We start from the raw sequence: 72,088 nt of genomic DNA, 5'->3' as shown, positions 1-72,088 counted from the left end.
TACAGTGTGGCAAGTGTTCATCACCAAGCCACTGGGGTGCCCTGACCTTTGGCATACTTGTTGACGGGTTGGACCGAAGGGTCTGTTTCCATGCTGTACATCTCTATGGACTCTAATAACAGAGAGAGAGTGGGCTTGTTGAGTGTTGAATGCTGTTGACAGTCCTGCCTGATTCCAACAGCAGCAGCGGCCGTCCTCCCTCAGTATCAAACAGTAGTGAGACAGAACCATCAGCATAGCTCTGATGTTTAACAATGCACCGACCCATAGGGAACAACCACCCGAGGCTGCTCCGTTTTTGGAAAAAAACTTACCTTCCACCTCAGAACAGGAGCACGTAATCCATACAATAGTGTTTAAACAGGGGCATTTGGCCCATTCAGTCCATACCGACCCTCCAAACAGCATCACACACCCACCCCCAATCTTCATTTCCCATGGCTACACATCCCTGGACTGTATGGACAATTTCCCATAGCCAATCCATCTTTGGGACTGTGGGAGGAAACTGGAGCACCTGGAGGAAACCCACGCAGACACAGGGAGAAGTTCTGTGTGGAGATTGCACAGTCACCCCGAGGCTGGGATTGAACCTGGGTTCCTGATGCTGTGAGCCACCAGTACCACCCACCAAGAAACAGCAAGTTTTCTTAAAGAACAGCTCTCGAGACTCTCTCTTGTTACGGAGCGGAAGGTGCTTGTTTAACTCCAACAGGGCAATCCAGGAGCAATTGGAAATAATATTGAGAGGCTTCAGACTCCCTGTCAGACAGCTCCAAACAGAGGCAACTGGTCTCGCCAGCACCAATTCCTGTCATCCTTCCTCATGGGGAGGACTCAATCTACTATTCTCCCTCCTGGGTCTGTCATAAACAGTGATGAAACGAGTTGCAGCAATCCATAATACACTCGAACCATCTGCGAATTCTGTTTTGAGAGTCTGGGAGAGAGAGGGTGTGTAGAGAAAGAGAATCAAACTTTGTTAAAGAAAGATTGAAAAACACAGTGAGGTGGTCAAATCCTGATCTCCTGCTCACTCTCTCTTCCCCCATCTTCCTGACGCACTGAAAACCTCCTTCAGTTCGTAGAACCCAGCTCAGCCCCTGGGACAATTCAATGAGATCACCCCCAGCCCTGAACCAGTCAGTGCCCAATTTCGAAATAACAAGCACCCAAAACATTTCCTCGGGGAAAAATAAAACTTGCAGAAGTGGGGAAGAGAACATCTCAGAAAAATCTAACAGTAAAGCCCTTCTTCACACAGCCTTGCAGCAGACATTGAGAAACCTGTGGGTTACTGGTTACTGTGAGCTCTGAAATAACCACACAGAGGGCGGTGATCGACTCTACAGGAGAAGTGAAGCATTGAAGAGACATCAGCTTTACCTTGAGTTGAGCATTAATCAATTCTGAGGCACACCAAACCACATTGAAGAGGGTCTGACCCAAGCAGGATAAACCACACAAACCTGAAACAGTCCTTTTTCACACCTCCTCAGAGACTCTGCAGGTAAAGTTGACACAAAGTTCCCAGAGGTAATCAGAGCTGTTTACAGAGAGCTGGGGTTGGGCTGCGACCAGGCCTTGCACTGTCAGCTGCCTTTGAAATCAATCCTGAGAGGGTGGAGAGATCTGTAACACAAAACAGCCCTCCGACTGTGTGGTGAGTTCATGACAGTCATCATTTATCCCCGACAGTGAACACACTACTTACAGGAGTCTGCTGTTATCAGAATTAATCAACTCATGCCTTTGTTCATTTCAGTGACCTCTCCCAACATGGGCATCATTCTCTTGACATTGTAGGTGTTTCCTGATTAAACAGTCTTCAAGAAATCATCTCTGGTCACACAGCGGCAACTTTCAGACACCCTCTTGTAGTTAAGCAGTAACCAGAGGCAGAGGCCATTCGGCCCATCAGCACTGATGCACCATTCATTCAGCTCAGGGCTTTCCTGTATCTCAACTCCATCTACCCTCCAGATCCCCCATGTCCGAAGACAACAACATTCAATCATCTTCATCTGAACGTTCCAGTTGATTGGATGGGGGGGGTACGCAAGATTTGATATTGTGTTTCATTCAGTCATGGGACATGTGTGTCCCTGGCTGAATCTCCCGAGTTGCCCTGGAGAATGAGGTGGTGAACTGCCTTCCTGAACCACTGTAGTCCTCATGGCTAAGGGATCCCCACAGAGTGCTGTTTGGGAGGTACTTCCAGGATTTTAACCCAGAAACTCTCTGGACGACAGAGGACGTCCCAAGCACTCAGGGACAGATTGAGCCATTCAGTACAACATGTGTCTTCTGAACAGAGAACATGTAGCCACACAGTAATTGTGGATTTGTAAATCTAGTGACTGTCTGGAGGGAGGGATAGGCAGAGAGAGATGGGACTCTCCACTGTCACACATGATCAGGTGCCAAGGAAACTTCAATGGGGTGAGAGTAAGAGTGAGAGTGAGAGAGTGAGAGTGTGAGACAGAGAGAGAATGCACAATGGTCTGAACTGCTGGGAGTAATCTCAGACCGTGAGTATGCCGAGGGTCTGGAGTCACACACAGGCCAGACCAGGTAAACATGGAAGACAGCAGTGAACCAGATGGGCATTTCCTGACAATCAACAGGAGTTTGACGGTCACCATGACAACTGGCTTTTCAGTCCGGGCTTTTATGGAGTTCCAATATTACCTGGGATTCAAACACCTGTCCCTGGGGATTTGGATTCCCAGCCCAGAGACATTATCACAAATGGGACCAGGTTAATGTTTTGGGAACAAGGGTTACGACCCACCGTGAGAGATGGCGACATCTGAATTGAAGGTCAATCTGGAATGAGATAGAAAGGACAGTGACAACCACGTAATCATTGCTGATTCTGGAGACACATCTGCATGGTAGGAAAGGAAAGGAAATCTGCCAATGCTGACCTGGTCTGGCCTACATGTGACTCCAGACACACAGTTGACCTTCCAAGGCCCTCTGAAATGGTTTTACGTGCTCCCCATTTATAGAACACTCCCTGGCACATATCAGAGAGCAATTAGTCACAGGCAATAGATGTCAGCATAACAACCCAGGTACAAATATGACCCAGGAGGTACAGTTAGTAAGTTTGCAGATGACACCAATATTGATATTGTAGTGGACAGCAAAGAGGGTTACCTCAGATTACAACAGGATCTCGATCAGATGGGCCAACAGGCTGAGAAGTGGCAGACCAAGTTTAATTTTGATAAATGTGAGGTGCTGCATTTTGGAAAAGCAAATCAGGGCAGGATTTATACACTTAATGGTAAGGTCCTGGGGAGTGTTGCTGAACAAAGAGACCTTGGAGTGCAGGTTCATAGCTCCTTGAAAGTGGAGTCGCAGGTAGATAGGATAGTGAAGAAGGCGTTTGGTATGCTTTCCTTTGTTGGTCAGAGTATTGAGTACAGGAGTTGGGAGGTCATGTTGCGGCTGTACAAAGAGAGTGGAACAGCAGTGGCAGGAATTTCTGGGGGTAATTCAGGAGACACGGCAAAGATTCATCCCGAGGAAAAAGAAGCATGGTACAGGGAGGATGAGGCAACCATGGCTGACTAGAGAAGTCAGGGATAGCAGAAAAGCAAAAGAGAAAGAATATAATGTGGCAAAGGGCAGTGGGAAACCAGAGGGTTGGGGAACTTACCAAGACCAAAAGAAGGCATCAAAAAATAGAAGGAGGAGGGAGAAGATTAAATATGAGAGTAAGCTAGCCAGTAATATAAAGGAGGACTGTAAGAGTTTCTTTAGATACATAAAGGGCAAAAGTGGACATTGGACTGCTGGAAAATGACACTCGAGAGATAGTATTGGTGAACAAAGAAATGGCTGAGGAACTGAATAATTAGTTTGTGTCAATCTTCACGGTGGAAGACACGAGTAATATCTCAAAAATTCACGTGAGTGAGGGAACAAAGCTGACTATGGTGGCCATCACCAAGAAGAAGGTGCGAGAAAAACTGAATGGCCTGAAGGTGGAGAAATCACCTGGACCAGATGGACTCCACCCCAGGGTTAAGAGATAGTGGAGGCATTAGTGGTGAACTTTCAGGAATCGCAAGAATCAGGAAGGGTCCCAGAGGGCTGGGAAATCACCAATGCCATACGCTTGTTTAAGGAGGGGGTTAGATAAAATATGGAAAATTATAGACCAATTAGCTTAATCTTGGTCGTGAGTAAGCTTGTAGGTTGAGTCAGTAATTATGAAGGGCGAATGCAATGATGGCATTTATTTAGAGAGGACTTGAATATAAAAGCAGGGATGTTCTTCTGAGGCTCTATCAGGTTCTGGTCAGACCACATTTGGAGTATTGTGCGCAGTTTCGGGCCCCATATCTCAGGAAGGATGGACTGGCCCTGGAGCAGGTTCAGAGGAGGTTCATAAGAATGGTCCCAGGAATGAAAAGCTGGAATATGAGGAATTTTTGAGGACTCTGGGTTTATACTCAATGGAGTTTAGAAGGGTGAGGGGGGATCTAATTGAAACGTACAGAATATTGAATGGCCTGGACAGAATAGATGTTGGGAAGAAGTTTCCATTGGTAGGAGAGACAAGGACTGGAGGGCACAGTCTCAGAGTGAAGGGAAGAGTTTTAGAACAAAGATAAGGAGAAACTTCTTCAGCCAGAGAGTGGGGAATCTGTGGAATTCATTGCTACTGAAGGCTGTGGGGGCCAGGTCATTGAGTATATTTAAGACGGAGATAGATAGGTTCTTGAGTATCAAGGGTTTCAGGGAGTAAGCAGGAGAATGGGGTTGAGAAACCTATCAGCCATAATTGAATGGCAGAGCAGATTGCATGGGCTGAATGGCCTCATTTCTGCTCCTACATCTTCTGGTCTTAGTCTATTTTTAAACAAATGAGCTTGGCCGTTCAAGACAAAGTCAGGACATCAGCATTTCTTCGTGGGGGGGGGGTGGGGAGGTGTAATCCGAAACCCTCTTCCCCAAGTCATGCAGGTCAAGGGTAATGGGAGATGGGCAAAACATTTTTGATGGTGGAGTATGTTGGAGATCATAAGTCACTGGCCTGTCTCTTCTCCAAAATGGTTACTTTCCCCCCTTCTTGCAGAATTCCTACCGTAACAGCACGATGTGTGCAGGTACCACATGACGACAGTGGTTTCAAGAAAGCCACTGACCATACATTTCTGCACATAGTCACTGGGCTCGAAATGTTGGACCAACCTCCATCCCATGACATAATCTAAAATTCCGAGTGCTGGGTGGTTATCAGCTCTCCACTGAAGGGCTGCAATGCTCTGCCTTGCCTCATTCTCAGACAAACACCTTGTCGTTACCATCAGTCTTTCAATCCAGTCAGAAAAGGATCACCTCCTGGGTGATGCCTCCACAACCAAACAGCCCACCAACACCATCCTCTTTTCAGGCTGGTCACCCTTACGTGAGGTGGGAACAGATCCACAAATCCCTGCACAGAGTCAGAGGGAAGGGGAGGGAACAGAAGAAGAGAGGAGGAGGAAATTATTTAGGAGAGGATAAAATGTCAGTGTGATGAGTAGATTCAAGTAACAGTCCTTTCAGCTGAGAACAGGGCAGTAAAATTCTGTGAGCTGCATTTGCCTGCCTGTGTGTTTGCAATTCAGTCATTATTATTCTGGATACAGTGACCCCCCCACCCTGAGTGTGTGCTCTCAGGAGCTGATGTGGTGTGTATGATGTGATGCAGATTCAGATTTTGTGCAGTTTAGCAGAAGCCTCAGTGTCCCTATTGCAAGGTCTGAGTGCTGGCCTTACCCTGCACTGATTCACAGCAAATGGAGAGGCAGTCATCCGGAAAGCACTGAGCTGATCCTCACAGAGAGTAGGGAACTATTTCCCCAGGATCCCACATTCCTGAGGAGGCAACACGCTTCCCAGAAACCAGAGGAGTTAGCTCACTCCCAGACTAACAAACACTTGTCTTGTGAGACCAAAAACGACCTTCCCTCCTTCAGCAACGCTGCAAGGGTTTGAGCAGACCTTTCCAATGGGAGTGTTGATCTCACTCTCTGTGCTGATAACATTGTGTTCAGCACTTTGTCTGCTACCCTGATGTACAGTGCACATCTCCCTGTATAGCATGCATTTCTCATTGTATCTCAGTCCATGTGACGACAACAAACCAAAAAGGTACCTACACTCCCCCAGACTGGCCTTTTGGAGAATCAAGAACTGCAGGTGCTGGAGACTGAGACTCGGAATGTGAACTTCCTATCTCTGTGTCTCGACAGACCTGCCGAGTTTCTCCAGCTCTGTCTGTGTTCAGCCTCTTGTCCAGCCCAGCTTCCTTCACCCCACCCACCTCCTGGCAGCGGTGTCAGAGCTCCGAGATTCCCTTCCGTCTCTTTCGTGTCCTTGAGAATGGTGTTTAAAACGCACCACTTGGGACTAAAATAAAGGCAACTATCCATCACTTGTTCAACCGATCTTAGGACCCAAAGTGCTGAACAAACAATGGCCTCATGTGGCAGCAAACTACACAGAGCAAGATGCCAGAAACACTGAAGCGATAAATGACCACATGATCCCTTCCTGTAATGTTGAGTGAGGGATCTTTAAGGAGGGAAATCTGTTCCTTGTTTTCCTGTCCAACCTGAAAGGGGAGAAGGATCTGCCTTGTACCTGTGACAGTGCAGCACCCCCTCTGGGCTGCACTGACAGCTTTTAACATTATTCAGAGGGGTGTCAGAGAGGTCTCCAGCATAGAAAACAGGCCTTTGGGCCCAACTTGGCCATCTCGCCCAGTTTTCACAATTTAAACAAGTCATTTTGATCCATATCCCTCCATATACCGGTCTAAATGTTTCTTAAATGACTAAATTGTACTTGCTTCCACCACAACCTGTTAGAGACAAAAAAAACTGCAGATGTTGGAATCCAAGGTGGAGAGGCAGAGGCTGTAAGTATACAACAAGCTAAACAGCTTCAGGAGGTGCAGAAGGGTTACATCTGAAACATGGACTTCTCTGCCTCCTGATGCTGCCTGCGTTGCTGTGTTCCTCCAGCCTCCTGCTTGTCCACCACTACCTCTGCAGGAGCTGCCAGTGGGACCTTGCAATTCTCTGAGAGGTGAGCACACTACCCATGAACGGAGAGCAAATGGGGGGGGCGGGGTAGGGGAGGAAACATCTCGACAAGAACACGCTGTCCAGGTCAGATTCACAACACAGTCACTGCCACTCCCACCCCCTGGAGCCCACACTCCCCTCAAACCTGGGCCTATGTGACAGCCCCAGGCTCAATCCCTGGCCTACCCTTGGGGCAGTGGGATAGACAACCCAGTCAGGTCCCCACACTCAGGTGCGTGTGTAAGAGAGACAGAGAGGAACAGAGAGAGAGAGACACACATTCTTCAATGTGGGAAAAGCATGAACCAAGGCTGAGCTGCAGCAAATCCATGGCCCACGGCCAGGATCAACCTCCTGAGGCAAAATAGCACCTAGTTAATAATACCTCACTGCATGGTCAGAGAAAATTCAACCCTGAGACAAAGACCATTTTCTCAATGGGGAGAAAGTTGAAAATCTGAAGTTCAAAGAGACTTGGGATTTTAGTCCAGGATTCTCTAAAGGTAAACTTGCAAGTTAGGAAGGCAAATGCAATGTTGGCTTTAATTTTGAGAGGACTGGAATATAAAAGCAGGGATGTACTTCTGAAGCTCTGTAAGTGTCTGGTCAGGCTGCATTTGGAGGATTGTGCGCAGTTTTGGGCCCCATATCTCAGGAAGGATGGACTGGTGCTGGAGTGCATTCAGAGGAGGTTCACGAGAATGGTCTGGAGGAATGAAAAACTGGAATACAAGGACTCTGGGTTGATACTCGATGTTTAGAAGGATGAGGCCCAACTGATTGATTATACTCAATGGAATTTAGAAGGATGAGGAGGAATCTAATAAAACTTAGAGAATACTGAACGGCCTGAAGAGAGTGAATGTTGGGAAGGGGTTTCCACTGGTAGGAGAAACGAGGACCCTAGCCTTTGAGCAAAGGGAAGACCTTTTAGAATGGAGATAAGGAGAAACTTCTTCATCCAGACAGTGGGGAATCTGTGGAACTCACTGCCACAGAAGGCTGTGGGGGCCAGGTCATTGAGTATATTTAAGACAGAGATAGACGAGATTGAAAAACCTATTTTCCTGCTTTCTCCCCATAACCTTTGATCTCCTTGGTAATCAAGAACCACTGAGCCATGATTCAATGGCAGAGCAGACTCAATGGGCCGAATGGCCTAATTTCTGCTCCTCTCTCTTATGATGAGATAATTTGTCAGGTGACCAAACCATGATCAAAGAAGTCAGTATGAAGAAGCTACTTAAAATGTGCGGGTGTGATAGAGACAGAGTGAGCGAGAGCAGGAGGAAACCAGGTCTGTAAGAGGCTGGAATCACAGTAGCACAGAGATCTCAGGATTGTGGGCCTGGAGGGTGTTACAGAGGTTACGAGGCTGGGGGGGGGGGTGGGGGGGGGGGGGGGGTGGGGGTGGCGGGGGGGGGCAGTGTGTGGTTGAGGAGTCCATGAGGAGGATTTGATAAAGAGACATCAAAACACTATTTGGATGAGGTATCTCGGAGGTACAGCCCTCAGCTAGGGACCCATGGTCCCAGTAAATCCAGCACCAAAAGGGAGGGAGCTTGATGATATGACAGAGACACAGGAAGATTCCTTCAGAAAACAAACTCAAACAACCGCATTCAGTCTGACCATCTTTCCCCACTGTTGTCCAGTGCCTACTTATCTCCCAGTGCACAGAATAAAAGGCAGAGATTGTATCTGAGCCTCTGATTACCCAGACGGACTGCCTTTCTCCGAGCTCACTGAACAAAAGGACCAGGGTATACTGTTCATCAGAGGCTGTAGATGTTTAGGCCTTTACGATCCGGAGCACAGACTGCTGCTAATGCAGGCTGAAGAGAAGGATGGGGTCTTCACACAGTATCTCACACACTAGAAACACACACACACACACACACACACACACACCAAACTACTCCAAGACTGACTGGTGTAAGCTGTCTTGCCTTTAATTTTGTATTCTGACATTTGATTTTTTTTAAAAAAACTTTTCAAGTCACATCCTGTTTTCTCCCATCCCCATTGGAATAACTGTACAGAGGGCTGGTATCCTGTACTGAAAATGTGTTGCTGGAAAAGCGCAGCAGGTCAGCCAGCATCCAAGGAACAGGAGAATCGATGTTTCGGGCATAAGCCCTTCTTCAGGATACCTTTTCCAGCAACACATTTTCAGCTCTGATCTCCAGCATCTGCAGTCCTCATTTTCTCCTCACTGGTGTCCTGTATTCAGGTCACCCTTTATTTACACGTAGATGAATACTGGTCCAGCTCCCTCACAGCCAGCTCTCAGAGTGAACATTCCTGTTTCTGTCAGTCAGCCAGGGCTCTCTGCTAGAACCAGGTTAACAGCCCCAATCAGGGAACTCAGATTCTGAGGTCCACCTAGCTGACCTCATTATCTTCAGTACACTCTGCAATGTGTCAGATGGAATGGACACTTATGAAACTCTCTGCTCTTGGTTGGATTCTCTTGCTGCTGTTGCCTTTGTTTCCAATCAGTTATGAAGGAATGAGGTCAGCACAATGGCTTTTGGAGGCTGTTTTTCAAGTGTTTTACAAAATTGTTGCAGTGAGAGCAAATGGTTCTTTATTTTGCGGCATTTGATTACCTCATTATGAAAACCAGAATCAACGAGAAATTCAAAGTGTGGTGTGCAGAATTCAATGCATTGAAGACATTCTTAAAGCTGTTGTTATAATATCTCTGTCAAGAGTTGCTGGGACTAGTTAGTTGCAGGTCTGTGTAAGTGATGAGATCACAATGACGTATTCACACACTGACAATCAGTGAAGGAACACCTCAGACCAAAAAAATATTTCTATGATTGATCGATCGATTGATTTATTGTTGTCATATTCACGGGGTTATCGTGAAAAGTGTTGTTCTGCGTGCTATACGGGAAAATTGTAGCATACAAAGGGCAGCAGGGTAGCAGAGCAGTGTGCAGATTACAGTGTTACAGCTGCACAGAAGATGCAGGGAGAGGGAGAGAGAGAGAGAGAGATTAGAATTAACATTTGGAGAAGTTTGTTCAAAAGTTTGATCACAGCTGGGAAGAAGCTGTTGTTGAATCTGTTCATATGTGTAATCAAACCTTTGCATCTTCTGTCTGATGGAAGAGTCTAACTGGAGTGGGAGGGATGTTTGGGTTTGGTTGGTTGCTTTCCTGAGGCAATGGATGAGAGGTTGGTTTGTGTGGGCTACATTCCTGCAGTCTTGGGAACAGTCATTGCCAAACCACACTGAGGTGGAGCCAGATAGATGCTACGGTGCTTCAGTAAAGAAAATGCGTCAGGTATCCTTCTAACAACCCACAGCCCAAGAGCTCCCATTAGGAACCTAAATCTCCTGAGTTCAGCTCAGTTTGGTACCTCATCAACCCACTGTAGGGACTGGAGGGCAAACTCTGGGAGGAGATTTTAAAGAGATCCTCTGCAATTATGACAGAGAACAACAGGGGTATTTGACCCCTCATAATCTCTCAACCAGCACCCCCAGTGCTGACTGTGGGATCTTGCTGTGCAGACTTTTTTTCTCGTCTCCCCCCGAAACTACAACAGTGACCAAACGTCAGTTGCTGTTTTAAAAAAAAACTTTGGGAATAATATAAATGCAAATTCTTCCTCATCCGGCAAAGCAAGGAACGGGTCATCAGCCAGAATAAATTCATGATGTCCCCTCCCCACTCTCCAAACCCTGTCTGCCGGGTCCGGGTGAAGATGTCGACACTGTGGCACCTTCCCCCCACCTCCCCCCACTCCCTGCAGAATGGAGCCAGTCTGGAGCACCAAGTGAATATGATCATTATCTCACTCCCTGCACTAAATGTGACAGGAGCTTTGGGCAATTCATTCCGACACTGAACAGCGGGAGGGAGTGAGAGCTCAGAGCATCAGAAAAAAGGGGCTGTCGGTGTTGGAGAGGAGAGAGAGAGAGAGGGGGGGGGGTGAACTGGAGTGCACGGGATTTGTTGGGGGGGGGGGGGTTGAGTTTTGGATTCATGAGGATTCAAAAAGCGGAGTCGTGAATTGTGTTCTTGATTCAGAGTGGACTGGCAGATTCAACTCTTTCTGCACATATGCTGCCAGACTTGCTGCAGCAATTTCTCACTCAAACTCCCAGCCTCGGCGGGGTTTTGCTGAACCACCCACCCACCCATCCACCCATCCATCCTCGCAAGAGGTTTTAAAACAGATGAATAGTGGACAGCAAAGTGAGATTTCTAGCTGGGATGGAGAACGGGGGACATCCCGGTCCTGTGAAGGGCTGATTTCTCCACAGACACACTGTCCCTTTATCAGAACAGGGTTTGCTGTTGTATTTCTGCCATGGGGCGGGCGGGTTGATGGGCTGAGGGTGGGGGCAGAGGGAGAACAGCCAATGACTGTGACACAGCTTCTCGAAGGCTGGCTCTGTACTGAGAGGAGGTGGGGCAGGGCAGTTTGACAGCACTGAGTCTCTTATTCTGGCTGTTTGTGTGTGTGTGTGTGTGCTGGAGGCGAACCAGTGTGTCCGCATCCACAACAGATGCAGAGAGCAAAAGGGAACAGAGAGAGTGAAGCTGAGTGATCCACACCAGGGGGAAGATGTCACAGCACCACTCCTGGCTTTGTTTCCCACCAATACAATGGAGGAAGGAGCGAGAGGTTTGACCTGGACAGGTGCTTCACGAGGACCGGACTTGACCAGGCTGTTGGGTCATTGCACGGAGGAAGGTAGGGTGCTTTACAGTGTGTCATTTCGAAGGATTGCAAACTACGACAGAAAAGGCGAGGAGTGTTCAGAAGGTGCTTAAATCAGGAAGGAACTGCAAAGTGAGTGACAGGAGCAGGGAGAGCTTTGTCACCGATTCGCTATTACTGGCAGAGTGTGCTCCTGGTCACAAACAGAGCAGACGGGAAGCAATGTGAGGTCGGACTGAGCAGGAGCATGAATGAACAGTGCAGAGGAGATGTCTCTCTCACTTTATCCTGTCAGAGACCTGTGCTTGAAGCTGCTGGCCTCTGGAGAAGCTGCTCCATCTGGTTTGGATGTTTCTTGTTGATAAAGCCAGTGGGTTCTGCAGGGAGATAAAACAAGCTCCTGCAATCCTCTTTGTCTGCAGGGCATGTTCAGAGGGGGTGCCAGGTAGGGGAGGGGGAGACAGAGACAGAGACAAACAGACAGTGTGTTTGTTGTTTGTCATTGGTGGTGCTGTGGTCTGTATACCTGATTCCTCACTGCTGCTCTCTCTCCCTCCAGCTCTCCCCTCTGGTTCAATTTTCCCTGCCAACTGCTCAGCATCACTTCATAGTAAAACCCAATAAAACAGGCAGGTTTTTTTTAAAAAAAAACCAGATGCAAACCCTGTTGACTGATGCAGCCAGACACAGCTCTGATTCAGACATGAAACAGAATGGTTAACTCATTTCTCTTTCAGTAAAACCTAGTGAAATAGCTGGATCCCAGGTGCTGTGCTGACTCTGGCATTACAATCCTGCCCTGGAGAACACAGAATCTGACCAGGGATTAGTGGGAAAAGGTCAGAGGTTTCACTAACCCCTCCCACTCCCAATGCTGCTGAAATGACAGTTCCTGTGGGTGCTCACTGAGATCAGGGAACACGAGCACCTTCTACACCACAGGAGGTCATTCAAACAATTTAACTCGTATGAGACCAGTTGTTCTGTGCCTTTAATCCATCTTTCAGCCTTACTTTGAAAACCCTTCATCGTGTTGCTGAATAAAAACCTCTTGTTGGGTTTCATCATTGACAAGGTGGTTCAGACCCAGGACAAACAGCTTTCTGACCTCTCATGCTGCAGTTCGCTGGGAAGCTTTCCTGGCATCAGAGACAAACTCACTGGCTTGTTTCAAAATAAGGAAATCTGCCCTCTGTCTGGAGTCTCCTTGTGGGAATTAACTGCCTGATGTCAATCTGTTCAATTCTTCATAGAGTCATACAGCACAGAAGCAGACCCTTCAGTCTAACTCATCCACGTGAGATCACTCAGCGATAGAATCCTGAAGGCCCTTCAGCCCTGCTTGCTTGTGCTGGTTCTCTGGATGAGCTATCCATTGGGAAGTGTGTCCCATTGGCTGTGCAGAGCTCAAGCTGGTGAAAGATGCTGTGCGTTTGAGGGAGTGCATGTTAAGTTGATACAACCTGCTGTCATCATAAAACACTGGCCAGTCATCACTGCGATAGATAGTAGAGATCATAGAACTCCAGGAGAGGGAGGGGCATTCAGGTGTGGACATCAAAACCTCTCACCCACACAAACTAGCTCAAACTACAAATCCAAAACGAGACAACGCTGCCCACCCACCTGTGTCAGAGAGACATATTGATCCATTCTGTACTTGTGGGGCTGGAAAAGCACAGCAGGTCAGGCAGCACCCAAGGAGCAGGGGAATCAACATTTCAGGCATGAGCCCTTATTCTTTCCTGAAGAAGGGCTCATGCCCAAAACGTCGATTCTCCTGCTCCTTGGATGCTGCCTGACCTGCTGCGCTTTTCCAGCACCACATTTTCAGCTCTGATCTGCAGCATCTGCAGTCCTCACTTTCTCCCATTCTTCCTTCCCAATGTCAATATATTCTGATCAGAGGTGGTCACTGGCTGAACTTCTGTTCAAGTATTTCCACAAAGTGGAACAAGATACCCGTATCATTATCAAAACGATTTCCTTTCACATTAAGACCATTTATCCATCTGATCTCAGCAATATCTTTCCAGGGAAGATTGATGTCACCAAGTATCCTGCTGGCAACAGCCTCAACATTTCAGCATTCAGCTTTGTAAACATTCAATTCCACACTGTCACAGACTGTACAAGAGGGAATCTGCTCACCTCAGTAATAACCTTCAAATCCCCATCATTGTCTGCAGCAGAGGAACCATTCCAATCCAGGCAGACAAAGACTGTTATCACACATCTTGTTGATGAACACACTTGGTCATTAGAATGAAAAGGCACTGACAGTTTGTTCAGCCATGTGAGCATCTGCGTTTTTGTGAACCTTCTTTCTACCCAACCGTGGAACGGCCTGGTTTTTGCGTGTCCAGTCAGCCACAGGCCGGGGTCAAACATAAACAAACTTCCCACAAACTCTCAGACAGGAATTCTGTTTGCTACCGTTCCTCTCTCTCTCTCTCTCTCTCCTGTTAATTAAATCTCATGACTAGGATCTAGTTAGTGAGTGATCTGAGGGGCCCTTCAAAGTAATTGCACTCAATTAGTCTGTCAGAAAGCTATCTATCAGGCAATTTGTTCACTTGGCTCAGCTGTGCCTTTCAAGTCTGTTTTCATGATGGGGAAAACAGGAGACTATTTGACCCTGTGACTCTCTTCCTAAACTCCACACACTTTACACCATTTCCCTGAACACCTTCAGCCCGTTCCCCATTTCAAATTAACAACAGATCCTGAATCAATTATTTTCAGATGAGTCTTTCAAGTATGTTGCACCTTTTCTCTGTCACGTTTCAACTCTGCTCCCCCACCCCCTGTCTTAGACGACCCAACTGGTTGAAATAATTTCTCGCTGTTCTATCAATTGTCCTCCACATCATTTGAAGAATCAAATCACCCCATCAACCTGCGAATGTACATGAAATAATAACTTGACTCTGCAGAATCTCTCCCGAATTGAACTCTTGGGGAGCAGGTCTGATTTAAAGGAAGGTGGGAGAATCACCGTGCTGTGAGCGGTCAGGCCGTGTGGTCAGTGAGTGAGCAATACCCGAGTTGTCTAATTAGAAGGGTGGTATCAGACTGACAGAAACAACGAGCAACAGGGAACAGAGGTGCCATGAGGAAAGTGCTTCCCAAAGTGACTGAATGGGAGACTCTCACTGGCATGCAATGTTCACAAGCCTCATTGTCTATCACATTGGGTTAGGGTGCACACACACCACGCTTGTCAATATCACAGTGGTCATCAGTCAGAAGAGACACCATCTGAGGTACGTGAGGATCTGCTTCACACACTGTGTCGTTGCAGCCAATCATTCAGAGCCTGTTCATGTGAACTGCAGACTGACCGTCCTGCAAAGGGCTGCTGCATCTCTCTCATGTCATCGTTCCATTCAAGGGGAAATATCAAACTAAGCTCGAGACCCAGAACAACCACACGTTCGCCCATCATTTGTGTGGCAAGGCTTACACGATGTAATGGTCTACAAAGCAAAATCAAACAGAACTGCAGGCAACAATCCATCCCTGCCCGATGAACTCAATGCATTTTACACTCACCTTGAACAGAAGCTCAATGAAACAATGTCACCTTTACCAACAGCCTCAGATACACCTGTACCCCAGGTCACCAGTGCAGATGTTAGATAAACCTTCTTCAGAGTGAACCCACGAAAAGCGATTCCCCGGCATTGCACTCAGATCCTGTGCAGACCAGCGGGTGGACGTATTCGAGGACACCTTCAATCTCTCCATACTTCAATCTGAAGCCCCCACCTGCTTCAAGAAGACCACCATCCTGGTACCAAAAGGAAAATCAGGCAGCATGCCTCAATGACTACCGCCCGGTGCCTCTGACCTCATTAATAATGAAGTGATTTAAGAGGTTAGTCACGGATCACATCAACTCCAGCCAACCAGACTGTCGTGACCCTTGTAATTCACTTCCCAATGCAACAGATCCATGGCAGACACCAGCTCCCTGGCCCTAAACTCATCCCTGGGACATCTGGATGAAAAGGATACATACATCAGGACACCTACATCTGGATAACAAGGAGACCTACATCAGGCTCTTCGTTAGTGATTACAGCTCCAGCTTCAACACCATAATTCCAAACTCATCTCCAAACTCTGGACCGAGGAATCAGGAAGAATTGGCAACAACATCTCCTCCACGATAATCCTTAACCCTGGTGCCACACAAGATAGTGTACTCAGCCCCCAACTGTATTCCTCAAACTAATGACTGTGTGGCAAAATTCCACCCCAACTCCATTTCCAAGTTTGCTGATGACACCATCATTGTAGGTTGGGTCTCAAACAACCATGAGACGGAGTACAGGGAAGAGAGTGAGTACTTAGCGGTGTGGTGTAAAGACCACAATCTCTCCATCGATGTCAGCAAAACAAAGGAGCTGCTCAGGGACTTCAGGAACTGGGCTGGAGGGCACGCCCCTGTAGGTATCAATGGTGCTGAGGGTGGAGAAGGTGGAGAACATCAACAATCTGACCTGGTCCGCCCACGTTGACACGATGGTTAAGAAAGCACAGCAACACCTCAGCTTCCTCAGGAGGTGAAGGAAATCCTGCATGTCCACAAAGAGTCTGACCCCAATTGTTACAGCTGCACCACAGAAAGCAACCTCTTTGTGTGGATCACAATGTGATAGGGCAACTGCTCTACCCAAGACTGCAAGAAGGTATCAAGAGTTGTGAACACAGCCCAGCAGTCCATCACACAAACCAGCCTTCCATCCACTGACTCCATCTACACTTCCCACTGCCTCAGGAAAGCAGCCAACGTACACAAATACTGTTCCCACACAGTTATAGTAGAAAGTGAGGACTGCAGATGCTGGAGACCAGAGAAGAAAGGTTTTCTGCCCGAAACATCACCTCTCCTGCTCCTTGGATGCTGCCTGGCCTGCTGTGTTTTTCCAGCACCACATTTTTCAACCCACCCCAGTTATACTCCCCTCCATCAGGAAGATGCTGTCAACATTTGGATGCATGTACAAACAGAGTCAAGAACAGCTTCTTCGAGTCACAGAGATGTACAGTGCAGAAACAGACCCTTCGGTCCAACTCATCCATGCCGACCAGATATCCTAACCCAACCTGCCAGCACCCAACCCATATCTCTCCAAACCCTTCTTCCCTGCTGTTAACAAATCTCTTAAAGGTTAATGTCTGTGTGTGTCTCTCTCTCTCTCTCTCTCTCTCTCTCTGCGCACCTTCTCTGTGGCTGTAACACTGTATTCTGCACTCTGTTCTGCTGCCCTGGTGTACTTCTTATGGTACAATCTGCCTGTAGAGCACGCAAAACAACATTTTTCGCTGCATCTCGGTATGGCACAACAATAAATCAATCAAACTAACGACTTTTTCAGGGTTTGGTAAAGAACAGTGCAAGTGCTGGAGGGAAACCTGCTGCTGATTTGCTGATCTCCACATCCCGAGGTGAGAAAGAAGGCATTTATAATGCCTGCCGTTGTCAGTCAGGGGATGGGCGAGTCATGCTGCTAGTGTTTCAGTCAGACCACATTTGGGGGATTATGTGCTCTTCTGGTCACAGCACAAACAGAAAGACGTGGAGGCTTTGGAGAGTGTGCAGAAAAGATTTACCAGAGTGTCACCTGGATTAGAGTGGATGAGGTTTGTGAAACTTGGATTGTTTTGCTGCAGCTTTGGAGGCTGAGGGGCGACCTGACAGGAGTTAATGGAAACACGAAGGGCATGGATAGGGTGGAAATTCAAACACTAGAGGGTCGAGGTTAAAGGTGAGGAAGGAAAGTTTTTGTTACACAGAGTGGGCACGGATGGGTTGGACCGAAGGGTCTGTTTCCGTGCGATACATCTCTATGACTCTGAGTGTAGCAGGCGCTTGGAACAAGCTGCCAGGGGACTTGAAGATCCGACTGCAAAGTTTAAGGGGCATTTAAACAGAGATGTGAACAGGCAGGGAATACAGGGATACAGGCTATGTGCATGCAGATGGGATGAGTTTGGAATGGGATCCTGGTTACATTGACATGGTGGGCCAAGGGCCTGTTCCTGTGATGTTCCGTGTTCTATGGGGTGAAACTATTCTCCAACAAGCTCAGGAACCACAAGGGTTACTGACGAGGGGAGGGATCGAGGGTGTTTATTTAAACTGGATCCTCCTGCAACAGCAAACGCACAAGCAACACCCACTTGCACACACTTGAGCCTAATTTGACTCGACAAAGGCCATTGCCAAATATTTGGAGCATGTATGGTCAGACTGAGAAGATGTCTTGATTAGTCATGCTGAAGGCACTTCATTTGGCTCACTCAGAGTCTGGAATGTTTCTGCTCCATTGTGTGATTCTGTAATGCAGAGACTAGGGTAAACAAATCAATGAACAACATAGTCTTGTGTCAACTGACAGGAGGGAAGCTCCTGTCTGTTCACCAATACAGATTCCAACATGTTCAGCAGTTTGGACACAAGTCTGAGTTCGATCAAAGCAATTTGTGGGGGACTAATTTCACAAACAAAAAAATTCTTTTTTCATCCTATCACAGGATTTGGGTGTCACCAATAAGACCAGTATTTGTTGCCATCCCTAATTACCCTTGACCTGAGTGATTTTCTTTGGTTGTTTAAGGTGGCATTTCGTGCCACCCACACCGCTCTGGGTCTGCAGTCCCACATCAGCCAGACTGGGTGAGAGCAGCAGAGTTCTGTTTTCCGTGCTAAGGGAAGGATTTTATTCAGCTGGAGAGGGTTTCAGAAAAGATTTGCCAGGGCGTTGCTGGGACTGGAGGTTTTGAGCTTTGGGGAGAGGCTGAAACTTTTTTCACTGGAGCGTAGGAGGATAAGGGGAGACGTTATAAAAGTTTATCAAATCATGGGGGCAATAAATAAGGTAAATGACAGCTGTCTTTTCCCTTGGGTGGGGGAGTTCAAGACTAAGGGGCATATTTTTGAGGTGAGAGGAGAGAGATTATATAAAGGACATGAGGGGCAACTTTTTTTTAACACAGAGCGTGCTTTTTATGTGGAATGATCGTCGTGAGCAAGTGTTGGATGTGCATATCGTTCCAAGGTTTAAAAGACATTTGCATACATTCATGGATAGGAAAGGTTTGGAGGGAGATTGGCCAGGAGCAGGCAGGTAGGACGAGTTTAGATTGGGATTATGGTCGGCCCGGACTGGATGGACCGAAGGGTCTGTTTCTGTGCTGTATGACTCTATGACTCTCCGTAACAGCATCAGTGAAGCCAGTTTGTTGACCAGCGATTTTGCAGCAATTGATGACAGTTGTGCTATGTCCAGTACACATGCTCCCTCCAGCCTGACTATGGGCTGCTGGATTACCAACCTGTTACCACTGTGCTATCACTTCCTGCTGCTGAAACAGGGCACATCACAGCACCGTTCAATTCCTGTCTACGAACTCCAGCTTTACCTGGGAAAGTGCAGTTTCAGCTCTCGCTCCCCCTCATAGGGAGGAAGTCGAAAAACACACAGCAACCAGCAAAATAAAACCAACATGGGGTTGTGTGGGGAAAGTGAGTCAGAAGATTAGTTGCCATAGTCTGGAATAGCAAAGCAGTCTCCTGTGTCTGTTTCACCTCTCAGTAAGGTCACAACTGATCTGATCACTCCATATTCCTGTCTCTTCCCCAATAACCTCTCAACCCTCCCTCTGCTTATCAGCAATTTACCCACTTCTGCATTTCCAGGAACCAATTCCATAAGGCTCTCAACCCAAAGGAATCTCTCCTGTTTTAAATAGGTGGCCTCTAATTTACAAACGGTGACCCCTTGTTTTAGATGGTTTCCTCACGTGAGACATTCTCTTAATATCTATCCTGACAAGACACCTCAGGGTCTGAAGAGGTTCGAGGGGCTGATTGCCCACCTCTTACACCAATACCTGATATTCGTCGATCTGAAGTTCAGTGGACTCAGTGACACCACTTTTATTCCTCACTTGAACTGATCTTGAATAGCTTTGTTGATAATTTGACAGGGACTGAGAGAGGGCTGAATTCTGAACAAAAATCACAGACATTCTGGTTGACAGTGGGCTCATAGCCTCCCAAAGTCCTCGCCATCTTCTCAAGTGCAATTTGGGCTTCTGTGTGTCTCTGTGTATGAGTATGTGTCTCTTCAGTGGGTGTGAGTACACGTATGCAGTGTTTGTATGAGAGTGTGTACGTATGTGTGTAAGACTATGTCTGTATGTGACAGTGTGAGACAGAGAGAGAACGTGGATGTGGATTGAAGATGTTTGTTTGTGTGTGTGTGTGAGAGTGAGAATGAGAATGTGTGAGACAGAGTACGTGTGTGTGTGTGTGTGTGTGTGTGTGTGTGTGTGTGTTTTGGAGAGAGAGAGAGATGGGAACCAAAGACCACTTCCTGTTCTGAATGTGACTGCTAAGGGGGAGCACAAAAAGGGTGGGACATGTATGAAGTGTCTGTTGTCATGGGGGTCCAGTTATACTGTCATCAGAGGATTAGTGCTGGTTGTTGGGGTCATGGGGGTGGGAGGGGGTTGCTGTTCTGATTTAACAAGTGGCTCTGGTTCTTGTAACTTACTTCAGTCCCATTCAGTGTCTGGGCTCAGGGCCAACACTGGCAGCTGACAAAAGACTAGCCGCTGAAAGTGCCCAACAGAGATTTTTCATTCCGCTCTCTGCTGGGGAACGTACACAGTGTAAACGTGTGATTCTGAGAGCTGTGTGTGGTCTCATCAGCACTGAATGATGTGAGAAACCCCATCTTCTATCCTGCACAAATAGATGCGAATTTCCATCTACAGACTGTATGAAGTCACACCTCAGCTCAATCCCCTTGCTCTGCTGACAGTGCTTTTCAACAGAATGCATCAATTATAGCTCACCTCTCCCCCAACTTCTCTGGTGCAAGTAGGGAATGGCAATAAATGATGGTCTAGCCAACATTACCCACACCCTGTGAACAAAACTTACATCAGGATATTGCAAGATATGTTCTCGAACTGCACTCTCTGCTCTGGGAGAAATAACCCTCCAACTCCTTTCAGAGGATTTTGTGATATCTCTGCAGATATAAATCAGAAGGTCACTCACTGATCGTGGGCTATCAAAGAAAGCACACCAACCAGCCCCCTCTCACTCAACCTCAGACCCCTCAAATCTTGACTGTCACAACAATCATACAATCCTGACAGTGCGGAAGGAGGTCCTCTGGCCCTCCGAAGAGCATCCTAACCAGTCGCATCCCCATTACCCTGCATTCTCCATGGCTAACCCAACTAGCCTGCACATCTTTGGACAGTGGGAGAAAACCCACACAGAGACGGGCAGAATGTGCAAATTCCATACAGTCACCCAAACGCTGGAATCGAAGACAGGTGCCTGGCACTGTGAGGCAGCAGTGCTAACCACTGTGCCAAGTACCTACCCAATTCCCTTTGAAAGCGACAGTGGAATCTGCTTTCAGCAGCCCCTCCAAAGCAGCATGCTGCAGATCATAGCAACTGACTGTCAAAAAGCAGAAATCTCATCCCAATGTGCACTCCCTCTCCCCCTGCCACCTGCCCTGTGATTCGAACAGCCTCTACCTCTGGCCTGTGTCATTTGGAACCACTGCCAGTCTCCTTCTCTGAACAACCTCAGCTTCTCTCTGTCAGATCAGGGTAAACAGGTTCTGATCTGGGAGGGATCCTGTTCAACTTCTGTCAAATGGACCAATCATTGTGCAAACACAGGAGCAGCAGAGGGTCAAAACGGCAAGTTTGTGTTTTAACCAAACCAGGAAAGATACCCTCCCTGCATGCAGCCTTTCCAACTCGGTTACAATTTCATACATTTCAGTCAGATCCTCTTGCATTCATCTCAACTCAGGCGAGTACTTCTCAATTGTATCCTCTCCATTTATCATAGAGGTGTTAAACTCCCTCGGCAGACACAAACTGATCGCTCTGTAAGATAGCATCCGGAGTGATTCTGAGAATCCACTACCAAGATCTGATCTGGATGTGAATTAGCACAAGCTGCAGGCAAGGTGTCAGCTTTGGGCACTGAATTCTCTGAACTTCAGTATCAGAAGGTTTCATGTGACTGTCATTCCCAATACATTCCCACTAGATTGAAATAGAAACACAGTCAGTCTCACTTGGTATCAAACTGTATTCAAGACTTCTTGGCTAAAATCCAATGGCCCCCTCCCCCCCCCTAACCAACCCTGCTACCAAAATGTACCTGTGCCATAAAATCAGTCAACACAGATGTGGTTCAAAGCTGACCTCCACCAGAGATCACAACTGGGAAATGATAGAGTCACTTGTCCACATTGATCCAAGAGTACTCTGTCATTGATGTCTTTGTGGGGTAGTCTCTGTGTCTCTCCCATCACCTGGTGCAGCTCCCTTTTATTGCTTTCCCCTCTCTGTCTCACTCTCTCATGTCTCCGAATTGAACACCATGCACACCGACATTATCGAAGTGTCAACAAAACACAGGGAGAGGTGACTGCAAGGCTTTGAGATTCAACCTTCTGAAAAGGAAGATGAAAATCGACATCTCTCAAGCAGTGGGTTCTGCCTCCTCTTGTGGTGATGTCCTCCTTTATGATCCAAAGCGAGCATCAGAATAGATGGATCACAGCCTTGGGGGGGGTGGGAATCAAAGTGTTGATCGCAGGAGGGTATTTCCTCTGGTGGGTGCACATGAAAACAAGGGGACACAGTTTAAAAATGAAAGGTTTGGCTGTGACAATGGGACATGGGTCTTGTCGCTCTGTAGGATTCCCTGCCCCAGACAGCAGTGGAGTCTGGGTCACTGAATCTCAACCTGAGAGAGGCAGAGTTTGATCTACAGGGAGAGACCACACCAGCCATAATTGTGATGGGCCAAATGGCCAACTCCTGTTCCTCGAGTCTCCTCTCCCACAGGGAAAAGCAGCCAATACAACATTGGCCTCAGTAAAACGTTCCCAATCCAGACAGAATTAACAGCACAGTGACCAGATGGTTCGTTTACATGCCCCACATGAGCAAGAATCCTAACTCAGGGTCAGAGGCAGGGACAAGTGTCATGGGTCCCACTGTCGTCCTGGCTCAGGACCTTCTGACCACAGGAAGTCCCCAACAGCCTGACGCCCCAGACACCGAGCCCTGATGTGCCTGCAGCTGTCCCAGACCCTGGCTCCTTGTTCTCTGACCCTTTCCCTTCACCACCTGGCATTTTTAATCTTGTGGTTTCGGGTCCCAGCTTTGGCAGCAATTGTGCAGCCACAAACACACGCTGTTTAAACAAGAAAAGCTCCTGTCCTCATGAGCAAACCTCTCTGTGTTGATGCTTTGCTTTTTCGTTTTCCCAAGTTATTGGAAGGAAGAAGCCCACAAAAACGACTTGATACTAAGGAGAACTATTTCTCCTGATTCAATCCCACTGCTGGATCCTGTGACAATGCTGGCACCTCAATAAGGTTATTTTGTCCTTGGCTGTTTTTTTTAAGAGAGGTCGTAAAGGCAGAGGTATGGAGGGGTCTGGGAAGAGTCTAGTTTAACATTGGCTGGGGAACGGTCAGGTCTCCCAGTTCAGGTTTCGTTTAGCTGTGGCAGTACAAGATGCTGGAATCCAGGAAAGGTTCCAAGCTTCAGTGAACGATTCCTGACCGACTTTCTCTCTGGAATCTCTTTGGATGTTGTTCCTTCCTGCCTGTAAGAACCTGGGTTTGAAATTACCTTGTGCCAAAGGGTGTGTTTATGGGACATTCTGGGAATTGGAACAGCTCCTCAGTTAAGTTGCTGTGTCGAGTCGGTTACATTTTCCAAAGGTTCGGTTTTTCTCAATTCCGTTTTCTTTTCTTCATGTTTCAAATCGATGTTTAAATCAATGCTGTTTTGCTTAAAGCGGAGTGGTTTGACCAGCTGCATCTCTCCTGGAATATCTGCTTCACACCTACCTTTCAAATAAGGAAGAGTGAGGGTCTGGGCTACCTTCTGAAAATATGTTGTAGGAGGTCTGGCCTGGTCCATTAGAAACCTGAGTAACTAAGGGCATGGAAACAACAAAACAAGCTGGTGTTTCCATCTTGAGGGAGAGAAGGATTAAGGGAAAGATCTATTCCTTCAAATCGTAAAATGACCCTAAAAAAATCATTCAAGGAATGAAGTCAGTCTTGCTCACGTCACTCATCTCATCACAAGCAGATGGGAGTTGAACTGTCCAGAAGGAGGAAAAGAAGGATGAGGTTGTGGAGGAATCTAAAATCAAGGATAAACATTGGAATACTGTGGTCTCCCTCCTACAGGAAGGATGTTATGAAACTTGAACAGTTTCAGAAAAGACTGAGAAGACGACTGCCAAGAGTAGAGGGTATAGGGAGAGGCTGTTTTTCCCTGGAGTTTCAGAGGCTGAGGGGTAACCTCATAGAGATTTATAAAATCATGAGGGGCATGGATAGGATAAACAGACAAGGTCTTTTCCCTGGGGTGCGGGAATTCAAATTGCGAGGGCATAGGTTGAGGGTGAGGGGGGAAAAATTTAAAAGGGACCTAAGGGGCACCTTTCTCATGCAAAGGGTGTACGTGTATGGAATGAGCTGCCAGAGGAAGTGGAGGAGGCTGGGACAATTACAACATTTACAAGGCATCAGGATGGGTATATGAATAGGAAGGGTTAGAATGATCTGGGCCCAGTGCTGACAAATGGGACTAAATTAAGTTAGGATATCTGGTAGGCATGGATGAGTTGGACTGAAGGGTCTGTTTCTGTGCTGTACATCTTATCTTGAAGTTGGTTTTAACCTAAAACAGGGACTTAATACACAAAAAAAGGAGAGGAAACAGAATAAATCAAACTATTTTCATTTAATACAAGTTTAAAGATTTTGAAACATCTGGTACAAATACCATTAAATTCAAAAGCATCCCTTTACATACTCAGACCAAACTGAGCTCCTTTGTCTACACCATCTACAGGACAGTACTTACTATGGCTTCAACTCTCAACCTTGAAAATCTGAAAACCTCTTCCTGGAACCTTCATATAACTGAGCTTAAACATTCACAGCTTCAAATAACCCTTTCAGGGTTTTGAACAAACACCTGTGGATTGGAATGGTTCCACTGATTTCTTCATAACTCGAACACATTCCCATTGTTACACCTTCATGTTCAGCTGAGATTCCTGAAGAACTGCTAAACTGAAATTTAAAAAAAGAACCCTTTCCATGCTTAGGGTGGTTGCCTGCATCAAAGGGAAATGAATCCCTGACTTTCTCAACTGAAGCAAAATGTACAAATTGTTCAGTTTGCTCCTGAAATTCTCCCAACGTGAACAATTACTGTCCAGGAAGACTTTCTTTCTCACACACACAGTGAGGAGAATCCCAATAGGTGAATCATTAAACCCCTTCAGACACACAGAAACTTTATTCTGTGTGTCGATCAGGAATCCATTGGACAAGATCAGTAAGAAATAAATTGTCGCAAAGAGGTACAGAGACTGCAGAGGGACACAGAACGGTTGGAGTGAGTGACTGGGACTGGACAGATGGAGTATAATGTGTGAAATGTGAGTCTGTCCAAGGAGAAGAGAAAAGCAGTTTATGATTTCACTGCAGACAGGTTGCAGGACCCGAATGTACCCAGACAGATCCGAGCGGTTTGGTACATTTCTTGAGAAAACATCAGAGGGTTAAACACAAACTGTAGCTTGTGTCTTCACTAAGATCTGAAAGTGAAGCTTTAATTTGATACTTGAAGCTCTCCAAGGCCGAGTTAATTGTTGGGTGAAGCAATCACCGAGGGTCTCAGCTAAAGGGAAAAATTACAGGGCCCGTGACCTTGACAATGGAGTTTCCTCCTCGATCACGTCAGCTCGACAATTCTCAGTGTTCCTCAGAACAAACATCATCGTTTATTTCCAAACTCTGCACGCCCTCTCCTTTCCATTGTTCACAAGTCTATCTCAGAATCAGGAGCTGTCAGTGTGTGATTCTCATTATTATCCAGGGAGGGGTATCTCCACACATCAGAACAGAGGAGGGGTCCAGGAGTTAGAGAGCGGTGAACCTCAGAACAGACCAGGTCACTAACACAAACATGTGTCTCTGCCATGAAATCAAACACATTCTCACAAACTGGTTTTCAGTCAACCTGAACAACCAACAGCACCATGTCGAAAGAAACAAAGTTGAAATATTATGCAATCCATAACTGACTCCAGCTCTGTGTGATGTTGTGCACACTATAACATCCCCAGGAATGTTCCAATTCTTCAACAGGGTGTGTTCCATGATCCTAAATAAACAACAGTTTTTGTTCAGTCAACAGTAAACATAACTCACCTCTGAGGAAAAAAAAATCATGACGGCTTCCCTCGATCTTTTTCACAGACCAGACCATCGCCTCTGTCTGGGCATCAAACAGAAGTGAATAGACTGAAAATTCAGGCCGAGCTGTGCAGGGGTGAAACTAGGACGTTTTTCTTTTTACACACATAGAATGGGCAAACACTGTGATTCCCTTCCCTTAGGGACACTGGGTCAATACTGAGATGAACAGAGTTTTGTTGGATAAGGTCAGAGGAGTACATGGACCACAGACAAGTACAATCTGAAATGCAGATTCCCCAGGATGGCTTTGGGTGATAGTACAAAGCAAAGGAGCTGAATAGCCTTTTCACGTTCCTGCATGTTTTGCACTGTCCTATTCTAACCCTCACCTGCCTGTCTGATACACTGTTAGACTGAAAATTTACTCTGGGTTTCGGTAGTCTTTTTTCTCCAATCGTATAACAGTCAGGGTGTCCATTCAGCCCATCAGATCTGTACCAGCCCCTCGAGAAATCTCTCCGACTCAGATCGCTCAATCTCTCCAGTTCCAGCAAATTCATTTCTTGTCAGGTGGATGTCCAATTCCCTCTGGAATGCTCCTACCGACCTCCAGACCGCAACAACTGGCTGAATGAACATGTTGCCTCTGGTGTTTTGGACCAGACCTTTGGCAGTTTTCCCATGTTACATTGATTCAGTGGATGTCGTCTCTATCTTCATTATCGAGGAGAAAATGCCTAACCTTCCTTATCTAACTTGCTTTCCACTCTTCAGGAGAGTTCAGCTGAGGCTGTTCCATGGCAGCACCTAAGACGCGAGAGCAGGACGAAGTCATTGAGTCTGTTCTGCAATTCTATGAGATTGTGGTTGATCTCATCTTCCTCAACTCGCCTTTCATGCCATAACCCTTCCTTCTCTTACTGATTAACAAATCTGTCTCAGTCTTGGATATACTTAATGACCCAGACCTGATAGCCCTCCGTGGGAAGGAATTCCAGAGACGCATTCCACCCTGAGAGAAGAAATTGCTCCTCATCTCTGTCTTAAAAAGCCCTTATTCTGAGATGATACCCTCTGGTCCTAGACTCTCCCTGCAAGGGGAAATAGCCTCTGCACATCTCCCCTGTCAAGTCCCCTCAGAATTTTGTGTGTTTCAATATGCCTTTCCTTTCCTTCATCTAGTGGCAGGGATGGATGTGATAATGGACTGGGCAGTGTTTGTAGCTCACTAACAACCTGACTCCACCAGGGAGTGACAATAATAATCACTGACGGTCCTGTCATACAAACACCGTGTGCTCAAAAACAGACTCCTCACTCTCACTGTTCCCCAAAACTGGGAAACACTTGAACGTTAAATCTCATTACACCCTCCTGAGCCACCAAACAAAAGCATTACACAATCACTCAACACAGAATTGGTGGCCATTCTGCCCATTCATCTTGTGCTGGCTCTAACCAGCCCTCTCTGCAAATCTTCTCTGTTCAGGACATGCCCAGTTCCCTTCTGAAAGTTATCACCCTGTCAGCCCCCAATTCCCTTTTCAACACAGCACTCCGGATCACAACAACTCGCTGCTTTTTTACGAAAAACCAAGTTTCTTCCCTCTCCCTTTTTTTCCCCCCTTTGTTCCAACTATTTTCGATTTGTGCCAACTCTGGTTCATCAAGGGAAACTGACAGCAGGCACTCTTTGTACCACTGCACGCCTCGTCAATTCAGAATGACCTTCTTCAATTCAATAATAATGGTACTTAAGGAATCAGCTGGGAAATCCTTCAAGTTCTGCAGACAGCACCAAGTGCTGGAGACGACAATACCACCGTTTAACAGGCAATGCACTCAATATCAAGTCCGGTTACTCTGCTGCTTCCTGCTTCCTGTTTCCCCCAAATCGATGCAAACTTCAAAGAGCAGACACAGAAAGAAACAAGAATGAAAGCAGCCTTTGAGTGTTAGGCGATAAGCTTTTCCGAAATCCTCAATGTTTCACGATGATGCATGAATGATTGGACGATAAGAAAGCCCTGAAGCTGATCTACGACGCATTCGCCAAATGAAACAAAAAAAAACAAAAAGTGACGACTGGTCACTGACCCAAGCACTGACTCTGTTTTCTCTCCACAGACACTGCGAAACCTGCCAAGATCCTCCAGCAATTTCTGTTTCTATTTCACACTGAATGAAGTGATTGGACCTGAGTCATGTTAACCTCAGGCAATTGTTCACTTATCCCACTTGGAGTTTGTTGCTTACATATTACCTCAGATGATGCCAATTGCCCTTCAATGGAGCTGTTATGGTAAAGTGGTAGTCTCACTATCTCCGAGCCTGGATGTCTCCATTCACCGTCACACTGTTCCAGAGGTGTGTCATATAACCCGTCTCTGAACAGGCTGATTACAAAATACTCAGATCTCCCTTGCTTTACTGTCTCTCCCATTTTTCTGCCAGCTGTTCAGAGAATCATTGCATCCCTCCAGCCCAATGAGACCACATTGACTCTCCAAACAGCATCCCACCCAGACCCACCCTCCTACCCAGTCCCTGTAACCCTGCATTTCCCATGGCTAACCCACCTAGTCTACGCATCCCTGAACACTCTGGGGCAGTTTAGCATGGCCAATCCACCTGACCTGCACATCTTTGGATTGTGGGAGGAAACCGGAGCACCCGGAGGAAACCCACACAGACACGGGGAGAATGTGCAAACTCCATACACAGTCCCCTGAGGCTGGAATCCAACCTTGGTCCCTGGTGCTATGAGGCAGCAGTGCTAACCACTGAGCCATTGTGATGGGCTTGATTAAACTCAGTGACTTGTGTTGATAGGATGTGATGGCTTTTCAGTGCATTCAGTGAGGACATAAGGAAGGACTGAAACCATGCTCTCAAAGCTTGTCTTTTCAGTCTGAAGGGAGCTGGGAGCCTGCAGCTGGTAAACACACTGAAGTGGGATTAGTTTGGGGGTGGAGACGGTGTCAGAGATACTTGGCAATCCTGCTCTATCGTCCTTGAAGAAGGGGAGGGAGAATCGGTCATTCGTGAGCACCATTCAGCACATGTACCTTACAGACATTCAGGGTCAGGCTTTATATCTCTACCTGATGGCACCTGGTGCAGAGTAGAAACTGGCTCAGCCTGGCATGGGTTTGTGAATGGTGGCTGATGTTGCCGAGTTACCAAACCAACCATTGGTCACATCAGTGTTGACGCTCTTGGTTGCCATAGATTTTTCTCATTATCCCGCCTGACCCTTTTGAAAGTACCAGTGACCTTTCTGTGCCACATCATCCATCACTGACTTGACTTTGCAGTCTACGTGCCTCACTTCAAATAGTGTGTGTGGATTTCCTCACTGATAAATGCTGCAGACAGAAATTAAACCCATGGGCCTCTGCTCCCACACCCATGAAGGTATTTATTAGGAAACAGTCCACACTTGCACCCTTTGTTCCTCCCCAGACATAACCAGGGCCTGAGGATTAGCAGCCATTTTTCAATGACTTCATTCATTGTTAAAGCCACTGCAGAAGGATTGAAGAACTAAGCTGTTAGACTGGTCAAGAACCCAGAGTGAGGAGTAAAAGGAAAAAGCCAAAAGGGTGAGCCCTCAAGAAATAGACCCAAATACAATTGGCAACCCAGTGTCAGAGCAATGACAGGTTTCGAACACGTGGTTACATGAAAAAGATTATAACCTTCACAAAACATTCCTGCAAATCATTTGCTGGAGATTTCTGGTGTCATTTTGCCAAGGAGTATATCGGAAAATAGTGTTTTTTAAAAAAAATTATCGTTTCTTTCACTGTTGTTTGCCTGGTTCCACCAGAACCAGTCAATCTTTGCTCTTGTTGTGTGCTGCCTGCTTTTCATTCACCCTTATTCCTTTCCAGTGAAGTCACACCAGGGGACAGGACCCCGACAGACAATTATCTATCAGAGTACAGACTGAAGGGTTGTGATGCCTGACTACAATTCCAAGCCAGAAGCAGTCTTTTTGTGCATGACAAGCTGAGAGCAGCTCCCTCTCATTTGCATTGCAATGAGATTACAGTGACAGCATGCATCACTGATCCAACACTGTGTGCATTGGTAATGAGGGTGATCAAACATTTAATTTAAGTGTTCCTGCTATTCACCGAGGGCCATAAGACTGAATTAAACAGAGGCATCTATTCAGAGGCACTGGCTAAATTGTTCACCATCATTAAGCATTAGCTTATATTTTGCACTTCAGCTGAAAATTAACTCGCAAGGTACTTGAATTGTTTTAATTTAATTATGCCTTTTTTTATAAAAAAAACGTTCAGTGAGGAGATCTCTTCTTATTACATTCAGCTTCTTGTTTTGGGCCAAGCTATCTCATGTGAATTTGTTTCGCTTTGCCAAAGTGGAGTGACAATGTAAAATCTGCATCGAGCAAAGCTGCAACGCCAAAGCCCTTCACCTGTAACAGAGCTGTGAGGCTTCAGAGAATTACACAGCACTGAATGAGGCCATTTGGCCCACATCGCCTGTGCTGCCTCTTTCAAAGACCTAAATCTCTGACAAGCCAAGATTTTTTCCAGAATGCTCTCAGCTCCCAGAGTGGATGATGTGAACGGCTGAGGTGGACTCATGAATAAACCTGAGGGAGACCGGCTGCATTGATGAGGTGAGATGAAGAGGGATGAGGAAAAGTTTCACATGGCACATCAATGTAAATCAGGAACAGGTCCAGGCCAAGTCATGGTCTCTCCAACCAATTCCACCAAGAACAGTGTGTTTGATCTGATCGTGGCCTCAACCCCATTTTCCTCCTTGCCCCAAAAATGAACACATCGCAGGGCTTTGAGACAGGGTGGACCTATGATGGCATTGTGGAAAGATCACCCGATACTCAGAGAATTACCAGCAGACGCAGAAAATCCTTCACAAAGTTAAACTTCTTTTTGCAAACAAAAGCTGTGGCAGTCAGAAATTGTCAGTTAATTTTATCTGATGACAGTGATTGAAAATGAGCAGCACAGTGGTTCAGTGGTCAGCACTGCTGCCTCACAGTGCCAGAGAGCCGGGTTCGATTCCCACCTCAGGTGACTATCTGTGTGGAGTTTGCACATTCTCCCTGTGTCTGCTTGGGTTTCCTTCAGGTGCGCCTGTTTCCTCCCACAGTCACAAAGATGTGTGCAGGTTAGGGTGGATTGGCCATGCTAAATTGCCCATAGTGTTAGGTGCATTAGTCAGGGGTAAATGTAGGAGAATGGGATTGGGTGGATACTCTTCAGAGGGTCGATGTGGACTTGTTTGGTCGATGGGCCTTTTTCGTACTCTAGGGAATCTAATCTAGTGTCATTTACAAGGTACCATGCAACAATTGAAAAGAAAACTCTACATGGGACAAACGAGCAGGACACTTGCCACCAGGATACATGAACTCCAACTGGCCAAAAGACACGACCCACGATCACTAGTTTCCACACATACTGACAAGGAAGGACACCATTTTGACTGGGACAATGCAGACATCCTAGGACAGGCGAAACAAAGACACACACAAGAATTCTTCAAGGCATGGCATTCGAACCAAAACTCCATCAATAAACACATCGATTTAGATCCTATCTACCTTTCCTTGAAAAAAAAACCAAAAATGACATTACTCACCTTAAGAAACCAAGACCTATAAAACAGAGAGGCAGGACATAGCACCAGCATTTCACCAGAAACTCTCACTGATGATGTTACCTCGTCATGCTGACAAAACGTCTGATAACAAACCTTCTAGCTCAGCGAACTAACTTACATACTGATCAACCTGACCTACAAATCTTCTGAAAAATTGTGAGAGCTATTCAGAATTTACATCGAGCCTAACTGTCCAGTTCAGAGTTACCATCCAGTTTAGAGTTACTGTCCATCCAGTTCAGAGTAACCGTTCAGTTCAGAGTTACTGAAGAAGGGCCGATGCCCAAAACGTTGATTCTCCTGCTCCTTGAATGCTGCCTGACCTGCTGCGCTTTTCCAGCAACACATTTTCAGTTCAGAGTTACTGTCCAGTTCAGAGTTACTGTCATCAGAGTTACTGGATTCTGTCCACAGCATGTGCAGAGTGTTAGTGTGCGGAAGAATTTGCTGCAAGATGTATGAACTGCAGCTGAAATATGGCATATCTCACATGAGACAATGTTTACTGACTGTGAGGAGCCATGTGTTGCCAATGAGGGTTTGGTGGGTTTTGCTCTTTTTTTCTCTTGCCAATCAATGTTGTCTGTGCTTCTCCAGACTGTTCCATCCTGTGGCAATGTGTGCTCCAGCTTTTAGCACTCCAACCTTTCTCCACCATTGCAGACCTTCCTCTTGTTTCAGTGCACAACATACCTTGGAGGCTGAACACTGATCCTGTCTCTACCTCTTGTTTCTGATGGCAGATTTGCATTTGGTTGATGTTTTGGTGCCGAGCCAGCCAATTGTCATTCCATGTTTGCTCAGTGGACGATATGCGTAAACTCTGGGCACATTGGGAATCTGTACTGGGTGCTACGCCAGACTGCACAGCCCATTGACAGTGTAACTTCAAGCAGTTGAGAGGTATGTATCGGCTTCCTGCACATTATGGCAGGTTGGTTGGCTCCTATCCAAAAGCAGCAGACAGTGCTCATCATTAACACTGGAACTTTTCCAAATAAGACTGGAAAACAAGAGACAACTTGGGAAACAAAGTGAGAAATGCTTTGTCAATGTTTCTCAGGCGAGTCACTGTCCCAGTTCAGGATTGGCCTCTGACAGCTCTCAGTCCTTAAATGGATTATCCTGCACTTGCCCCGATGTAGTGCTGTCAACTGAGATGGCAGTCCCAACAACTGAGATCCAAGTCCCCGACTGCAAGATGAAAGCAGCCTTCACTGTTTGGTCATTAAGCTCTCTTCAAAGCCTCACCAAATAAATCAGTGCATTTTTTGCACCCAGGTCATCAGGGAAAGTTGCTTGAATGTCATTCAGCAAATGGTGATGAGGGAACCAGTGAAACAAGGCTGGGTGAAGGTCAGGTCCCTCCATCAGCCTGAGGTTGAGTCAGACTGGTTGTTGTGGTCAGGTTCGAGACTGAGAAACGACCATGTGGTCGACAGCCTTCAGTCTTCAGTGTCAGGTCACTGCCTGGAAAATCAGGAGAGCAGGGCAGGGCAGTACAATCCCCAAGCACATCCACCTTCCTTTTCGGTTCATAGCAGGGCTCTGTTACAGTCCTGTCTCTGCCAGGGGAGGGGGGAATTCCACAGAGGCCCCGTCCATAAGTTTCCAGACTAATCCTCCACCTGTGAAAGTGTGCATTATTTCAAGGATAAGGAGATTCTGTTTGAAATCTATTTCTTTCCTTGCTCAAGTTTGTCAATGCAACTGCACTGTCAGGAAGACAGCCAGTTTGTCAGTTCTCCAGTGAAAAGGAAGGCCATGAATATCTGACCTGTCCATATTTCCTCTTTTCCATGAAGGAAGCAACACCGTGGTGCTCAGCACCTTGCATTCCCATCTGACGGAGAAGTCATGCACTATCAATCACTTGCAGAACAGAAGAAAGCCATTGAGCCCTGAGATAGCTCTCCGTGAACCACTGTCCTTTTCCTACATCCCTGCAATGACTCTCCTTTTTTGAATAATTATTCAATTCCATTGTGAAAGCTCTTCTTCAATGTGTTCCCACCATATCAGCCCATTCCTGAACACAATTCATGACGCAACACAGATTCTCATCTTCCTCCTCTTCTTTGGTGCCAAACAATATTTTAGTGGCCACAACTTGGAATGAAAGCTGCCCCCAAATTGGAGGGAAAATCTAGACTAAATCAGGTTTAGCAGAAGTGCATCAATGAGGAATTAAACTTGACCAATCAGAGGTTGAGAGGGGGGTCTGAGCTCTGTTCCCATTGGTCAATTTCAGAGTCTCCAATATATTATCTGTTCGCCATCATTTGAAGTGGCTTTGTTCGAAGGGTTGGTGAGAGGTCCGAGCTGTTGTCCTGATTTGTGTCAGGGTCTGACTAGAACAGCTTAAGCAGTTAGTGAACTGAAAGCTGAGTTGCAACTGGGCCAGGCACCAACAGGTAACAGACTGCAACTACCTACCAGAGCATTCCCGATGGAACACCTTTGACAACTGCCCCAGGTGAAGAACCTCCACTGGCTTTGTCCAGACCTCAAATCTCTCTAACAGCTGGTGATCCAAGAGGACCAGATGTTTGCTGATTCAAAGTGTTGTGACAACCGATAAAGAATCGAAGATTATGGAGGCACTTTGTTTTAGATTAGATTAGATTCCCTACAGTGTGGAAACAGGCCCTTTGTCTCAACAAGTCCACACCGACCCGCTGAAGTGTAACCCACCCAGGCCCATTCCCCTACATTTTCCCCTTCACCTAACCTTATGGACAATTTCTCATGGCCAATTCACCTGGCCTGCACATGGGGACTATGGGAGGAAACCGGAGCACCCGGAGGAAACCCACACAGACACAGGGAGAACGCGCAAACTCCACACAGACAGTCACCCAAGGCTGGAATTGAACCTAGGACCCTGTTGCTGTGAGGCAGCAGTGCTAATCACTGAGCCATTGTACTGCCCCAAATGTTCACATGAACCAACTGAGATTGAAGTGATTTTTCTGTCCTCCCCGATTCAGAAAACTTGGTTCACAGGAATGCTCTGTATCAAAAATGGGGTGTTGCTCAGCTGATTGGCTGAACGCAGAATGAGGCCGACAGTGTGGGTTGAATTCCTGCACTGACTGAGGCTACCATGAAGGACTCTCCTTCTAAATCTGTCCCCTCATCTCAGGCCTGGTGATCCTCAGGTTATACCACCACCACTCTTCTCTCTCAGAAGTCAGAGTAGCCCTATGGTCTTGTCAGATGATGGTGACTTGACCTGTATGTTTCAAAGTCCGTGTTCCTATCATTGTGGAGGGAATTCTGAATGGAGGGAGGTTAGTTGAATCCAAAGAGCACCTACCTCCTTCCTCACATTGACAGAAATGCAGTGATAGCTCCTAACACATATTATGGACAAGGCCAGACCACTCAAAACATTCCAGATCAAAGCTTGGCAATTTGTTTCAGTAAGAGTATGGTGGAAATTACCCAAAGTTAGCTCGGTTGACTACCAGGTTTTAAAACAGACAAAACACTTTCCTGAAGAAGGGCTCATGCCCGAAACGTCGATTCTCCTGCTCCTGGATGCTGCCTGACCTGCTGCACTTTTCCAGCAACACATTTTCAGCTCCTGTCCACTGACAAGACCAAACACAGACGAGGCGACCCCTTTGCGGAACACCGCTCCTCTGTTCTGCGGGAATGAGCGAGTTTCTCGTCACTGGTCATTTGAATCTTCTGGTTGTGCCAGTACTTCTGTCTGAGGTCTACCTCTATTCTCCAGCAAAGCCCACTGCAAGCTGGAGAAAATGCCTCTCATTCACTGTTCCAGCAATTTGCAGCCTTCCAGACTCAGCACCGACTCCAGCAGCTTCAGACCCCATGAACACTGTCCTCCACTTTGAAGAGGCTCTTCGCCTGCAAGAACCTGTGTGTCATTGCACAGCATTGTTCGCGGTCGGGCTGACCTACTTGTTGCTGGTAACCCTTGCCATTAACACTTACTCTTCAGCTATATCTCTTCCTTATTATCTTGAATCCTGCCTTTGTGTTTGTTTTTCGCTCTGGGCCATCTATCCCAGCTCCCCTTCCTCCTTTTCTGTCGAGTGAAACCTGTCTTTTCCAGGTCCGCTGCAGTTGTAAAGATGTTATATCAGACTGGCAACATTCACTCGGTTTCTCCAGCATCTCCTCTGTCTCTTTCTGACTCAGACAGGTCCACACAATTCTTCCCAGGTAGTGAGAGCAGTTCCCAGCAATGAGGAGTTAATCATGCTTTCTGCAGAAAAAACACAGGGAAAACCTGGTCTTTAAAAAAAAAGCCTTTCATTTCCTCTGAACACTTCCATTGAGTGATATCAGTGACAGAGAAATTACTTGCTTCAAGGTCAACTGACGAAGTCAGTCGAAGACTGTTCCTTTGTCAAGTGCCCATTCGGAGAAGAGACCAGGGAGGTGTGCGTATGTGAGGTGATTTCTCCAGGAATGCCCCCAAACAGATTTGCCAAGCCCATAATCACATTAAACTGACATTATCTGCAGAGCTCCAACGCACATCTTGTGCTGCTGATTACAGACAGTCTTACTGCAATTATTTTTACTCCTACCCGCCCCAATAATTATCAGCTTGAACTGTGAGCACCCTGTGTGATGTGAATTGTCTGTGAGAACATTTTCAAACAGATGATTAAAGTATACATTCTTCAACTAGGAAGTGGCTGGTTAAGACAGGGCAAATAAGATTCCCAAAATGCCATCCACAAACATAAATAAGACATTTGCAACCATTACTCTCCAGGATTCGCTGGGGTGTAAAGACACAAACACTCATAGCCCTGTGAGACAATTACAGGGATGGATGATTGTACCTTCCATTCTGCCAGCAATATTTACGACAAGAAATTGTAATTTGGCCATTTAATTAATCATCTTTATCAAGGTCAGTATCTGAGAGTGGGAGTGATTCAGGAATCTTATCCCTTGAGATATGAAGGGTTTTTTTTTTCCAAATTGCTTCGATGTCACTTTAATCAATTTGATCCTGTGAAGCAGCAGTGAGTGCTCTCATTTCCCTTTCCAGTCCTGCAGATAGTCTCTGGAGGTGTCCTGGTGCTGTGTGCAGTCAGACCTTCTGCACGTCAGAAAGTCTGCATGAAATCTCAGTCCATCTTACATTCATGCTTCTTTGGATCAATTCCCACTCCCTGCTTCAAATTGTTACTTCATAAGATGGTGTGAGGGGCAGCGTACTGGTAGAGAGAGGGGATTGGCTGACTGGCAGAAGGCAGAGAGTGGGGATAAAAGGGGGTCTTTCTCAGGATCGCAGATCATGGAGTTGCACAGAGTTCAGTGTTGGGACTACAATGATTCACGTTATACATTCATTATGTGGGCGAAGGAATCGAGAGCACTGCTGCTTAGTTTGCAGATGACACAAAGATAGGTGGAAGGATAGATGCTGTTGAGGAAATGGGGAGGCTGCAGAAGGTCTTGGACAGGTTAGGTGAGGGCCAAAAAAGTGGTAGAGGGAATATAATGTGGGAAAGTGAGAGGTTTGCACGTTTGGTCAGAAGAGTAGAGGGAGAGATTATTTTCTAAATGTGGAAATCTCAAGTACTGTTCTTGGGAGTCCTGTTTCAGGATTCTCTTCAGGTGAACATGCAGGTTCAGTTAGCAGTTAGGAAAGCACATGCAATGTTAGCATTCATTTCAAGTGGTTGAGAATGCAATGGCAAAAGTGTGTTGTTAAGATTGCATAAAGGGTCTGGAATACTTTTGAGCTCCATATCGAAGGAAGGATGTGCTGTCATGGAGGGGGTCTGTTGGAGGTTTACAAGCACAATCCTGGGAATGAAAGGTATGTCATATGACAGGCAGTTGAGGACTCTGGGTCGACATTCCATGGGGTTTAGAAGGATGAGGGGGACGCTGATTGAAACTTGGAGAATACTGGAGGGGCCTGTTGATCGAGTGGACGTGGAGAAGATGTTTCCACTGGTAAGACTCAAGGGCACAGCCTCAGAGTGAAGGGACAACCCTTTAGAAGTGACTTGAGGGGAAATCTTTTCAGCCAGAGGGTGGTGAATTTATGGAATTCATTGATAGAAGGGCTGTGGAGACCAGGCCATTGAATAGATGTGCTGTGGTCTTTGGCTCAGAATTCTACATCGACACTCGAGAGGGTGCTGTGCTGTCACAAGTGACATAATTAAAACGATTCATGGTCTGTCACCCTTAAGTGGCCAGAGAAGATCCCACAATTTCTAGTCCAGACAAAAGCAGATGGATTTCCCCAACACCTTGACCAATTTCTATCCCCTCATCAAGAGCACAAGAACAGGTGATCACATGACCACATTGCTGTTGCTGGGAGGTTTCTGTGCATCAGATCGATTGCCAGTAATCTGATTATAATGTTCAAACAAAATTCCCCGAGATGGGAAACATACTGGGGCATCCTGTAGTTGTGAGAGGCACAATATTAACAAAATGACTTTCTTGATTGGTTCATTGCTGACAATTAATTAATTAGATTCTCCTTCTCTTTCCAATCTTGTCTTGCAGGTCAACACCATGGAGTTAAATTGTTGAATTGGACTTGCTATGGCAACTGGAGATGCCATACACGTCCAAATCAAGTGTCCGTCTCAGGTGAATAACTCGCAGCTTGCCTCAGTGTTTCCGAGCTGGCCTGCCGGAAGCAACATGGGGAGTGTGAGCAGCCTCATTTCAGGCCAGAATCTCCAAGGGAAACAGTGCAAAGCCTTGGAGTATGGGAACATCAAGGCTACCCACCTCCACAAGCTCCTCAGGCAACAAGACGGCCTGCTGAGGTTTGACACCAGCCACCAAGCAAGCGACAAAGGCTCCAAAGCAAACTCTGAGTGCGAGAAAACAGAGGACTTCTTCTATATCAGTATCAGCAAAACCCATGAGCTGACCAACACAGGCAAGCTGAAGAAGTGCACTGTCCAAGTCAAGCCTCACAAAGGTGGACCGGTCAGCATGGATGTGCAAGAACCACCATCCACACTGCTACCATTCTCTGGCCAACTTGACAAGGTGAGTGCCCTGTCTCACCCAGGACAGTGACCGGACTTGCAAAGTGCCCTGCGAGATCCCAGTCAGGAAAGGTGATTGTGAAATGAGTGTCTATGTCAATCAGAACAGCACCAGGTACAAGTTCCTCAGGAACAGGGACGGAATTTCAGTGGAAATGGCAGGGTCCAGTTGAGTGTAATTTTAGGTGCAATGTTGAAGGTTGTGATTGATTAGTCTGAACGTCAGGACACACCTGTAAAGGCAGAGAACAGTTTCACAACAAACAAGATTGTAAGGAGGGGACAGTGAGGACACCAATACCAACTTCACCTGAAAGATCAGTAGCTCACATATGTGAGAAAGCTACAAGGTCCTACATTTTGATAACCTGAAGTAATTTGGTGCAACCAGGTCACACAGTTGGAAATGGCAGACTTTCCTATCAATGAGCTCACTTTGGACTTTGATCAGGTGCTTGGCTATGGTTAATGAACCTCATCAGAATAATCCTGCTATTTCCTTATTGCTCTGTTGAGTTCAGAGAATTGCCACAGGCCTTTGAGTCCAACCTGCTTTACCTCCTCAGATGACAATTCTTTCTCTCAGTCATCCTATTTGGGGTTATCAACCTTCCACACCTTTCAAGTAGAATTTAATGATGCATCACTCGTTGCATGAAGAATATTTTCAGGTAGGTCACAGACCAGGAATCCTGCAGCACACCTGCCAACTCCCTGAATCCTGTTCACCATCTACAAGGCAAAGCTCAGGAGTGTGATGGGACACTCCACAGTTGCCTGGATGGGTGCAGTCCTGACAACTCAAGAAACTTGACACCATCCTGGACAAAGCAGCCCACTTGATTGGCAACCCATCCACCACCTTCAACATGCAATCCCTCCACCACTAACATACAGTAGCAGCAGGGCGTACCATCTACAAGATGCAATGCTGCAACTCATCATGGCTCCCCCCAATACTAACTTCAAGCTCACAAACCTGGTCATTCAGGAGACTAGGGCAGGAGTTAATGGGGACCACCAACTACATGCACCCCTACAAACTTATCAACATCCTGACTTGGAAACATATCGCGGTTCCTTCAGTGTTGCTGAGTCCAAACCTAGCAGCTCCATTGCTAACATCGTCGTGGGCCTACATTGCAATGTTCACGAAGGTAGCTCACCATCTTCTCAAAGTCAGTGAATGTTCAACAGCCAGTAACACCGACATCCTGTAGGGATCTATCAAAAACATTAGGATTAATATTTACTGGCTTGAACCTTTGTCCCTTTGTTCTCATGCATCCACTGAGATCAAAAGATTGCATTGGTACAGATCCACTGCACATCTGTAGAGCTGGCCAGACATGGCTTCTTCCTGGGAGATGTGAAACAAGGGTAAGGTTCATGTTAGCTGCCCATTCCCATCCACCTGAAGGATGGGACGTACTGTTCCCACACGGTCTGGTGTTCAGGACAAGCCAGCAAGATTTATTGAAATTGCCGTTAGATTTTCATGTAGGAACTCAGAGTTGAGTATTACTGGGCACAACATGGTCATTCGGCTGTCAAACTGAAGAAATTCATTTTGGAAGGCACTGGTGATTTTCCGAAAAAAGGTTGGTCAGTTTTCACGCAGTAAGATCCCATATCAATGAGCTGCTGTTGATGGAGAAACTCAGCACCATTTGTGGGTAGAACAGAGAGTTGATGTTTTGAGTCTGGTAACCCTTCATCAGAACCTTTGTTGCTCAGGAAACAGGACCTGTGCATCACAGTCTGAGAGCATTATGTGGGATCCCTGGCCCACACTGCTTTTGGGATGTAGGTGCTACTGGCTGGGCCAGTATTTATTATCTATCTCGAGTTGTCCTGGTGAAGAGGGGAATCAGCTGCCTTCTTGAACCGCAGCAGTCCTTGTGATGTAGGGACACCCACAATGACCTGACGGAGGGAATTTCAGGGCTTTGTCCCAGTGACATTGAAGGAACAGTGACAATGTTTCCAAGTCAGGATGGTATGTGCTTGGAAAGGAAGTTGCAGGTAGTGCTGCCATTGTCTTACTCAGTGGCCGTGGCCATGAGTTTGGAAGGAGCTGTTGGAAGAGACTTGGTTTGTTTTTCAAGGTTACTTCATCCAAAAGCACAGGAGTTCCTGGCCCTCACCAACCTTTAGAAACTCCAGGGAAATGGTATGAATGGCCATTTGTAACCTTTCACTGGAATTTCTGCGGGAAATCTCCTGTGCTGCCCCATTCTCTCCACAACTCATTTCAGTGTCAGCCCATTTTCCTATGCGTGAATCCTCTGAGTGTGGGGTGGTCAGGAAGTGGGCAGAAAGTGGCCGTTAAGTGGATGAAACCGATCATCAATACAAGACAAGAGAAATTAACTATGTCCTCTTCTCTTTCGGTAGAGTACAGGAAAGAACATGGTCAGGCCAACAGTGCTAAAGGTGATGGCACCGAGGAATGGCAACGCTGATGTGAACTGTATCTCAGGGAAGCTGGCAAATCAAAAGGGAGAATTTCAGGGCAATCTATCGAAGGTAACGAAGCATTCAGAGATGCATGACGCTCACGAGCAGGAACACACAAACCATTCTGGAACCCTGTCAGACTCGGGTCGAAATTCCATGTCTAGCCTGCCCACTCCAAGCACAGAGCCAGTTAGTGCAGCAAACCTTCTCAGCAGGTTTGGAGGCTCAGCGCATCTCATCAGTCAGGGAGTGGGCTCTCTGGACAGCATCTTGAACACTGGAAGCTGTAGCACATCTACCCCGGAGAGCAGGGAGTGGTGGGCCAGCCACAGCACAAACCTTCCCCAGCCCCAGAAAGAAGCTGGATGGGAGGGACTCCGGCCAGCTCAGGATGTGAAGGCAACCGCTGTCCTCAGACTGGACCAGGACAAACAGGAGATAACCAGCCTGACGCAGTCAGGCGACACCAAAACAAAGGCACCAAGGAACCAACATCAGTTGGTCCTGCTCCAGCTCAGCCAACTCCAGCAAGACAAGGCCAAACTTCAGGAAGACTTCACACAACTCCTGCAGGAGCATGACAGCCTCAACGCCAAATGCAAAGCCTACCAAAGGGAACAAACTGAACTTGCTCCAAAACTGGAAGAAACAAAATGGGAGGTAGGTCATAATACTAGTGAATTGGAGAAGGAGTCAGCCATTCAGCCCCTCAAGCCCACTCTGCTATTCAATACATTGACAGCTCATCTTATTGTTATCTCAAGTCCATTTTCCTGTCTGCCCCCAACAACCCTGGACTCCTTTCAACTGAAAATGTCTCAAACTCAGTCTTGAATATATTCAATGACCCAACTTCCAGCTCTCTCTGGGGAAAAGACTCATAATCCTCTGAGAGAAAACAAATCCTCCTCATCCCTGTCTGTAAACAGTGCTTCTTAGTTTAAACTCTCCCCCAAGGGGAAACATCCTCTTGGTATCCACCCTGTCAAGTCTCCTCAGAAAGTGTGAAGTTTCAATGAGATCACCTCTCAGTCCAAGGAGTATCAGTCCAACCTAGTCAATCCTTCCCCCAATAAAATAATGGCTTCCTTTTAGGAAACAGCCAATTGAACTGGTAATGTGGCCTTCCTTAATGAAGGAGACCATACCTGCACACAGTACTCCAGCGGTGGCTCTGTACAGTTTGTAACAAGCCTACTTTGTTCCTCAATCACCCTTCCACTCTTGATCAAAAGGTACACCAGTATTCACAATGCTAGGAAGGCTACAATATTACAGCGACTGTAACAGAGTCTCAGACTGACCGGAGAGGGAAAGCCACAACAATTCTGAGGACATTTATTGTTGTCCCAATCTTGATTACGTTCTCTCTTCTGAGAGACAGGGACCTTGTGTGTTGAGTACATTTCAAACTCAAGAATTCTCTTGAAAATTCTCTTCAGCAGAATAAACAAATTGGAAAGCATCATTGGAATTTAGTGGCAAGCTCTTTCACATCACTGTCAGGTAAAACACGGCTCTATAAATGGCTAAAACACTGTCCACACACTTGACACTCTTACATATATCTGCACTTGAGACTATTTAAGTGCTTTACTGTCTCTCTCGTGTTTCAAGCAGGACTGAATATTGTCAGTTCAAACTCACCCAGTTTAGTTTTTGACACAGTCACTTGAGAGTGTGCTTTTTTAGACTGAGGTTTGAGATGTATACAGTCTCTCTAGTCCCACTACTCCATAGGTCACATTGTAAAATAAAAATGCTTTTCCTGTTACCAAGATGACCGATTAAAACCTCAGGTGAAACCAGGTTTGAAATAACAAGATCTATTACCAAGTCTCTGATGTCAACACAAAACTTCTCCGACAAAGATGTACAAGTTAGTTAATATACACAGTCAGTCATATGAAGGTATTAATTCTCATCTCTATAAATATCCCCAAGACAGACAGACAGACAGACAGGACAGAATACACACACACACACACACAAACTTCTTCAGCAAAGAGAAACAATAAACAGATTTACCTGCTGGTGTTGGCCTGAAATAAAACATTGAATTATTCTTAAATGCAAAAGGTTGAAGTGTAGGATGCATTGGAATCTGTTCCTCTTGATGTACAGTCTTGGCATACAGTCAGACAGCACAGAAACAGACCCTTCGGTCCAACCAGTCCATGCTGACCATAATCCCAAACTCAACTCGTCCCACTGCCTGCTCCTGGCCCATACCCCTCCAAACATTTCCTCTCCAGTACTTATCCAAACATCGTTTAGACATCATCATCGTGTTGTGAAGTCACCAATTGTCTCTCAAGTCTTGCAGGCAGAGTTGCTCAGGAAATAAAATCTTGAAATGTTCTATGAAAAGAATCAAGTGCTTTCACCCTGAATTGATGGAGAGGATTTTCTCTTCTGAACTTGGACAGATCAGCTGGGAAGCTCGTTCTTAGGAGGCTTGCCTCCAACTCAATAAAAACCTCTGGATTAGTGGTGCTGGAAGAGCACAGCAGTTCAGGCAGCATCCAAGTAGCTTCGAAATCGACGTTTCGGGCAAAAGCCCTTCATCAGGAATAAAGGCAGTGAGCCTAAAGCGTGGAGAGATAAGCTAGAGGAGGGTGGGGGTGGGGAGAAAGTAGCATAGAGTACAATGGGTGAGTGTGGGAGGGGATGAAGGTGATAGGTCAAGGAGGAGAGGGTGGAGTGGATAGGTGGAAAAGGAGATAGGCAGGTAGGACAAGTCCGAACAAGTCATGGGGACAGTTACTGAGCTGGAAGTTTAGAACGAGGGTGAGGTGGGGGAAGGGGAAATGAGGAAACTGTTGAAGTCCACATTGATGCCCTGGGGTTGAAGTGTTCCGAGGCGGAAGATGAGGCATCTTCCTCCAGGCGTCTGGTTGTTTTTACCTCTTTGATTTTAACCCTACTGCGAATCCTCTTGCAAGGATGCCTGCCTTAAAGAAGTTTCCCTCCTCGCTCTACAAGAATCTCAGGGACTCCCTCTCCCACTGCAACTCCCAGGTCATTTCCTCTGCCCTGAAGCTCTTCAACCATGTCATGAAACAAACTCGCTACCCCAGCCACATTCGCTACCTCAGTGCCTGCCTCCGTAACCAACTCATCCCACACGGACTCCGGACCACCGTTAAACCAGCAGAGTTCGGACCCGAACAGGACAAACAGTACAGACTATAGATTCAAAAACACCAGCAACAGTTCCCCTTCAAGATCCTCCGCTCCACGCTTGCAGCAATGCGCCGTCACCTAACCTCCCTCCAGTCATCCCTGCCTCAGCTGAGGGCCACAGTCTCTCAGAATTGCAAAGGACCCACTCTGTACTACATCCTCAGGAGAATTCATACACTCAACAAACAGTATTTCAATTCCATCTCAAACATCAAAAACTGTAAGTACAACAAACTTTTATCCACCCACCTCCATAACCAGGGCTCCTCAAACATTCCAGAAGATTCCCCTGGCCTCGGAATCTATTCCGCCATTAGCCATGTGGCTGATGCAGCTGCCACCCCCATGCTGATTGATGATGTCACTTCCGCCCCCATCATGGCCACTCCCACAACCACTTCCACCCCTCACAATTCCTCATGCATCACACCTGACATCACTTCTGCCCTTCACATCATCGCTGATGCCACATGCTCAGTGACTTCCGCCACCCCTACTGCTGTGGTCACCACCACTTCCACCCCCACCAGCGCCACACACCTGCATTCTGCTGACATGCCCCCCACAGACCCTACTGTCACTATCCCCACCCCCCAGAACCCCAAAGGGAACACTACCCCTGCTCATGACTCCACCCCCATTCCCCCCACCATCACACCCACTCCAGGTACAGGTTCCGCCCCCACTCCCAGCTCTACACCCACACCAGATCCCAGCTCCCAGCCCTGCCGAGTTTTCACCATTCCCCCTGTCCTCCCCCTCACTGAGGATGAACCATCAGTCCTCAGCAAAGGACTCACCTTCATCCCCCTCCATCCACGCATCAATGAATTTAATACACGCCGTGATGTCGAACAATTCTTCCGTCGCCTCCGCCTCCGAGCTTACTTTCACAATCAGGACTCCCGCCCACCTTCCGAGGACCCCTTCGCCCACCTCCAACACACTGCATCCACCTGGACACCCCGCACTGGCTTATTACCTGCCCTCAACCTCTTCATTTCCAACTGCCGCCGGGACATTAACCGCCTCAACCTGTCGACCTCCCTCCCCCACTCCAACCTCTCACCCTCACAACGCGCAGCCCTCCAATCCCTCTGCTCCAATCCCAACCTCACCATCAAGCCAGCAGATAAAGGGGGCGCAAAGGTAGTCTGGCGCACTGACCTCTACACCGCTGAAGCCAAACGTCAACTCGAGGACACCTCTTCCTACTGCCCCCTCGACCATGACCCCACCTCCCATCACCAAACCATCATCTCCCAGATGATACAGAACCTCATCACCTCAGGAGATCTCCCACCCACAGCTTCCAACCTCATAGTCCGGGAACCCCGCACTGCCCGGTTCTACCTCCTTCCCAAGATCCACAAGCCTGACCACCCTGGCCGACCCATTGTCTCAGCATGCTCCTGCCCCACTGAACTCATCTCTACCTACCTCGACACTGTCCTATCCCCCCTCGTCCAAGAACTCCCCACGTACGTTCGAGACACCACTCACGCCCTCCACCTCCTCCAAGACTTCCGTTTCCCCAACCCCCAACGCCTCATCTTCACCATGGATATCCAATCCCTCTACACCTCCATCCACCATGACCAGGGTTTCCAAGCCCTCCGTTTTTTCTTCTCCAGATGTCCCCAACAGTACCCTTCCACCGACACTCTCATTCGTTTGACTGAACTGGTCCTCCCCCTTAACAATTTCTCCTTTGAAATTCTCCCACTTCCTCCAGACCAAAGGGGTAGCCATGGGCACATGTATGGGCCCCAGCTATGCCTGTCTCTTTGTTGGCTACATAGAGCAGTTGATCTTCCGTAATTACACTGGCACCACTCCCCACCTCTCCCTCCGCTACATTGATGACTGCATTGGTGCCACTTCATGCTCCCGCGAGGAGGTTGAGCAATTCATCAACTTCACCAACACATTCCACCCTGACCTTAAATTTACCTGGACCATCTCTGACACCTCCCTCCCCTTCCTGGACCTCTCCATCTCCATTAATGACGACCAACTCAACACTGACATTTTTTACAAACCCACCGATTCCCACAGCTACCTGGATTACACCTCTTCTTACCCTACCTCTTGCAAAAATGCCATCCCGTATTCCCAATTCCTCCGCCTCCGCCGGATCTGCTCCCAGGAGGACCAGTTCCACCACAGAACACACCAGATGGCCTCCTTCTTTAGAGACCGCAATTTCCCTTCCCACGTGGTTAAAGATGCCCTCCAACGTATCTCGTCCACATCCCGCACCTCCGCCCTCAGACCCCACCCCTCCAACCGTAACAAGGACAGAACACCCCTGGTGCTCACCTTCAACCCTACCAACCTTCGCATAAACCAAATCATCCGCCGACATTTCCTCCACCTCCAAACAGACCCCACCACCAGGGATATGTTTCCCTCCCCACCCCATTCCGCCTTCCGCAAAGACCGTTCCCTCCGTGACTACCTGGTCAGGTCCATCCCCCCAAACAACCCACCCTCCCATCCTGGCACTTTCCCCTGCCACTGCAGGAACTGTAAAACCTGTGCCCACACCTCCTCCCTCACCTCTATCCAAGGCCCTAAAGGAGCCTTCCACATCTATCAAAGTTTTACCTGCACATCCACTAAGATCATTTATTGTATCCGTTGCTCCCGATGTGGTCTCCTCTACATTGGGGAGACTGGACGCCTTCTAGCAGAGTGCTTTAGGGAACATCTCCGGGACACCCGCACCAATGAACCACACCGCCCTGTGACCCAACATTTCAACTCCCCCGCCCACTCTGCTGATGACATGGAGGTCCTGGGCCTCCTTCACCGCCGCTCCCTCACCACCAGACGCCTGGAGGAAGAACACCTCATCTTCCGCCTCGGAACACTTCAACCCCAGGGCATCAATGTGGACTTCAACAGTTTCCTCATTTCCCCTTCCCCCACCTCACCCACGTTCTAAACTTCCAGCTCAGTAACTGTCCCCATGACTTGTCTGGACTTGTCCTACCTGCCTATCTCCTTTTCCACCTATCCACTCCACCCTCTCCTCCCTGACCTATCACCTTCATCCCCTCCCCCACTCACCCGTTGTACTCTATGCTACTTTCTCCCCACCCCCACCCTCCTCTAGCTTATCTCTCCATGCTTCAGGCTCACTGCCTTTATTCCTGATGAAGGGCTTTTGCCCGAAACGTCGATTTCGAAGCTCCTTGGATGCTGCCTGAACTGCTGTGCTCTTCCAGCACCACTAATCCAGAATCTGGTTTCCAGCATCTGCAAGTCATTGTTTTTACCTCAATAAAAACCTCTCCAAGCTGCTCATTGTTCAGAAAAACAAGGCAGTGACATGAGAGTTTGTTTTGTTCTGATGGAGGATCGAGCAATTCACTGTTTCTCTCAGCCCACTGACTCCACAGGTCACATCATAAAAGGAATATTTTTCCGATGACCAATTAAACAGTATCTAAACCAAACAAAATATTCTCCTCACCAGACAAGGAAGCAGTTATCCCTCATTATGTGATTGCAAGGAAATCTTGTTAAAGCATTTTAAAGAAACCAGTCCAGGCATTTTCACAGACCTTGAACTATGTTTGCAGGAGTTGGGGAAAGGGGTATTAAAATCCTTCAAGCAACATTAAATGTAAAGCTGCTTTGTAACAAAATGGTTTGAGTTGCTTGTGAGAAGAATGGGAGATTTGGAATTGGAGGAACCACAGTGATATGTTTCCTATTGCTGTGAAATACATTATCTGGATTCGAGTTTGTTGCTGTGATATTGTCAGCAGGCAGAGCCAATCTTTCTTAGCACTTGTACTGAGCTTCCATTTGGTGGGAGGGCTCCAAAGACTTCTCCATTTCCACCCAGGAGTGTGCTATTTTCACTGTTTCCCCCAAAGTCCCCCCCCCCCCCCCCCCCGCCGTCTCCTGCTTGAAGATATTGATTTGGATACGAGCCTTTTGACCATGTTCTTGTCTATCATGGTGTTTCCTTCCATCAGAAGAGACAGAATAAATGGAGGCTTTGTTGGTGTTCCATGTGAATAATGCACTGCACTGACAGCGGCTTTTGCAACATTGCTGTTTCAGGTTTGCCAGAAGTCAGGGGAGATCTCACTGCTGAAACAGCAGCTGAAAGACTCGCAGGCTGAGTTGATGCAGAAGAGCAGTGAGCTCTTGTCATTGAAGAGCCAGCTGAGAGAAGCCAAAGGGAAGCTATCTGCTCGAGAGCAGGCAGTGGAGGAGCTGCAGAACCGCCTGCAAGCCAGGGACAGAGAGCTCGAGGTGTGCGAAAACGAGAGGCAGCGTATGAAGAACGCAGCTGACCTGCTGAGGGAAAAGGTGGGCCTGCAGGACGGCCAGATCCTGCAGCTGAAGCACAGGCTGGCCGGCTGCAAAGAGCTGGACATCCACGCTGCACAGGCTGATCCCACTGCCTGCCACAGCGGCTGCAGGGAGCTGGCCCTACGCAAGCCTGAGCAAGACTCTGTGGCTCTGCGAGGGGAGCTGGCAAGCTTACAGGCCCAGCTGGAGCAGGAGAAGAAATCCAACTGGGAGCTCTCCTGCAACTTTCGCCAGGAGCGCCTCGTGTGGCAACTGGAGAAGCAACAAGTGATTGAGTATCAGAAACAGCTCCAGCAGAGTTACACCGAGGTGCTGCATCAGAACCAGAGCCTGCAGACAGTCATCCAACAGCTTTCCACTGAGCTGAAGGTGAGCAATCTTAGGGGCAGTGAAAAGCAGAGCACTGACATTCACTACCAGGAGATTGTCGCCACTGCCCTGTAACAAGTGTAAGAAATCTTGCTGCTTGGCTCAGGTTTGACCACTGTTTGAGTGGATCGGAGGGTTCATCCAGCTCACGGTCAGAAATTTCCACACTGTGAAGCCATATGACTTGACTTCAGTTGAGCTGACTTCAGAATGACTGCCTCACAATGCACTCTCTCAACGTTTACAGACACGTGTCATTGTGAAGGTGGGAGACTACTGACTGAGGTTGCTGCTAAGCTGCCTTCACCTGTTTACAGCGAGCTCTCAACGCTCAATTCGATAGTCACTCACCATTCCTGGTTAGCTGCTTCTGCACAACACATTCTCTGAAGGTGACATGACAACGGTGGGGTCACTGAAAGGCTGGTGAAGAGGGAAAAGGCTGACCAAAACAGCACAGCCTTTCAGAATAAAAGATCAACAATTCCTCATAGCAGGTCAGCAGCAAGTGACGACCAACTTGGATGGCCAGGGAATGAAGTATGAGTATTCTCCATTTTCATGAAACATAACTGGCCTCAATTCTTTGCCCAGTCTCCCTGCCCGTCATCAGCATCCATCTTTTCAGACAAAACTGCATGTGCTGGAATCCAAGGTCAACAGGCTGGAAGAACACAGTAAGCCAGGCAGCATTAGGAGGTGCAGAAGTCAACATTTCAGGTATAATCTTTCTTTGGGACTGCTTTAACAAGCGGAAACCAAGATCTGATTGGCATTAGAGAAGCCTGGCCAATACTACAACTGATCTTTAAATGGCAAATGAAGGTTACACTTTCATCCTTCATCCACAACGTATACACACAGAGCACTGTCAATATTCCAATCATTTAAATCACCTCCGTTACTGAAGCCCAGATGCCAGGGAAAAGGTCCATTTCTGGAACAGCCAGTAACAAAGCAGGTCATTCAGGCCACCGTGTCTGTTTCATGGTGTATGGAGAGTTTTATCCAAATTCTGTTTTCATTTCATCTACCTACCTTGGCTTTAACATCCATAATTTTACTGAACAAGAAGTGAGCAATCTCAGTGTTGAAATTTTCAATTGGCCTGCAAGTTTTTTATTTTGAAGGTGGGGTGGATGAGATTTCTATCTTCCCACTGCCCATGGGGTGAGGAAATGTTTTCACACCCTTCCCCCCAAAGGCCTGGCTTGAGTTTTAATTTGGTATTCCTTTCTTCTGGGTTCCCCCCCGAGCCAGGGAACATTCCCTCTTTTCAGGAATAAGCCCTTCCCGATGAAGGGCTTATGCCCAAAACGTCAGTTCTCCTGCTCCTCGGATGCTGCCTGACCTGCTGTGCTTTTCCAGCACCACACTCTCGACTCTGATCTCCAGCATCTGCTGTCCTCACTTACTCCTAAACATTCCCTCTTTCTCAAGTCGATTAACTCCTGAGATGATCCGTGAATTGTCAGAATCCAGAGATAACCAAGCTTGAGTTCACCTATTGACCTCACAGGCAGATGGTCCTCTGGAAAGGGTGCAGACAGTTTCATTACAAACTGATACTGCAAGAGCTCAACAAAACTACAGCCCAGAGCTCGGGGGCACACTCCCAAGTAATGGGTGCGAGCAAGGGAAATTTGGGAGACCCTTCGACATGGACAGAACAATAGGAGGTACTCACTGGTCAACACAAATAAATATTTAAAATTATCCAAATGACAGAGTTTCGGACTGAGCCAAGCTTTTAGGCAATACATTTGAGAGTCCCCACCAATGTCTGGTGAAAACAGTTTCTCAGCTCTCCTCTTAATCCCCTACCATCACAATCCAGACTCTCTGGTCACTCATGCTTATCTGTGCCCCTCCTAACCTTATATACCATCTCTCTAACATCCCCTCTGAACTTCCATGACCCCATGGAAAACAAACTCAGTCGAGTTCACACTCCAGCTCAGGCAACGTCCTGGTAAATTTCCTCTGCATTCACTTTCTTGCAATTTTTTTTCTTCCAGTAATGTGGTGATTCGAACTGCGCACACATCTCCTGGTGAGGCCAAACCACTATTTTGTACAATTCCAGTATTGCCTCCCTGCTCTCATATTCTATGTCTCAGCTATCAAATGCAGAATTCAAACATGCCTTATATATGACCTTATCTACCTGCCCCGCTACCTTCAGCTCCCTCTGATCATTAGTACATTCCAGGGCCCTAACATTCACAGTAGAGTCCTCCCCTTGCCTTGTCAGCCATTCCTAGTTGAATGACCTCACATTTTTCCATGTTCCAGTCGGTTGATATCCTCCTGCAATTTCCAGCCATCTCCTCTCTGTTTACCACCCCTGCTGGTCACCACTACACTTCTTGATCATTTTCCTTTTGTTTAAGTCCCAGTCAGTGATGCAAATTACAAACAGCAAGAGCCCAACATTGTCCCCAGTGGAACCCCACTGGAAACTGACTTCTAGTCACAGAAACATGTGTCCACCATCACCCTTTACTTCCTGCCTCTCAGCCAATCTTGGATGCAGCATGTCTCTGTGCCTTGGATCCCAGGGGCTTTTCATTGCTTGACCAGTTTGGCATGTGGGACCTTATCTCAAACTTTGCTGAAGTCCATCACGACTACACCAAAATCACCCAGCTCATCACCAGTCCTGGTTACATCCGCAAAAACTGTTCACGTTTGTCAAATTCAACCTTCCCTTCGCAAATCCATGCTGATTGTTCCTGATGAATCTGTGTCCTTCCAAGTGTCCATTTATTCTGTCCCTCAGAAGTCAAATCGGGTAACCTCTCCCCCACTGACCGGCCTGTATTTCCCTGCTGTATCCCTTCCTCTCTATTTTCATCATGGAACAACACGAGCAGTTCTGCAGTCATCTGGGGCCTTACCTGTGGTCAGAGGGAGGATGTGGAAATTATTATCAGGGTTCCTGATCGTCCCTCTCTCAACAGCCTGATGGACATCTCGTCAGGGTTTGCAGATTTCTCCTGTGTTAACGCTGCTAAACCCTTCCAAACCTCCTCTCTCCCACTACGTTAATTTTTCCAGTATTTCATAGTCATGCTTGCTGATGTCTATTTCTGTGATGTCCTTTTGCACTGTGGATTGACACATACCAATTAGCCCCATGGTCCTACCTTGCATACAAATGTCCTTGTTAATACTTGGTCAGTTAAAATCCTGTACTACCACTGCTGCCTTGTTAGCCGTATACTTTTATGCAGTTTGATTCTTCTATCTTTCTCTGACTGTGTTGGGGCCTATAGTACACGCCCACCAGACTATTTGCCGTTTTGCAATTTTTACTTCAACCTATTTGACAATCCTTCCAAGATTTCATCCTACCTCAGTGCTATAGCCGACTGCTTGATCACTCCTCTTCTATCCTGCTCCCAACCTATCATGAAGACCCTACAAGCAGGTACACTGAGCTGCCAACCTGTCCATCTTTCAGCTATGTCTGGAATGTTATGGTCATGGCTGGAATGTTATGAGGCCAGCACAGTGTGACTCCCTGCTGAAAGCTGCATCTATCTCTATATCCCTGCAGCTGGGATCAGGGTTTCACCGGGTGAATCACTGTGACAGAGTCAGTGACTGAGTTCTGGGCAGCACTCAGTGATGCTTAATGTATCCAGCAATCTCACTCCAAGTTGGTTTCAGAATTAGGGCCAGTCAAGTGTAAAGTGGGAGGGTTGGGGGGGTGGGGGGGTGGGGGGGGTGGGGGGGGGGTGCGGGTGGAAGGAAGCCTGTCAACATTTTGTACATGTCCTTCCTCAGAAACTAAAACCTGGTCTGTCCTCCCTGGTTTAAACAGAAAGGTATCCCAAATGTCCCCTTGCCATATCTTGCAGTGTGCCTTTGAGTTGGAGCTGACCAGACCTCACCATTGAACACACACAGTGATGCTGTTGCACGATCATCTTCAGCAATGAACATCCACCCACCTTTCTATGCCGTTCTGTTCTACCTCAGTAACTCGGACTACACTGGGATCAGCATTGCAACCTGACTCACCTCACTTGGATTTGAAGTGGAACTCAGTAACATAACTGACATATAATCTGCCAACCAGCAGTGCTTTTCTAAGCAACAGAACAAAGGTCAACACATCAAAGTGTCTTGTCCTACTTATCACTGTGATATTCTGCGGGAAACTGGGCACAATTGCCTTTCAAAAAGCTATCGCAGACATTTTGGGTTTTTCTGTGCTTTGTGATTATGATAATCTCAAGGAAAAAGTGTCAAATGCTGCAAAACAGAACCTCAGAGAATTGTGCAAAGAGGCTGCCTGAATTTGATTTTTCCATCCCGGGATATAAACTGTGAAGATGTGGCCAGGGGCTCTTTACCCTCAAAGACCTGTATTCCCAGCTGCCTGTCTGCATTAGCTAGACAGCCCAGGGTGACAACAGATATGGAAACAGACATACAGGTTGTTTCTGCTTTGCTTACTACTACGATTGCCTGGAAAGTATTTGGCGTACACTTTCTCTCCAGAACAAAGACCAATGCTGTGAAATTGTTGGAAACGATGGTGATATTTACCGTGTTAACTGGAATCTTTGCAATAAATTGGTTGATAAACTTGATGTGGTGGTTTCCCTCTTGTTCCAGCATATTTGCATTTGATTTTATCTCACTGTATCATCAGGAAGTTACAAACACACCTGATCCTCACTGTGTTGTCCCTTCCATCTTTTCAAACACAATGTGCATCTTTCATAAGGAAACAGCAAAGGCCCCCCAAGTGGATAATCAGCGACCCTTCTCTTGATGCCACAGCAGGTTCAATGGGCTGGATGGCCAACTCCTGACTTAATTTGATTTGAATTATTGTAGCTACATGTACCTAAGTACAGTGAAAAGCTTTGTTTGCAAACAAGGTCACATAGAACACAGCCTGCTTAGGCATAGAGCTGCACAAAGCTAAGCTCCAGCAAGGATGTCTTGAAAGTAGAAATGTTCCTGTTGAGTGTGGTTGACAGAATGAGCCAAGTACTAGGCCTGCTCAATCATCAATTCCTCCACATGCTTGTTCTCCAAACCTCCTTGCACCTCTCCCCACCCCTGCCGTGGTCACTTCATCAGAGATCTCAGAGCTCCTCACAGATTTCACTCTCTTGAGCATCTGCCATCACTCCACCACTGGCCAGCCCTGACCGAAACTACCCAAGGACCCCAAGGTCTAGGAGTCCCTCCTCAAACCTCACAACTTCTCCATCCCCTCCCCCTTGTTACGCCTTAAATCATTCAAACCTAACTCTGTCAGCAAGCTTTTTCTCACCAGTCCTAATTTCTCCCTCTGTTGTTCAGTGTGAAATTTTGTTGCCTGCAAAGTACCATGGAGCATCTGAAAGTGTGGAAGGTGCTATAATAATGCAAACGACTATCAGTATGATGAAATGATGGGATCTCAATTTGATTTGCCAGTCTCTGCGGACTTCCGAGTACAATTCAACCATTATTGGGTCAAGAGGGAAGCAACACATTAGCCTGAGGAAAAGCCAGAAAAGACACCCATTGGAATCCTTGGAGAAACTCTCTCTGTTGCCCAGTTCTGCTGGTGGATTAACCCCTTACTGTGACAGAACAGAGACTTTAGTTTCTTGCCATGATGGAGCTCCCCAGCTGCACACTGTCAATACGGCTGCATCTTGCCCATGGTTTTGGGTGAACATGGGTTATCACAGCTGGGCCACAGAAACACAGGGACACACATCACCACCACCACCCCCTCCCCAAACCTGGCCGAAAATATCCAGAATCCAGGTGCACTCTGACAATAAGAGCACTCCCACTGTTCCGTCATCATTTCCATCAACAGGCAGGAGCAGTTACTGTGGTGTTTTGTGTTGAACGCTGGTGTGAATCCTCCCTGACCAGCTGCAGACAGCCACACAGTTTGCACAGTGGGTTTCTTTGTAAACCACTGCCATATTTTGATTACAAATGCCCTGTTTATTCACATCTTTCGCACTCAGTCTTTGTATTTTCTGACACCCACTGACTAACTCTCCCCGAGGTGTTTCAATGAATTGTGCCCTGAGCAGCTCAGCTTAATACTTCCTCTGGCTATCTCTCAAGCTCAAATGATTAGAGTCCAAAAGAACAGTGAGGGGTGCAGTAATTACCTGAACACACAAATTCAGGATATACAGGTTCTCGGGGAGGATCGTGGTTACCTAGAACAATACAGTGCAGAACAGGCCCTTCACGTGTTCATCATTCCAAAGAGGAGTCACAGAGCATTCAAAGGACGAGTTGTTTCTCTCTCCACAGGTGCTGCCAGACCTACTGAGTTCCTCCAACACTGGCTGATTTATTTCAATTCTGATCTCCAGCACATGCAGTATATTGCTTTAACCCTTCAAGGATTTGATGGGTTAAGGATTTTGTGACAACTGAGCAATTGAGTTCAAGCCCAGAGACAAACACAAGTTGTTGCAGATGACCAGAGATCTGAAATTAAAAGATTAAGGGCTGGAGGAACTCAGCAGGTCTGGCAGCATCTGTCAGGAGAGAAACCGAGTGAAAACTGCAGTGAGGTTTCCTTGATCCCAGTTCTAATGAATGGTCACAAATCTGTCTGTTCTCGCCAGAGCTGCTAACAGACCTGCTACGATCCAGCGTTTTTAAAAAAAAAATGTTTCAGCTGTTTGACATCAATTGTCAGAGCACTTTTTATGAAATACATGATAATATTTCATTAGGTAGCAGTGTATTCCTCCTGCTCGTCACTCAGATGCAAGAATATGAATTTGCAGATTGAGAGTTGGTCTGTCTGGATCGGATTTGCCCAGCCTGTAGTTTTAGAAAAGAACAAACCACCAGTGTCAGACTGAATGAACACAAGAAGCTGGTAAACGGGGTTAAACACAGCCTCAGCAATAAGGCTAGCACAACACTGGACGCTGCAGCAGCAGCTCCTGCTGTCCAACCTCTTTTGAAATTCGAATGCCCTAATTTTGTGGCACAGCCCATATCGGAGGTTAAAGCACAGGACTCCCATGTGGTTTGTTCTGTCCAAAGGGAATGCTTATTAGACATATCAGCCATCTGTTCTTGCCAATACCCAGCACTGCAACACCCAAGACCTAATCCAATCGATGCTCAGCCCTTTGAAGAGAACGCCACCAGGCATCTGGGTCTTTCCCCAACTAATGAGACATCAAATTCAATGTCCCTGTCAAATGTGACCCATTTTCTCTGGCTTCCAATCTCCAATGTGACACCTCTGTCTATAAGTGGCACGAACAGCCCATCTCCGAACACAGAACACACCAAACACAGGAAACCTGTTCAAGTGTGAGTTAAACAGAAATTAATTTTGCAAAGAGGAAAAACACACGGCACTAAGAAACAGCTCTCAACACCATCGCATTGACTTGCAGAGATGTTTTCATTGGTAGTTTGAAAGATGTTTCGGTACACAATGTGTTGTTAGAAGTATTCAATTTGCCAAGTCTTCCAGCAGACACTCACCTTCCTAATTCCAACCTTTCTAAAAGAAAGAGGATATAAATGAACATCTTTTCAAAGACACATAGCTGTCTAGTCAATTTCTGCCAGGTTTTCATTCCAAGGATAATTTGGGATTATTAATTAGACCATGACAGTGAAATGGATGATCAGCCTCCTGCCTCCTGTAGATAAGTGTCTGCACAAACCATAATCTCTTAAACACTGCTTCACTATTTTCAAGAATGATTTGCAATAACAATTGCTTCCAAATAATACTGTCATTGATCATTCTGCAATAGGTCCACTTAGAAATGTGCTCTTGCAACTTAGTAAACTATCCCTGGGTGCTCAAATGAGCTGTTAACAGGCCAACTGTGCCACTCAGTCACATCAGAATGAGTGATTAAAAACCGCAGTCAAAGAAATGTCTTTTCTGGTACAGTTCCACCAGAAGGAAGAGGGAGAGAGACGCAAAGGTTTGAGGAGGAATTTCCGGAGCTTAAACAGGCCGCCAATGGAGCGAGGGATCCCAATGTTATGGAGGGGTAACAGCAGACATCGCAGAGGGTTGCAAGGTTCCACATTACTGCAGTGAGAGATGACACAATGATATGACATTCACTGGCCATCGAATTTGGCCCCTTCTTTGGAGGGGATCTTAAGGATCAGTACAGATTCTCCATCCAGCCTCAACTGTGAAGGCACTTTGGAATATTCCCAAGGTTGGGATGGGCACTGTGGCAGTGCAGGTCTTCCTTTCACTTGTGAATTTCTAGTACTGCTGAACAGTGAAGGGGACATCTCACAGGTGGCTGTGCAAGTTAGTAACTTTCCAAGGGTTTGTTGTAAAACTTGCCGTTCAGGAACAGGTTTCTGAAGTTTATTTTAAAACACTGGCCTGTCTCACTGCTGCAAGAAATGAAAAACTTTTCACTTCCAACAAAACAAGCAGTTATTACAACTTTCCCAATGGAATTTCATGTGACAGGGGGACAGATCCTTTCAAAACTCTCTTTATCTTGTGTAGTTAAATATGACAGGTAACATAGAGGCTGCATGATCAAGAACTAGAATCAATGAAGCAAGAATAAAATGGTTGTTTTTCAAAATTCAACCTCGCCTTATGAAAATGGCACTGAAATTACAATTAGGGAAACACTGTTGCTTTTCAGAAACCCACTGTGCAAACTGTGTGGCTGTCTGCAGCTGGTCAGGGAGGATTCACACCAGCGCTCAACACAAAACACCACAGTAACTGCTCCTGCCTGTTGATGGAAATGATGACGGAACAGTGGGAGTGCTCTTATTGCCAGAGTGCACCTGGATTCTGGATATTCGGCCAAGTTTGGGGAGAGGGTGGTGGTGGTGATGTGTGTTTCTGTGGCCCAGCTGTGATAACCCATGTCCACCAAAACCACATGCAAGAAGCAGCCGTATTGACAGTGTGCAGCTGTGGAGCTCCATCATGGCGTTTGTTCAAGTTGATAGAACACACACGGGTGTCATCAGTGGTCTGACTTGCTCTCTTTCACACCAACATTAAAATAAACAGACAGCTTCTGTTTTACAGCAAACTGAGAGGTACAATTAGCTCCGAGGTGAACGATCTACAGTGGAGGCCTAATCGAACAATTGTAAACTGGGAGCCTGCCTGAATCACCGGGGAAAGGCCACACTGTAGAGATATGAAAACAAAATCCTGATTGACCACTTCCAATGCACTGCTGAGGGAGTGAGTGCTGCACTGTCAGAGGTGCTGCCTGTGGTGTGAACATTAAACTCAGCCTCTTCGGGTGGATGGATGGGTGGATGGAAAAGCAATCCCACTGCACTTTCCTTCCAAACACTGGGAGGGTGTTGCAACCCAAATGGCTTGTGTGTTTCCAAAAGCATGTTTCATTGGCTGCGGGAAGTCTTGAGCTCAGGGAAGTTTATTAATCGGGACACAGAGAGACAGACAGACAGTCCAACCTCACACAGCAGCAAGCAGCAACTCCTGCAGTCTGCCGCGAGTGATGTGGAAATGTTGGTGTTGGACTGGGGTGGACAAAGTCACAAGACACACAACATCAGGTTATAGCCCAACAGGTTTATTAGAAAACACATGCCTTTGGAGCACTGCTGATTGGAGCTCCCCTCGAAGGGGCACTGCTCTGAAAGCCTGTGATTTCTAATGAACCTGCTCAACGATAATCTGGCGTCATGTGCCTGCTGACTAGGCAGCGTCAGATCATACGATGTTTCTCAGCTCACGATACAGCTTTGCTTTGTACACAAGTGTGATATTTAGAGGATGTTGTGCACCGCATAATGACGGGCTTGGCGTCTTTGCAACTTGATCAGATCTATCCTCAAATCAGTGTGGGCCACCAGATACTTCATCATTTATCATCCATTATTCCCTCCAGTACACAGTCATTGCAAACCATCCATCAATCTCTGGCAGTTGGATTTCTAAGCAGTGCACGTTAATGATGTGAACATTAGTTACGGTGGCGTAATCAAAGACACATCCTTCATAAAGCACAACATCATTCATCGCACATTCTACCCCAGCAAGTGCCTCATCTCTCTGAAGCTAAACACGGAGACAGCTTATAACAAAGAACTGTGGATGCTTGAGATCTGAAACAAAAATAGAAATTGCTGGGAAGAGTCAGCAGTCTGGCAGCATCTGTGGAAAGAGAGGTAGCGAGACCAGTGACCCTTCTTCAGAAATGGACTGGCAACCTGAACTCTGTTACTCTGTTTCCCTCTCCACCGAAGCTTGGAGAAAGTGAAGATCAGAGTCGAAAAGTGTGGTGCTGGAAAAGCAAAGCCGGTCAGGCAGCTCTGATCAAGGGCTGATGCTCAAAACGTTGACTCTCCCGCTCCTTGGATGCTGCCTGACCAGCTGTGCTTTTCCAGTACTACACTTTTCCACTGTCCACAGAAGCTGGCAGAACCGCTGAGTTTCCTCAGCCATCTCTGTCTTTGACTGAAAGGGATTCGCTGCTCTCAGAAACTCCTTCAGCAAATGCGATTGGACTGAGGTGCTGTTCTCTAACCACAACAGCAATTTTGACTCCTTTTACGTTACATTTTCACCAAGTGAAGAACACAATAACCTGCAAGTATTCCATCTCCTCAACAATGCAGTGGTAAACCAGAAGATAAAAGGTGCAAGTGAGTCTTAGCATAACCTACATATCTGCCAATCGAAATAGATTCCATCATTTTTCAGTGCAATAAGACTCAAAAATAAGACAGGAAACTGACAAATTCAAGAATTTCAACTGAACATCAATGAATAAGCATGATCGCAAGAAACGGTCTTGCACTGGATGATGTAGAATCCATATGGGTGGACCTAATAACAAGGGAAAGAAGTTATGGTGGGAATAGTTTACAACTCCATCAATACTACCAGAGAGAGAATAGATCAGAGAGTAGTGAGGATATGTTTAAAAAAAAGGCAGTACATCAATCATGGGTGATTTTAACGTTCATGCAGATTGGTAAAATCAAGTTGGCAAAAGAAACAAGAGGAAGATTTCATATAGTGCATTCACATCAGTTTCCTCAAACTCTCTGTCGTGGATTCAAGCAGCCTATTTTGCACCTGGGGACGGTGACAGCATGGTAACAGTTAGCATTCAGTTTGAAAGTGAGAAACTTGGGCCAGACACAACCATGCTTAACTTGAGGACAGAGTTGGTGGGAATGGACTAGAAAAGGAGTTTAACTGAAAAGATGGTTGAGGAACAATGGTAGACAGTTAAGGAAATAAGTCATGACTTGATCCATGTTGAAGATATACCTCAGTGAGGAAGGAGGATTTCAATTATATTGTTAATTAGGACAGTAAAGGATTATATCAATTGAATGAAAAAGCATACAATGTGGCAAACCAGAGGGTCTGGAAACTTTTAAAAACCAAGGAATGATGGCAAGAAAGGGAGAAAATAGACACTTGAGTTGCAATAATATACAAACAGTCAATATTACCTTCTTCAATTGGAAATCATGCCTGACAAATTTACTTAAAAACCTCTTGAGGTGGTCCTAAGCAGAATCGATATAGACAAAGTAGGGATATATTTGTGTTGCTAAAAGGTGTTCTATGAGCGAACGCACAGAAGACTACTTTCTAACACAAAAGTCCCCACTATTGGAGGGGTTTTTTTGGCCTTGGATCGAGGATTGGCTCATTCATAGAAGATAGAGAGTTGGGATAAAGGAGCAATTTTCAAAATGGCAACTGTAACTAGTGGTGTGTCACAAGGATCAGTGCTAGGGACACAATACAAATGTATGACTTGTCTGAGTTTTTTGCCTGGTTTGTGGATAACCCAAAGGAAGCTGGGAGGGAAAGTGGTGACAATGATGCAAAGAATCTGCAGAGGGATAGAAGACAGGTTAAGAGAGTGGCCAAAAACCAGACAGCTGGAATATAATGTGGAAAAATGAGAGGATACACATTTTGCAGGAAGCCTGAAGGAGCCGAATATTGTTTATATGGAGAAAGAATGCAGTAAGCAATAGTACAGAGGGATTTGGGATCTTTGATATGAATCAGAAAAAGCTAGCATCCAAGACGGAATACCATGGGCAGTTGTGGTCACCACACAATTGGAAGGACATAATTGCCTGGGCTAGGATGCAGAGATTCACCAGGATGTTGTCAGGAATGGAAAGTCTCACTTATGAGGAGAGACTGGATAGAATGAATTTGTTTCCTTGAGGCAGAGGGGTGATCCAACTGAGGTGTACAAACTTATGAGAGACACAGACAGAGTTGAACATGAGAATCTTTTCCCCATGGGAAATGTGAAAGGGCATCAGTTTAAGATGACGAATAACCAGTTTGGAGGAAAAATATTCTCACCCAGAGGGTGGGAGAAATATGGAACGTGCTACCTCAGAGGGTGGGAGAAATATGGAACATGCTACCTCAGAGGGTGGGAGAAATATGGAACGTGCTACCTCAGAGGGTGGGAGAAATATGCAACATGCTACCTCAGAGGGTGGGAGAAATATGGAACATGCTACCTCAGAGGGTGGGAGAAATATGGAACATGCTACCTCAGAGGGTGGGAGAAATATGGAACGTGCAACCTCAGAGGGTGGGAGAAATATGGAACATGCTACCTCAGAGGGTGGGAGAAATATGGAACATGCTACCTCAGAGGGTGGTGGAGGCAGGTACTCTCACAACATTGAAGATTCATCTGGCCGAGAAGTTAAAATGGCACGGTATCGGAGGTAAATGGGAGTAGTGTATTTGATGCTTGTTGCTCAGCACAAATATGGTGAGCCAAAAGGTTATTTCAATGCTGTACAACTCTCTGACTGTAGGTTCAATGGCTCAGAGAGAAGGCAAATGGAATGATTTCAAAGGGAATGGGGTACAAAAACAGGAAAGTCTTGCCAAAATTATACAAGGTCCACGGCTGGATTAGTCAGCCCACGGCTGGATTAGTGTCAACAGTTATGAGCCCCATTAATCAAGGAAAGACAGACTGGCATGAGAGACAGTCCAGTAAAGGGGCACTTGGCTAATCCCACAGATGGAGGGACTATCATATGAGGAGAGGTTGAGCAGGTTAGGCCAGTATTCATTGGAGCTTGGAAGCACGAGAGGAAACTTTACTGAAACATACAAGGTTCTTTGGAAACTCAACAGGCTCAGTGTGGAGAGATTGGTCCGAGACTTCCCCACAAGGGGAAACAGAGGCATTTGGCGATGGGGTTACACAGTTAAGGCAGAGATGAAGAGGAATTTCTTCTCTCACAGGGTAGTGAATCCATGACATCGTTTACCACACAGGGCACTCAAGGATGGCTCATTAAGTACATTCAAGAGCCACTTTTAATCAGGAAGGGAATGCTTCTGGGGAAAAGGCAGCAAAGTGGGACTCTGGAATGTCAGACCTCATTGAATAAGGGAGCACCATCGATGGGTTGAATGGCCTACTTCTACCTCGTATCAAACATGCGGTAAGCTCAGTCATTGTGGATTTTTCAGTGGCTTTCATTCATGTTTTCTATCCATGTAACCACAATGTGTTTTTAATAGCCACCAGGACTTTGTTGTTTCAGAGGGGCTGGTCCTCAAGATGAACAAGGAAGTGAGATGGCTCCATCAAACGAGAAAACAGTAAATCAAACGAGTGTATACACATATTGACTGAGCCATCTATCAACAATCTCTGACTCACACCAGGGACAACTCCAGCACTTGCTGCATGTGGGATCATCCTGTGCACAAAATGGCTGCTGTCAAGGCACTGAGCCAAATTGAGAATTAATCAGTTTTGGACCATCACTGCACTTTAAAAGCTATTATCGGAAGGGTTACAAAAACATTTGTTCATTCCCCCCCCACCCCCCTTTTCAGAAGGTTCCATTTCCAGGATTCACCATCAGGACACTCAGAGAGTACTCTAAATAAGCTCCCATCTACAAACTGAGCTTTAAATAATGTGTTACTCAGTAACATGAGCAAAAAACAAAAAGAAAAGGTTTTCCACTTCCAAACACCAACCCATGGCATCAAAAATGCCCAGGCCAAATAAAGCAACGAAACAGAAAAGCTGATTTCCAACAATGACTCAGAATCAAAGACACCCTGCAGAGTGCAAACAGGTCAGTCAGCCTGTGAGTCCACACTGACCCTCTGAAGAGCAACACACACAGACCTACCCCCCCCCCATCCTATCCCTGTAACCCCGCATTCCCCACGGCTAACCCACCATGCACATCCCTGGACAGGATGGGCAGTCCACCTAACCTGCACATCTTTGGACTGTGGGAGGAAACCGGAGCACTGGAGACAGTCACCTGAGGGTGCAATCGAAACCGGGTCCCTGACGCTGAGAGGCAGCAGTGCCAACCACTGAGTTATTGTGCTGGGTAGATCACAAATGCCACCGCTGTGATATGCTCCAGCAGGAAGTTAGCCCATCCTGTGGCTAACCCAACTGAAATCATTTATATCAGTGAAAAAGGGGACCAAGCTTCCTTATGTCGGTGCAATGTTCCCCAGAACTTGGTTGACACAACTAAAACTTCACCCCCTTTTTGGACTCTCGTAACCAACAGCCAGTGCCCTGCACCGTGTTCAATTACATTTCCTCAGCAGCTCATAACTTAAATGACACTCAGTACAATCACCCTCAGCTCAGGCAAGTTCACAAGTTACCACATCAACACATATGAGAAGACCCAATCCAGCAGCTGGCAGTAAATTATTCAGATGGGGGTGGCAGGAGCAAATCCCCAGGCCTTTCTATTGCTTCCAACACACATGATTTCCAACCAATGGGTTTCCGAAAAATTATTAGTAAAACATAGCAACTCTAACTTAGGTTTTACTTGCATTCCATTGACCAGTCTCTCATCATGAACTGCTCACTGATCTCTCACCCGAAGTAAAATGCAGAGCAAATTAAAAACATTCCGAAAAAAATTGACTCACTCCTGGGATGAAACGTGTATCTTCTCAAGGAAGCTTGCACAGTTTGGGTCTTTCCCTCAGAGAAACGAGAGGTGAGGTTGCAGAAGTGGGCGAGGTCCTCGGGGGAACTGACAGGGTGGGTAATGCCAGGATGCTGCCCACTGTGGGCATGAGGAGGAAATTGGACGCAGCTTAAAAATTAAGGGAGCTCCTATTCCAGTCAGAATCCGTTTCTCTCAGGAGACTGTGGGCGTTTGGAATTTTCCTGCCCGGTGAGAGGTCAAGGCTGGGTCATTGCTTACAGTCAGCTCAGAGTTAAATCGATATACCTTGGACAAGGGAGGCAATAAATGTGTATCAGTGGAATTGGAGGGCACGTGCAGATCAGCTATCATTGAATGGCAGACCTCAGTGGCCCACTCCAATGTTGCTAAATCCTTCAAAATGCTTCAAACATTAAAACCATCGCTTCAGAACGTGCTGTGTGTTTGGCCAGTCTGAGAGTTTCAAACAGTATCCCTGCACATTATCTCTGTTTAGGGAATCTAATCTAATCTTGCCACAAACAACTTGACAACCTGGACCGTGCTGCAGTCTGTCCATTTTCCCGTTTATTTACCAAATCCAGTCTTCAATAGTCTGTGCAATCTCCAGTAAACTCAGCCTAGTTCAGAAATTCAACACCCCATCAGCAAAGACATTGAAGAGGTGGTGGGGGAAGAGATTGCATTCAGATGCTGCATTGGGTCAGCTGTGTGTTCCCTGTGGTGCTGAAGTAGCGGCCAAATATTTAACAACAAAGGGTTTTAAATGGGTATTTGTTGAACCCACACAATTTGTATCGGAGTGGCAAATGTAAAACAGAAACTCTGGAACCATGCACCTATATTTAACGTGCATTTATGTAGCACCTTTAACCTAACACTTCCCAAGACAGCGTCAAAAACAAAACTGATATCAAGTCAGAGGCAGACATTATGAAGGCAGGTGAAAAAAAGGCTGCTCAGAGATATGTCTTTCTGAAGAAAGACAGTTTGAGATGTGGAGAGTCTTTGAGAGGGTATTTTTAAGATTAAATCCAGCGAGATGCTGAGTAGGTGTGTGTATGACAAGCTGATAACCTTTACAGAGGAGTGAGTTACAGAGTGACAGAAATTACTTTTAACAAAGTGGTCTGGTCACACACCAGCCAACCAGTCTGAGGCTAAACTGAGACAACTTGACAATGGAGCCAGAGCATGTTAGCTCCCTCCTGGCTGACAGGAAGCTTCTCCTTCATGTTTTTAAAATGGTATGAATCACCCTTTGCTGAGCTCACTGGATGGCCAAACTGAAGGGCTCACTGAAGACAGTTTGGTCTGCTTATTCGCTGGACTGCATACCGTCCTTTTGGTATCTCAGAGAGAAAGAGGAATTCCCCGAAGACTGGCAGTGAGTGAACATCCTGGCCTAAAAAAAGCATGAACTTTGCACCTGCTTCTGGATCACACTCAGTTTTAAACAAGGCAAAGTTATCTTCCTACACTGGGATCAAAAGTACTTTACTGCTTCCAGTGCAAAATAACAATATTCACCTCAGTGATGGGCTCAACAACACGAGACCTTGGACGCCAGATATGACGGCCCTGGGTTTTAATTGGTGACGGGAGCAGCACTATCCACATTATTCCACTGACGGTCAGTATCGGGTCACATGAACGGTGGGCAGGAGGAAATTAAACCACTCTCTCGGAAGCTGTGACCATCCTGATTTCACAGTAGCAGGTGCCTCCCACACAAGTGCATGCTGAAATCAAATCGCGCCTGCTCTATGTATGGACAGAACCACCCTCTGGCTAAAACATTTACCCACCTTATTTAAATCTCTCTCCTCTCACTGTAAAAATGTGCCCCCATCCTAGGGCAAAGACAACTGCCATTAACTCTAACCATACCTGTTATTGTTTTGATTAATTTGTGTCAGGTGGCCTCTCAACTTTTTATGCTCCAGTGAAAAAAAAAGTGCCAGCTTATCCAGTCTTTCTTTATAACTCAAACCTGTGGGTGTGGAGACCAGCCCAGCAAAGAATGGCAGTTTCCTTCCCTAAAGGAAACATCCAACCAGATGGGGTTTTTCCACAATCAATTTTTTAGTTTTATTAAATTCAAATTCCACCATCTGCCATGGCAGGATTTGAACACTTCCGGGGTGTCTGGGTGAACAGGCATTCACCTCCCCACTGATTTGTAATCTAGGCATAATTACAGAGAACAGCAATATCTGATGCTACTTGGGAGGCCGCATGAGTTTTGTAAATCTACATTTCCAGTCAGTTTTGAAGGCAGGGAGTCCCACTGGGTCAGAGCAAGAGTCCAACCGGATTAAAAGATGTACTCTTTCTCGCTCCACACTTGCTGTATTTCTCCACCACCTCGTTTTTATTTCAGATCTCCAGCACTGGTTTCCTCATTGCATCTGCTGCCAATCAATTTGCTCATGTGAATGTTGATCGATTAAACCAAGCCCCTGGGTACTGATACCACAGGAAGTCACCTGCTTTCTGCTCTGGCTATTGAATTGTTCCACTGAAAAGGAGGAATCTCTGAAAAAACAAAAGTTTTCTTTGCAAACATCACGTGGAGGAGCCCGTGTTGGACTGGAATGGACCAAATTTAAAGTAAAAAAATCAACACCTGGTTATATCCTACTGGTTTATTTTGGAAGCACTACCTTTCAGAGCGCTGCTCCTTCGCAGCTACCTTTTATCTTTGCAAACAGTTATACCACACACTGTCACAGATAGGGCAGGCAACATCGAGTCAGATTGGCAACAGCAAAGAGGGCTGGATCACCACAAAACATGTGAACAGGGATTCTCACTGGGAACACACAAGGCATTCTCTGCAAGAACGATTCACTCAGGTCACATATCTGAGCTGCAGTTAACACACAAGTCAGGAAATAGTTTGGTCATTTGGTGCTACTTTCTTTGTACTATCCTCAGAAGCCAATAACCCTCAAATATGTGATTCTGAACTGACGCAATTACATGCAGATAGCGTCATTCCAACCCTATTTTCAAAGAAATTTGCTTGCGCTTCAAAGTCCATTGAAGAAACCTGGCAGTATGCCTCCCTTGCAATACAGGAAATACAGCTGCCAATTTGGGCACAGTCAGATCCCACAAACCTGCGTCATGGTGTTGATCAAGGCATCGGCCCACCACACTGCTAACTGTGGTCTAGCAGCTTCAAGAGCAGCACGCCGCCCACCATACATTGGCAATGATGGCCAAGAATGATGCGCCCAAGTCTCTGACGTGGAACTTGGAAGCTGTGAGCTGCAGCCTCACAGGTGAGACAGTCCCAGCCTCGACTGGTCATGTCCCAGCACCAGCTCACCACAGAAAACACTCACTGGAAACGTAGTGGGAAAACTACCACAAGCTGAACCTTCATGGAAGCTCTCTGCAAACTTTCACAGACACAAATCACAACCTGCTCACCTGCTATTAGCAACATGGTGAGCCATTTCTTCCTATGCTCAAGACCAGGAGAAAACAGAGGAAAAAGTCACAGAGAAAACCCACCTCGCATTAGAACACCGATTGCATTGCTTGCTGGAAAAATACATGAATAAAAATGATTTAGAGGACCATGGGCCAAGCATAGACAAGTGAGACTAGTTTATGATCACTGCTAGAACTGAAAGATGTGTTTCTATGCTGTGAGACTATCAGCTCCACAGAGTTTAAAACTTATGGTGGTCCACTGACATCTAGTGGCATGTTGATTGAAGATTCGCTACTTCTAAATTCTGTCGTTTCCTTTCACATCCAATACTACACCCCTCTTTGAAAAAGGGCAGGTAACAGGCCACTCCAGTTTCTAACTGAGCTGACAAGTTCATAAACCATGAAATCAACATTATGATAGCTGTGTTTACAATCTCTGTGCTGTTTTATCATTTTAAATTCTGTCTGTTGTGTGACACCAAGACTGAAATGTTTAGATTTCAAAAGAACCTTAAAAAGGCCATTGGACAGAGATATCCCCGTTCCAACAGATGCTGGAAATCGGAAACAAAAACAGACATTGCTGGATAAGCTCAGCAGGGCTGGCAACATTTGTGGAGAGAAAGCAAAATTTCAATTCCGGTGACTTCTCATCAGACCTCCCCACTGCAATATACCCAATAGAGATTGGAGAAAACAGTGACTAAATGTATCACCACCATCCCTCACCCAGTCACACTTCACTGCTGTATTCAGCCAGTTTCACAAGTCAATCATCTCGAGGTTTTGAATGAAAGGCAGCCTATGGACGCAAATGAGATGGGAAGTGGAATACAGACGAGACACAACTTCCAAGCAAAGTTATTGAAGTGAGGGTGTATGAAAATCCACGTGACCCTCCAGTGCATTGTCTCCAGCACTTGGTATGGTGGTCATTCAAAAGGAGATACAGGGCGGGGGATGGGTCTGCATTATGTTGGCACATCAGTCTGTACCTCCCTCAGGGTTACCAACAGCAAACTGCTTAGTTTCAGTGCCCAGGTACACTCACTGAAATGCAACTTGGAGTAGGACAAGGAAATTGCGGCCCCAGGAGCCTGCTCCACCATTTGAGATGACAAAAATCTTAAATTTGATCATTTCCCAAATTTCTTTTGTAGCCCAGTGTCCATCACCTTCTGAGGTAGTGAATTCCACGAACTCATGGCCCTTTGAAAGAAGTAATGTCACCCCAGCTGTTTTATCTTGAACACTTTCACTGAAAGCCTTTCCCACTTGTTCCAGATTGCCCCATGAGGAAACATCTTCTCATTCGTCTAAAATGTCATGAGCGTAGACCAAAACTGCTCAATCTTTCTCCAGAAGACAAGCCTTTCAACTCTGGAGGTCACCTGGAGAGCCATCTCTGATCTGCCCTCAACGCAGATCAGAAACAGATGCCCCAAGAGGATTTCTGAGACACACTACTCAGCATGCTCACAGACAATAATAAATAAAATTTATTGCACTGTCATTCCTAACACCAAGAAGAGGAATTACCAGAATATCATTACAGGAGAGTATATTTTTAACTCAGCTCTTGATGATTTGTTAAAATAAACCTGTTGACTAGTGGCAAACAAAATGTAACAAAACCTGGTGTCACTGACAGGCTGTTTCCAGAACAGCAGCACTGAAGGCTGAGCTCAACAACAAGTCACTCATGCTCACAGCAAACTCGACTTTGAATCTGGGTCACATACTGAGCTTTTGGGTCACTTGCCTTTGATAGCTAATGATTCAGTACCACACAGCATGGCCATTCAGCTCATTGCGTCTGCGCTGAGCATTCGAATTTTGCTTCAAAAGGCACCTGTAAAGTACCTTATGTAAAGTTGCTACATAAATGCAAATTGCTGCTTTGTTCTTGCAGCATGTTTGGTTGCTAACCGGGGTAAGATTGTTTAACAGAAAACACTTTATATGTTAACGTGTCATACTTCAAATATACTATATTCAAACAGCAACACAGAAACAAGGCCTGGCCAGAGTCAAACCACCACCTTCTCAAATGCAATTTTTCAGGTCACCTGACTGACTGACTGCTCGGTTACAGAAGATCCTCATTCTGGCCTGAAAAATAGCAGTCCACAAAAGGGATCATGATTGGAAGCTGTATCCAACAACACACGGGGTGATAGACAATTAGACAGCAAGTAGTACATCAAGGTCATACAACACAGAAACAGACCCTTCCATCCAATTTGTCTCTGCCAACTAAGTTTCCTCAAACTCAACTATTTCCATTTGCCTGAATTTGGTCCACATCCCCCAAATCGTTTCTATTCAGGTACTTATATCTACGACTTTCTCATGCCATGTATGAACCATACATTTCACCAGATTAGTTTGTACATCCCCATGGCCATGACTGCCAACATTCTCCTCTCCCACCAGCGCACTAGGAGCATGTGCCAGAGAAGCTACAGGTGGCCAACATAATGCACATCAAACACAAACAATGCACAAGGGTCCCTCCCAGCAGGTTTTTCTTGCCAGGAAATGTACAGCGTTCTTGGTAACCCACACAAGGTTACCCCTTCATCTCTTACCTGACTTGCTAATTATTTGAAGTGATAGAGATGTACAGCATGGAAACAGACCCTTCGGTCCAACTAGTCCATGCTGACCAGATATCCTAACCTAACGTGATCCCATTTGCCAGCATTTGGCCCATATCCCTCGAAACCCTACTTATTCATATACCTATCCAGCTGCCTTTTCAATTGCTGTCATTGTACCAGTCTCCACCACTTCCTCTGGCAGCTCATTCCACAAGCACACCACCCGCTGCATTAAAACATTGCCCCTCCAATTCTGACAACACCCTTGTCAAACTTTTCTGAACTCTTTCAAGTTTCACACCTTGAAAGGAAGGAGACCAATACTGCATGCAAGATTCCAAAAACAGCCTAACCAGTGTCCTGTACACCCACAACATGACCTTCCAATCCCCATACTCGATGCTCTGATCAATAAAGGAAAGCATACCAAACATCTTCTTCACTATCCTATCTTCCTGAGACTCCACTTTCAAAGGAGCTATGAACCTGCACTCCAGAGTCTCGATGTTCAGCCGCACTCCCCAGGACCTTACCATTAAGTGTCTAAGTCCTGCCCTGATTTGCCTTTCCAAAATGCAGCACCTCACATTTACCTCAACTCCATATGCCACTCCTCAGTTCATTGATTCAACTCATCAAGATGTCTAGTCACTTCTCTCAGACTTCCACAATCTGCAGCATTGTGCTTGTCACCTCATTACTCTCCCATCCCCAATCTCCTGCAGCTGACATGGATCTACAGCCAGCAGTTCTCTAACTTAATATTCAACATCAGGGACTGAGGCAATCCTGTAACTAGCTCATGACTTGACAAGTTTGACTCAAACCTATCAACACATGAGCAACAGACCAACTCAAATGTTGCAGTGGGTTGTCTGCAAATTCAACATTAATTGTTCATTGATCAATCAGATGCTCAGAAGAAGAAAGTTTAGTAGTTTATTAACTTGATTGCATTGATGGGGAAGGGAAGATGCATTTCCTGTAACCAGAATGTGTACTCAGAGCTCAGAAATATGAACACAAGATGATTGGATATTTAGGAGCATGTGTATGTTTAACAGGATTGGCAAACAGTCATGTGCACTAACCTGGAATATATGCTGTGTGAACACAGTTGGGCAGATACATGACTGAATAAAGGTGTAACCATTTGGTTGGAAACGATAATTAACAAAAATAGTCGATTAGTATTTCCAACCCGCTCTCACCTTCAGCTTGGGCATCTCAGACTGCTACCTTCCCTTCTTCAACATCTGTTTTAATTTCTGGGGATTGGCTGGCACCCAGTATCTACTACAAACCCATTGACTCCCACAGTTACCATGACCACCCTGCTTCCAGTAAAGACATTAATCCATTCTCCCAGCCCCTCTGTCTTCATTGCATCTGATTTGATGAGGCCAACTTGGACAAAAGGGCCTCAAACATCCACCTCCTTCTTCAACCATAGACTCCACAGCATCATAGTTGACAGCACCATCAGCAAGGTCCAATTCATCTCCCACATTTCAGTCTTCACAGACCATCCTACCAGCATCCACACCCAGAGCATCATTAGCTGCCATTTCTGGCATCTCCAGTGGGATGGCACCAGAAACAGATTCCCCTTCCTCGAGTCATCGACAGGGACGGTTCCCTCCGCAACACTTGTCCTTCACTGTCAACATTTCATTGATCAGTCAGATGCTCAGAAAAAGAAAGTTTGATAGTTTGTTAACTTGATTGCATTGATGGGGAGGGAAGACAATTCCTGTAATCATAAGTGTGTACTTAGAGCACAACAATATGATCTGGCAGTCATTTCCAAGATGTTTTTGATGTAGGGGAGACTGCCAGACATCTCAAACCCCTTGGCATCATGGTAGCCCACAAACCCACTAAAAACAGCAGCCAATGAACTTGAAATACTCTATACAGACAACAAGCAAAACTAATGTCATTGACAAAATACCTTGCAA

The 72,088-nt window shown here is 46.4% G+C and overlaps 1 protein-coding gene across 3 annotated transcripts; it reads left to right on the top strand.

The window, feature by feature from the left end:
• Window positions 1-11,557: 11,557 nt before the first annotated feature.
• Window positions 11,558-52,814, top strand: LOC140459616 (leucine zipper putative tumor suppressor 1-like). 3 transcript variants are annotated; one of them, XM_072553904.1, is made up of 6 exons: window positions 11,558-11,813; window positions 17,168-17,237; window positions 32,491-32,650; window positions 38,270-38,767; window positions 41,164-41,886; window positions 48,493-52,814. In XM_072553904.1, the coding sequence occupies exons 4-6, from the start codon at window positions 38,309-38,311 to the stop codon at window positions 49,189-49,191; spliced, it is 1,881 nt and encodes a 626-aa protein (XP_072410005.1). In that variant the 5' UTR covers window positions 11,558-11,813; window positions 17,168-17,237; window positions 32,491-32,650; window positions 38,270-38,308; the 3' UTR covers window positions 49,192-52,814. The 3 variants fall into 3 exon arrangements, with proteins under 3 accessions (XP_072410005.1, XP_072410004.1, XP_072410003.1); XM_072553903.1 differs by lacking the exon at window positions 17,168-17,237; XM_072553902.1 differs by lacking the exons at window positions 17,168-17,237; window positions 32,491-32,650.
• Window positions 52,815-72,088: the final 19,274 nt, after the last annotated feature.

The sequence above is a fragment of the Chiloscyllium punctatum genome, chromosome 35 (assembly GCF_047496795.1).
Source record: "Chiloscyllium punctatum isolate Juve2018m chromosome 35, sChiPun1.3, whole genome shotgun sequence".
Taxonomy (NCBI): Eukaryota; Metazoa; Chordata; class Chondrichthyes; order Orectolobiformes; family Hemiscylliidae; genus Chiloscyllium; species Chiloscyllium punctatum.
This window is presented reverse-complemented; position numbering and strand designations above follow the sequence as displayed.

Excerpts from the sequence above, each read along its gene's own strand:
- LOC140459616 (XM_072553902.1), top strand. The coding sequence starts at position 38,309 with ATGGCAACTGGAGATGCCATACACGTCCAAATCAAGTGTCCGTCTCAG. Across the intron at positions 38,768-41,163 it reads TCTCTGGCCAACTTGACAAG|AGTACAGGAAAGAACATGGT; the intron begins GTGAGTGCCCTG and ends CTCTTTCGGTAG. Across the intron at positions 41,887-48,492 it reads TGGAAGAAACAAAATGGGAG|GTTTGCCAGAAGTCAGGGGA; the intron begins GTAGGTCATAAT and ends TTGCTGTTTCAG.